At 37.9% G+C, this 72089-nt stretch overlaps 1 pseudogene; it reads right to left on the reverse strand.

The window, feature by feature from the left end:
• Positions 1-48297: 48297 nt before the first annotated feature.
• On the reverse strand, positions 48298-48476 carry LOC147380215 (U2 spliceosomal RNA; annotated as a pseudogene).
• Positions 48477-72089: the final 23613 nt, after the last annotated feature.

Consider the following 72089-nt stretch of genomic DNA (forward strand, 5'->3'; position numbering starts at 1 on the left):
ACAATGCTCAGACTATTACAGAGGATGTGTAGCTCTGAGCAAGTGAATAAGAGTAGTGACATTGCCAGAAGCCAGGGTCTTTAAACTCTAGTTGAAGGAAAATATAAATATGGTTGGAGGGTAAGGAGGGATGGAAGAATTATGTTGAGATAAACTACAGCTGGAAGTGTCAGTATGGATTTATATTGTAAATACTACTTCTGTCTGTTGCAAAGGCCAGTAAGTAAAGAAACTCCAGTGTCAATGAACATGTGTAGAGCCCACATGTGTCTATAACTCTCCCCATGAAATATCAAACCAGAATCTTCAGATAATTTACCAACTCACAGTCTAAAACAGGGTGAGATGAGTCCAGAATAAATTATTTATGACAGAAAGTAAAAAAGTGCAAAAAAAAAAATCCATCACCAGTTTGAAGGTGATCCCACTAACCAAGCCTAGAACAAGATAATTAAGCAGGGAAAGTAATGAATTATAAACCATTGGAGAAAAGTAGAAACACATGTATCCATACTGATAATCAACAAGTAAACAAGGAAACAGAAGGAAGGGCTTCTCTTTAAAAATAGAATGCTAATCAATAAAGGTTAGAAAGGACAGGAGTTAGAAAATCAATATTTTGCATTCATCATAAAGAATATTTTTTCCAGTTAAATACGGAGGCGGATTTTTTGATGTGCAGCAGAATTTTCATGGTCTTAGGGGTCTCTCTGCAGATTGATTTTAAGATACAAAGGGATATATAGTAATTCTACAGTGGAGGAACAAGACAGTTTTTGATATGTTCTAAATTGCATCACAATTAAGGGATATACAGACATATGTTGAACTTCCTAACTTGACACTTCAAATAGTGCACAGTGTGTTTTACATAGAATTGAGAGCCAGGATACATATAAAATTTAAGACTAAATGTCAGACTTTATTTTTTGGGGCTCCAAAATCACTGCAGATGGTGACTGCAGCCATGAAATTAAAAGACGCTTACTCCTTGGAAGGAAAGTTATGACCAACCTAGATAGCATATTCAAAAGCAGAGATATTACTTTGCCAACAAAGGTCTGTCTAGTCAAGGCTATGGTTTTTCCTGTGGTCATGTATGGATGTGAGAGTTGGACTGTGAAGAAAGCTGAGCACCGAAGAATTGATGCTTTTGAACCGTGGTGTTGGAGAAGACTCTTGAGAGTCCCTTGGACTGCAAGGAGATCCAGTCAGTCCATCCTAAAGGAGACCAGTCATGGGTGTTCATTGGAAGGACTGAGCTGAGGCTGAAACTCCAGTACTTTGGCCAACTCATGTGAAGAGTTGACTCACTGGAAAAGACCCTGATGCTGGGAGGGATTGGGGGCAGGAGGAGAAGGGGATGACAGAGGATGAGATGGCTGGATGACATCACCGACTCGATGGACGTGAGTTTGAGTGAACTCCGGGAGTTGGTGATGGACAGGGAGGCCTGGTGTGCTGCAATTCATGGGGTCGCAACAAGTTGGACACGACTGAGTGACCAAACTAAACTGAACTGAAATGTGAAGAAAGTTCTAACAAACATAATAAGGTACATAACTAAAAAGAAAAGAGAGGATCTGTTGTCTTCCAAAATGTTACTGTCATGATGACAACAGTTGAGCAATGTTCTAGACTAAAGGAAACTACATGCTATATGTAATTTTGAACTAGATCTTAGATTGGAGGCATAAAATTGTCATAAAGAATGTCATTGACAAAACTGGAATATGTATAGCAGAAAACATAGAGAGTGAATCAATGTTAAATCCTTTAAAAATTTAAACTATATAGTGGTTATCAACGAATATTATTTTTCTTTGGGAATCTACCATGAAGCATGTAAGAGTCAAGGGTAAAAAAATACGTGTAGATACACAGACCTCATGTACTCAAAATATAGCACACTTACATAAAAGAACAAGAAATTTAACTGATGTTTATTTGGATAAAACATAAGACAGAAAATAGAAATAATGCCAATTACCTAGAAGTAAGGAAAATATTTTTGAAGATGTTCAGTTCAGTTCAGTTCAGTCGCTCAGTCATGTCTGACTCTTTGCGACCCCATGAATCACAGCATGCCAGGCCTCCCTGTCCACCACCAACTCCCGGAGTTCACTCAGACTCACATCCATCGAGTCAGTGATGCCATCCAGCCATCTCATCCTCTGTCGTCCGCTTCTCCTCCTGCCCCTAATCCTTCCCAGCATCAGAGTCTTTTCCAGTGAGTCAGCTCTCCACATCAGGTGGCCAGAGTACTGGAGTTTCGGCTTTAGCATCAGTCCTTCCAAAGAAATCCCAGGGCTGATTTCCTTTAGAATGGACTGACTGGATCTCCTTGCAGTCCAAGGGACTCTCAAGAGTCTTCTCCAACACCACAGTTCAAAAGCATCAACTCTTCGGCGCTCAGCTTTCTTCACAGTCCAACTCTCACATCCATACATGACCACTGGAAAAACCATAGCCTTGACTAGACAGACCTTTGTTGGCAAAGTAATGTCTCTGCTTTTGAATATGCTATCTAGGTTGGTCATAACTTTCCTTCCAAGGAGTAAGCGTCTTTTAATTTCATGGCTGCAGTCACCATCTGCAGTGAATTTGGAGCCCCCAAAAAATAAAGTCTGACACTGTTTCCACTGTTTCCCCATCTATTTCCCATGAAGTGGTGGGACTGGATGCCATGATCTTCATTTTCTGAATGTTGTGTTTTAAGCCAACTTTTTCACTCTCCTCTTTCACCTTCATCAAGAGGCTTTTGAGTTCCTCTTCACTTTCTGCCATAAGGGTGGTGACATCTGCATATCTGAAGTTATTGATATTTCTCCCAGCAATCTTGATTCCAGCTTGTGTTTCTTCCAGCCCAGCGTTTCTCATGATGTACTCTGCAAAGAAGTTAAATAAACAGGGTGACAATATATAGCCTTGACATACTCCTTATCCTATTTGAAATCAATCTGTTATTCCATGTCCAGTTCTAACTGTTGCTTCCTGACCTGCATATAGGTTTCTGAAGAGGCAGGTCAGGTGGTCTGGTATTCCCATCTCTTTCAGAATTTTCCACAGTTTATTGTGATCCACACAGTCAAAGGCTTTGGCATAGTCAATAAAGCAGAAATAGATGTTTTTTTGGAACTCTCTTGCTTTTTCGATGATCCATCAGATGTTACTAAAATATAATAATTCCACATTCAATTCAGTTCAGTTGCTCAGTCATGTCCAACTTTTTGCGACCCCATGAATCACAGCACTCCAGGCCTCCCTGTCCATCACCAATTCCCGGAGTTCACTCAGACTCACGTCCATCGAGTCAGTGATGCCATCCAGCCATCTCATCCTCTGTCATCCCCTTCTCCTCTTGCCCCCAATTCCACATTAAGGAAGTATGTATTGATATTATTATGATATTTTCCAAGCACATCTGCCTAGGTTAGTTATTTTAAAATATATATAATATATATTTTAACTCTTCAAAAGCTGTCATTCTGAGTCTCCACTACCCTTGACCCTAATATCTCAAATTTACCAGTGAAAGCAGATTTTATCCTGATTTCACAAAGCACAAAATATTATGAACTTCAAGATACAGAAAGTCTGTGATCACACTTGTGTTAATGATAACATAACATTAAAAGAGTTATAGAATTCTTATTGGATACTATATTTAGCTTATGGTAGCTGAAGATTGATATCCATTAGGAAGGGGGAATTATGAGGAAATAAATATGGTATGACATTTTCCTTCTACTGTCAAATTTTATCCAAACAATGCAGTGATGTTTAAATGGTCCTTATATTGAAAAGTTTTCTTTCTTTGTCCCACCTCCCTCCCCCAACCCTAAAATGAAATCTGTTAGATTATCTCCTTTCAAATGTGAATGAATAGACCTTTAGTATTTTTTAAGAATTTAAAACAAACAAAAGTCAAACTACTTTATTATAATTATGTTATTTTTATAAATTAAAACAAATTACTGACATTTCACTTTTTTTGAAATTATATGTATTCTGTGAATTCCTTAGTTGACCACTGATATTGGCTGGAGAAACAGTGTTTCTTTAATTAAAGTTCTCAGATGAACTTTTCTTGCATTTAGCTATGGTCTTGTTGCTTTAGTCCTTTGTCTTAAAATGAGATTTGTTCAACAATTGGAGAGATTCTGCATATTTTAAATAATGATGTTCTGCTTGCAGTTCACACTAGATGTTCATGTAGACTTTGGAGACCTCAACATTTAAAAGGAGGGAAAATGCCAACTATAATTCTATGCACCATCTCAATCTGTTAACTTGAAAAATTTGGGGTTAGCTAGGTGGGAAAAGGTTAATCTCAGAGATCTGGCTTGCAAAAGCTGTGCAAACATAGGTGAATAATTTGGGGTAGTGGAGAAAAAAATAAGTGTAAACAAATATCTATTGCAAAAGAAGTTAAAGTAAATTACTAGGAGTATCATGGGCATAAATATTTAACAAAATAAATTGAAATATGTCCTGAAAACCTGTCCCAAAGTAGAACATAATAGAATGATACTGATAATATCATGAGCTCTATTGATATGTATATGGAATGTGTGAGAACTAACATTTATTAAGCATCTATTGTGTGACAGAGCAGTAACAAGAATTTAAATATTGTTTATTTCTCACAACCAAACTATAAGCTATTTTTTCTTCATGTTAACCTAAAGAAATCTTATTTTAGGGGTTGAATTAATTTGTGAGCTCACATACCTCAGAACTGGCAAAACCAACAAGTACATTGTGCTCAATTACTCTAGAGTTTTATGTAAACAAGATTTGTCTTTCTTGATGAACCATCATGTTTTCTATGAGAGTTGTGGAGCTCACTCTTAATGCACTTTAAGCTTTGGAGTGTCAGGAAAACTGGGCACAGTTTTATGCATGGTTGTGTCTCTCCAAGCTCAAATAGAACAGTCTGGCTCAGTGTTTGCAAAATTGCAATTTGAACTCATCTCAATCTGGCTTCAAATGTCATGAGGGTTAAGTTGATAAATGTTTCATACTGGAACAGGGGTCAGTGAAGACTCCTTGTTTTCCTTAAGAACAGGTGGCTTGTCTGAGATCCTCTGTCTATAGGAGCTTGAGATATGAGGAAATGTGTTATCACTTGTTCACTGGAGTCCAGGGTGGGTCATCTGGAAGGAGGAAGCTTTTTAGTAGCTGAAATAAACATATGGTTGTTTCAGCCCATGAATTATTCATCTGAAGGGGCTTCCCAGGTGGTGATAGGGGTGAAGAACCTGTTTGCCAATGCAAGAGACATAAGAGACAGGGTTTGATCCCCAGGTCAGGAAGATCCCCTAGAGGAGGGCATGGTAAACCAGTCCAGTATTCTTGCCTGGAGAATCTCATGGACAGAGGAGCCTGGCAGGCTATAGTCCATGGGCTCACAAAGAGTCAGACATGACTGAAACAACTTAGCATAAGCATACAGTGAGGGAGAATTCAGGTACAAATATAGAGACAGAGCTGAGATCACTGAAAGTGAAAGACTGGGAGATGAGTGTAGAAATACAAACTTGTACAACTACTTGAGCTGAGTAGTAAAGAGTTGTAACAAAACATGCTGGGGAGGGAAGCCAACACTTGGCTTGTAGTATAATTTTTGCTGTATCATTACTATTGATACTACTTGCTGTGAGTTGAATTAAATGTGGCCTTATTTGGAAATAGAGTCTTTGTAGATATAATCAAGTTAAGATGAGATAATTGTGAATCATAGTGGGCCTGAGCGGTGGGTGCGGGGAGATAGGGAAGATTTTAGCATAGTGATAAACAAAATTCTGAATTCAGATGCTGTTTGTAAAATTCTGTAATCAACTTTTAAAACATTAAGTTTTGCTTATTTCTAGAGAGATACTATCCTCATGGTAGCAGATCTGGAAACCAGAGGAATATTTGGACATATACATAGGAAGAATGCCATGTGAAGAAGGAGACAGATATTTGAGTGATAGGTTTACAAACTAAGGAATGACAACCACCAGAGCCTGAGAAGAGGCAGGGAAGGCTCCACCTTAGAGTCTTCAATGTATGCATGATTCTACAGAGACAACTTGATTTCATATCTCTAGACTCCAGAACTGAGAGCAGATGCATCTGTTTTCTTAAGTTACCCAACTTGTGAGACTGTTACAGAAGCTCCAGGAAACTAGTACATACTCCCATTGTCTTGGTTCTCTTACTACAACCTGAGACACTAAAATAGCTTTTCTAATGCTGAATGCCTTTTCATACTGTTCATACTGTTCATGGGGTTCTCAAGGCAAGAATACTGAAGAGGTTTGCCAGTCCCTTCTCCAGTGGACCACATTCTGCCAAATCTCTCCACCATGACCCACCCGTCTTGGGTTGCCCCATGGGCATGGCTTAGTTTCATTGAGTTAGACAAGGCTGTGGTCCTAGTGTGATTAGATTGACTAGTTTTCTGTGAGTATGGTTTCAGTGTGTTTGCCCTCTGATGCCCTCTTGCAACACCTACAGTCTTACTTGGGTTCCTCTTACCTTGGGCATGGGGTATCTCTTCACAGCTGCTCCAGCAAAGTGCAGCCATTGCTCCTTACCTTGGATGATGGGTATCTCCTCACCGCCGCCCTTCCTGACCTTCAGTGTGGGATAGCTCCTCTAGGCCCTCCTGTGCCTGCGCAGCCACAGCTCCTTGGACGTGGGGTGAAAAGGCAAAATGATAGGATACTGAAAGAGAAACTCCCCAGGTCAGTAGGTCCCCAATATGCTACTGGAGATCAGTGGAGAAATAACTCCAGAAAGAATGAAGGGATGGAGCCAAAGCAAAAACAGTACCCAGATGTGGATGTGACTGGTGATAGAAGCAAGGTCTGATGCTGTAAAGAGCAATATTGCATAGGAACCTGGAATGTCAGGTCCATGAATCAAGGCAAATCGGAAGTGGTCAAACAAGAGATGGCAAGAGTGAATGTCGACATTCTAGGAATCAGCGAACTGAAATGGACTGGAATGGGTGAATTTAACTCAGATGACCATTATATCTACTACTGTGAGTAGGAATCCCTCAGAAGAAATGGAGTGGCCATCATGGTCAACAAAAGAGTCCGAAATGCAGTACTTGGATGCAATCTCAAAAACAACAGAATGATCTCTGTTTGTTTCCAAGGCAAACCATTCAATATCACAGTAATCCAAGTCTATGCCCCAACCAGTAACGCTGAAGAAGCTGAAGTTGAACAGTTCTATGAAGACCTACAAGACCTTTTAGAACTAACACCCAAAAAACATGTCCTTTTCATTATAGGGGACTGAAATGCAAAAGTAGGAAGTCAAGAAACACCTGGAGTAACAGGCAAATTTGGCCTTGGAATACGGAATGAAGCAGGGCAAAGACTAATAGAGTTTTGCCAAGAAAATGCACTGGTCATAACAAACACCCACTTCCAACAACACAAGAAAAGACTCTGCACATGGACATCACCAGATGGTCAACATCGAAATCAGATTGATTATATTCTTTGCAGCCAAAGATGGAGAAGCTCTATACAGTCAACAAAAACAAGACCAGGAGCTGACTGTGGCTCAGACCATGACTCCTTATTGCCAAATTCACACTTAAATTGAAGAAAGTAGGGAAAGCCACTAGACCATTCAGGTATGACATAAATCAAATCCCTTATGATTATACAGTGGAAATGAGAAATAGATTTAAGGGCCTAGATCTGATAGATAGAGTGCCTGATGAACTATGGAATGAGATTCGTGGCATTGTACAGGAGACAGGGATCAAGACCATCCCCATGGAAAAGAAATGCAAAAAAGCAAAATGGCTGTCTGGGGAGGCCTTACAAATAGCTGTGAAAAGAAAAGAAGCAAAAAGCAAAGGAGAAAAGGAAAGATATAAACATCTGAATGCAGAGTTCCAAAGAATAGCAAGAAGAGATAAAAAAGCCTTCCTCAGTGATCAATGCAAAGAAATAGAGGAAAACAACAGAATGGGAAAGACTAGGGATCACTTCAAGAAAATCAGAGATACCAAAGGAATATTTCATGCAAAGATGAGCTCGATAAAGGACAGAAATGGTATGGACCTAACAGAAGCAGAAGATGTTAAGAAGACATGGCAAGAATACACAGAAGAATTGTACAAAAAATATCTTCATGACCCAGATAATCACAATGGTGTGATCACTGACCTAGAGTCAGACATCCTGGAATGTGAAGTCAAGTGGGCCTTAGAAAGCATCACTATGAACAAAGCTAGTGGAGGTGATGGAATTCCAGTTGAGCTATTCCAAATCCTGAAAGATGATGCTGTGAAAGTGCTGCACTCAATATGCCAGCAAATTTGGAAAACTCAGCAGTGGCCACAGGACTGGAAAAGGTCAGTTTTCATCCCAATCCCAAAGAAAGGCAATGCCAAAGAATGCTCAAACTACCACACAATTGCACTCATCTCACACGCTAGTAAAGTAATCCTCAAAATTCTCCAAGCCAGGCTTCAGCAATATGTGAACCGTGAACTTCCTGATGTTCAAGCTGGTTTTAGAAAAGGCAGAGGAACCAGAGATCAAATTGCAAACATCCACTGGATCATAGAAAAAGCAAGAGAGTTCCAGGAAAACATCTATTTCTGCTTTATTGACTATGCCAAAGCCTTTGACTGTGTGGATCACAATAAACTGTGGAAAATTCTGAAAGAGATGGGAATACCAGACCACCTGATCTGCCTCTTGAGAAATTTGTATGCAAGTCAGGAAGCAACAGTTAGAACTGGACATGGAACAACAACAACAACAAATTTCCTTTCCAAATAGGAAAAGGAGTTCGTCAAGGCTGTATATTGTCACCCTGTTTATTTAACTTATATGCAGAGTACATCATGAGAAACACTGGACTGGAAGAAGCACAAGCTGGAATCAAGATTGCCGGGAGAAATATCAATAACCTCAGATATGCAGATAACACCACCCTTATGGCAGAAAGTGAAGAGGAACTCAAAAGCCTCTTGATGAAAGTGAAAGAGGAGAGTGAAACAGTTGGCTTAAAGCTCAACATTCAGAAAACGAAGATCATGGCATCCGGTCCCACCACTTCATGGGAAATAGATGGGGAAACAGTGGAAACAGTGTCAGACTTTATTTTTTTGGGCTCCCAAATCACTGCAGATGGTGACTGCAGCCATGAAATTAAAAGACGCTTACTCCTTGGAAGGAAAGTTATGACCAACCTAGACAGCATTTTCAAAAACAGAGACATTACTTTGCCAACAAAGGTTCGTCTAGTCAAGGCTATGGTTTTTCAATGGTCATGTATGGATGTGAGAGTTCGACTGTGAAGAAGGCTGAAAGCTGAATAATTGATGCTTTTGAACTGTGGTGTTGGAGAAGACTCTTGAGAGTCCCTTGGACTGCAAGGAGATCCAACCAGTCCATTCTGAAGGAGATCAACCCTGGGATTTCTTTGGAAGGAATGATGCTAAAGCTGAAACTCCAGTCCTTTGGCCACCTCATGTGAAGAGTTGACTCATTGGGAAAGACTCTGATGCTGGGAGGGATTGGGGGCAGGAGGAGAAGGCGACGACAGAGGATGAGATGGCTGGATGGCATCACTGACTCGATGGACATGAGTCTGAGTGAACTCCGGGAGTTGGTGATGGACAGGGAGGCCTGGCGTGCTGCGATTCATGGGGTCGCAAAGAGTCGGACACGACTGAGCGACTGATCTGATCTGAATGCTGAAGGCACTGTGTTGAAAACCAGAAGTGATTCAACATTTCTTTGGGATACTACTGAACCTGCTGCTGCTAAGTTGTTTCAGTCGTGTCTGACTCTTCGCGACCCCATGGACTGCAGCCCACCAGGCTCCTCCTTCCATGGGATTCTCCAGGCAAGAGTGCCGGAATGGGGTGCCATTGCCTTCTCTGACTACTGATCCTACTTCATCTAAAAAAGGATTAAAGGCAAGACATGAAATGCAATAAGCAGATTGAAGAATGGGACAAAAGAATGAAGGAGAACAAGAACAAAACTATCAAATGACGACAGAACTATGACTGAGCCACACATTTCCTTTTTAACAAACTGGGTTAAAATTCAAACATGGTACATACACAATTTAGAGAATCCATACAACAAAACCAATTATCAGCAGAAATATCTCTGGAACTTAGACTACACAGAAGTTTCTCTTCGGATCCTATATGGTAAAGAATAAAATCATTGGCCACACTCTATAATAGATTCAGTATCGTATTTCATAGGGTTATTTTTATAGTTGTCCTTCATTTAATTTGAGAGTTTTACTCAAATCTCAATACAGTAAAAGTAATTAATGCCAGGGGTTCATGTGCCTCAACTCAGAAGCCTAGTAGATAAAGTTGACCCCCCTTTCAGTAGCCTGCTTAAAGATTACCATTTCCATGTTTATTGTGGGGGCCTCCCTGGTGGCTTAAATGGTAAAATATCTGCCTGCAATGCAGGAGACCCATGTTTGATCCCTGGGTTGGGAAGATCCCCTGGAGAAGGAAATGGCAACCCACCCCAGTATTCTTGCCTGGAGAATTCCATGGACAGAGAATTCCTGGCAGGCTACAGTCCCTTCAACCTACATATATATTTTCCTGTTTTGGTTCTCTATTCCTTTTCTTTGATACTTAATAGGGTCTAAGCACCTATGCAATTCAAACTAGGGCTCTGTAACCACCTAGAGGGGTAGGATGGGGAGGCAGATGGGAAGGAGGTTCAAGAGGGAGGGGACATATGTATACCTATGGCTGATTCATGTTGATATTTGGCAGAAACCAAGGCAATTCTGTAAAGCAATTATCCTTAATAAATAAATAAATAAATTTAATATTAAAAGTAAGTATGATAGCTTGAAAGCTAAAAAAGTAAATAAATAAATTCAAGGAACTTGCTTTATCCCTACTTACATCCCCCAAAAGCTTGGTAGTGCCTTGCACAGAATTAAACACCAAATTCCCATGTAAGAAAATCTCAGGCCACACCAAAATAGATATAGTGTGTGAAATCACTTACTCCCACAACTGATCTTTGCTCTAAAACCTAAAATTTTCACTCTCAGAACCTTGAATAGGCATTTTTTCAAAGACAAATAGATGGCCAACATGTATGTGAAAGGATGCTCAACATTATTAATTATCAGTTCAGTTCAGTTCAGTCGCTCAGTCGTGTCGGACTCTTTGCGACCCTGTGAATCGCAGCATGCCAGGCCTCCCTGTCTATCACCAACTCCCGGAGTTCACCCAGACATCACGTCAGTGATGCCATCCAGCCATCTCATCCTCTGTCGTCCCCTTCTCCTCCTGCCCCCAATCCCTCCCAGCATCAGAGTCTTTTCCAATGAGTCAACTCTTCGCATGAGGTGGCCAAAGGACTGGAGTTTCAGCTTTAGTATCATTCCTTCCAAAGAAATCCCAGGGCTGATCTCCTTCAGAATGGACTGGTTGGATCTCCTTGAAGTCCAAGGGACTCTCAAGAGTCTTCTCCAACACCACAGTTCAAAAGCATCAATTCTTCGGCACTCAGCCTTCTTCCCAGTCCAACTCTCACATCCATACCTGACCACTGGAAAAACCATAGCCTTGACTAGACGAACTTTGTTGGCAAAGTAATGTCTCTGTTTTTGAAAATGCTATCTAGGTTGGTCATAACTTTTCTTCCAAGGAGTAGACGTCTTTTAATTTCATGGCTGCAGTCACCATCTGCAGTGATTTTGGAGCCCAAAAAGATAAAGTCTGACACTGTTTCCACTGTTTCCCCATCTATTTCCCATGAAGTGGTGGGACCGGATGCCACGATCTTCGTTTTCTGAATGTTGAGCTTTAAGCCAACTTTTTCAGTCTCCACTTTAACTTTCATCAAGAGGCTTTTGAGTTCCTCTTCACTTTCTGCCCTAAGGGTGGTGTCATCTGCATATCTGAGGTTATTGATATTTCTCCCGGCAATCTTGATTCCAGCGTGTGCTTCTTCCAGCCCAGCGTTTCTCATGATGTACTCTGCATAGAAGTTAAATAAGCAGGGTGATGCAAATCAAAGCCAACATGAGATAATACTTCACACATGTTAGAGGGGTTACCATCAAAAAGACAAAAAATTACAAGTGTTGACAAGGATGTGGAAAAAAGGAAACCCTAGAACACAGTTGGTTGGAATGTAAATTGGTACAGCCACTCTGAAAAACTGGCAGTTCCTCAAAAAGTTAAAATAGAATTACCATATGATCCACCAATTCCTCTCCTTATCATTTATTTGAAGAAAACAAAAACACTAGTTCAAAAAGATACATCACTCAATGCCCACAGTAGCATTATTTACAATAGGCAAGATATGGAAGCAATCTAAGTGCTCATCAGCAAGTTAATGGATAAAGAAGATGTAGTATATATGTGTGTTCATATCTCTATATATATATGTATGTATGCACAAAATGGAATATTACTAAGTCATAAAAAGAAGAAAATGTTGCTATTTGCAACAACATGGATGGACCTGGATGTCATTATACTTAATGAAATTGAGTGAGAGAAAGTCAAATACTGTTATGTTTTCACCTATATGGGGAATCTAAAAACCAAAATGAATGAACAAGTAAAGCAGAAACATACTCACGGACATGGAGAATAAGTAGTGATTACCACAGGGAGAGGGGCAGTGCTGGGGGCAAAAGAGATGAAGAGGATAAAGAGCTACAAACTACCAACCATAAAATAAGTAACTATGTAACATACAGCACACAGAATATATTCAATATTTTACAATCACTTTGTATGATGGGCAATCTATAGAAATATTGAACCACTATGTTGCACTCCTCAAAGTAATATAATGTTCTAAGTCAACTATACTTCAATAATTTTTCAAAAGTTCCCTCTCTGATGAGACCGCAGTGTTTCATTTACTCTCAAGATGGTTTACTTTTATCCTATAACCATCACTTAGAGGGTAAATTCACTACACAAAATATTTTTCTCAAGAACTGCTGACAAGATATGTTATTGACTTTTGTGCCTTATCTATCCCCATTTGCTTTTACTTTCTGAAATCCTCATGCTGAACTTGATAATGAGAAATAGCTTTCTCTCATGGAATTACACCCTGTTGCCTGGACGCAAAGCTTGTAATCTTAATCTTAAACAGGAACCCTACTGATGAAACATTTTATTTGACTCAAATTTATTATGGTCTCTACCACCAAGACTCTTGCATTGTTCTAAAAGAAATAGACCAGAAGACAACATGAAGATAATCAAGCGTCACAATGAGCAGGATTTGATTCACCGGATTGGAATTCATGTCCAGCCATTGTTCCAAGGAGTTAGGAAGCCTATGGTTTTGAATTCATGTAGCAATACATTAATTAATGTATTAATGGCTTCCCAATATACGCTCTTTCTTTTCTGCTTTTGTCCCTTGCTGTCTACCTGCTTCCTATAAGCTCAGCCCATTCATGGCTAGTTTGGGTTTCCAGTGGCTGTTCAGCTTAGGATCTACTGCTGGAACTTTTGCTGTACTAAATAAATGGATGTGTAAGAAGATAAGTGATTGTATATAACTTGGAAGAGAAAAGTTACTCGTACTGTAATACTCATTTGGAGCACTAAAATAATGACACAAATATGGTGGGCGTGGAACAAGAAGCCCGGAACTAAAGTCCCATATTAGCCAATAAAACAAAGATGAAGCAGAAAGACCTAACAATGGCCAAAAATGATGATTTTTAAATTCTGCTCTGATTTTTAAGTCACTGATGATGATTATTGATATAAATATGTTTAGGAATCTATGATATAACATAAAACTTTGAAAACTAGAATTTTATGTTTTAGTCCTGACTCATTTTATCATTTTACTTGTGAAATTTTCAGCAAGTCTGTATGAAGCTTAATTTATGCATCTGAAAAATAGGAAATAATTGCCTATTAGTATCTTTATGAAATACAGAAACAGAAAAATAAGATAAGTGTGAAAGTGCTGCAAACAGCATAAAATGTTTATAGATATTCTTCATATTTCAGCAAGAATTTTACAGGAATGTAATACTAGGGAAAGTTGGATAAAGACAAAGTTTTCTCTGAAAAAGTAAATAATATATCTGTGATTCTATATTATATAATGACAATCTAGGCCATAATAAGATAACAGAATCTCTGTCTCTGTAGCATCTTTGTGAAACATGTTAGTAGAAGGGTTTTCGTATTCTGTGTTGAATATCATTTTTCTACTAAATAATGTCTAACTAAATAACTATCTCGGAGAAGGCAATGGCACCCCACTCCAGTACTCTTGCCTGGAAAATCCCATGGACGGAGGAACCTGGTAGGCTGCAGTCCGTGTGGTCACTAAGAGTCGGACATGACTGAGCGACTTCCCTTTCACTTTTCACTTTCATGCATCTGAGAAGGAAATGGCAACCCACTCCAGTGTTCTTGCCTGGAGAATCCCAGGGATGGGGGACCCTGGTGAGCTGCCGTCTACGGGGTCGCACAGTCGGACACGACTGAAGCGACTTAGCAGCAGCAGCAGCAAATAACTATCTAACTAACTAAATGTCTAAAAGAGTTGTGGCTTTCATAGGACCATTTTTATTATGTATAAATATGTAAATTTGGAAAGAAGAAAAAAACACTTTATTTTGGGGGGTAGAATAGATGGTTTTGTTACATTTGTAAGTGGAATAGCAATCATCAAATATCACCTAAAAATTGTTCTCACTGGAAAGAATGCCAGCATGTTAAGCTAATGATGGATAATACTATTTATGTAAAAATTTGCTTTTGGCACCATTCTGAAATGAAAACTTTTCATTTTAATCCCTCAATTAGCATGAATAATACTTCACTTTTAATTAATCATCATCATAACTCATCATCAAATTATCAAATTGAGCTCTCCTTGTGAAAGGCACTACACAAAATAAAATAATGAAGATGAGCCCTGCCACTTTTCTATTCTATGAAACAATTGTAGAGGAGGTATCTACCTGCAGACTTTTACTGTTCATTTGTATTTACTTCTAAAAAGAAGGGTCTTTCTTACCTTTCATTTTGAAAATGCTATAATGCAGGAGAGATTTCAGAGATGGCAAGCCAGGGAGCAACATCCAAAGTAACTGTCTAAAACTGGGAGCCATCTCCCTATCCCCACAGATGTGGGTGTGAAAGTTGTTGCTGTTTAATCTCTAAATTGTGTCCCATTCTTTTGCTACTGCATGGGCTATAGCCTGCCAGTCTCCTCTGCCCATGGGGTTTCCCAGGCAAAAATAGTGGAGTGGGTTGCCATTTCCTTCTCCAGGGAATCTTCACAACCTAGGGATTAGACCCATGTCTCCTGCATTAACAGGTGGATTCTTTACTATTGAGCCAGAAAGGAAGCCCATATCTCCCTTTAAATACAAGAAACATTCTATTCAGGCAAAATTAGCAGTAAACATCTATGGCAAAAAAGAATCTGCAATCATTTTTCCAAGTTCTTGCCTTCTTCTTCATTTATCTTTCCCTCACTGCCTCCACTGGAAATGATATTTAAGGATACCATTTAACAATATAACAGATTAAATACAGAGGAATAGCAAGTATCATTTCTCTCCAAAGAAGGAATCATCTTTACTAATTGCAGAGTCAAGGAATACGCTGACTGTCCTCTACATGCTTCCATTCCAAACAATTCCCTGTGATGCTTTGTTTTTGAGGAAACCACCCCCCACCACTGGGGCTTCCCCAGTGGCTCAGCGGGTGAAGAAGCCACCTGCAACGCAGGAGACACAGGAGATGCAGATTTGATCCATGGGTTGAGAAGATTTTCTGGAAAAGAAACTAGTTCCTTTTTCTCGCCTGAAATATTCTTGCACTTCAATATTCTTGCCTGAAAAATTCCATGGACAGAGGAGCCTGGTGGGCTACAGTTCAAAGGTTCACAAAGGGTCGGGCACCACTGAATGACTAAGCAAGCATACACCCCCCACCATTAAGACTGTCACAGAATAAAGACCCTTAAGCAGCTATATAAGCATGAGTATTTCTGAAGTATGTGTGGCTGGTGTGTTAAAACAATAAAGTATAAAATAGAGCTCTTTACAGATAGGCCACTCTGCATGAAAACATAAATAAATAAATAAATAAATATATATATATATATATATATATGTAGAATGAAATGGCAACCCATTCCAGTATTCTTGCCTAGAGAATCCTGTGGACAGAGAAGCCTGGTGGGATGCTGTCCATAGGATCGCACAGAGTCGGACATGACTGAAGCGACTTAGCATGCATGCATGCATGCATTGGAGAAGGAAATGGCAACCCACTCCAGTGTTCTTGCCTGGAGAACCCCAGGGACGGAGGAGCCTGGAGGGCTGCCGTCTGTGGGGTCGCACAGAGTTGGACACGACTGAAGCAACTTAGCAGCAGCAGCAGCATATATATGTATATAATTACATGTAATTTTGAAATAATATGAAGCTTCTGGAAGAGACATGTTATTAAAAGGCTTTCAGAGTTTTTTTTCTTTCTTCAGCAAATTAATTTTATAGGAAATAGAAGTCATTGTGAAATATATATCTCAAGATATATTTTCTCCAGCCTTCACATTTATCTATTTAGCTAAATATCATTTCCATATCTATATATATATGCATACATACACATAAATTTATAAATATATATCTTACTCAAAAATTATTCTGCACCTGTAACTCTATTTCTGTTTTGCAGATAATTTCATTTGTACTCTTTTTTTAGATTCCATTTGTAAGCAATATCATAAGCTATTTATCTTTCTCTGTCTGACTTATGTACAAAACATACATAGAGTTACAGATGTAGAAAACAAAGTCATGGTTACCAGGGAGCAAGGGAGGGATAAATTGGGAGATTGGGGTTGATATATATATATATATATATATACACACACCACTATATATAAAATAGAAAATTAATAAGGACCTGCAATATAACACAAGGAACTCCATTCAATACTCTTCAGTGGCCTTTATGGGAAAAGAATCTAAAAAAAAAGGGACTATACATATATGAATAACTGATTTACTTTGCAATGTACTTGAAAATAATACAACATTGTAAACCAATCTTATGCCAATAATTTTTTAGAAAATTATTCTGAAAAGAGCATTTCCTAAGTATTTTTTTCATCTTAAACTACATACGAACCTAGATTTTTAAGGGAAATCAGAGTTTAGATATACCAATTATAAGTGGCTTTAGCATTGTGCTGTATTAGAAAGTATGAATAAAATATCACTAAATCATCATATCAATCCACACTCTATTCAGAGGTTTCTGTGATGGTGTTCACTTTTTTGTTATTTATTTTTTTACGGAAGTAGGAAAGAGGTAGTTATCTCTTTGGAGCTACAATCAAAGATATTTTCAAATTCATAATATGTCCTACATATCTGTATTTCTTTCCACATACACTTGGTTCATCACAACATTTCCTATTTCACTTTTTCCTATCCATATTAGTCAAGATTCTTCAGGGAAGCATAATCAGCAGAATGTGTATATACCTACATACAGGTAGAGGTGGAGAAAGGTTTATTTATGCCCGCACCTGACTGAATGAGGCTACGATGTTAGGGGGAGTAATATATGCGTAACTCAACATCCACTGGTGTAAATGTTAACTTAATCCAAAAATACCTTCACAGAAATATCCAGAAGTATATTTTACTAAATATCTGGGGACCATGATCCAGCTCAGATGACTCATAAGATTATCCATCATACCAGCTACTGAAAATAGTTGCCTTACTATTGACATCTGTGTGTCTCTAGAAAGTGTTTAAAAACAACACACTAGTGAATGTTTCTCTGTGATAAAACCAAGTGGAACAAGGGAGAAAAATAGGCCTTGAGAGTAATTTAAATCCTAGTTTTGCTGTTCTATAGGTGATTTACCTCAATTAAATTAGTTACTTGAGTCATGCTTTTTCATCTGTAAAATGAGGATAGATCTTTCCACTAATTCACATTTCATTGATTTGCACCTATTTGAGAAATAGAGATTGAATCACTAGTTTTCTGCTATATTTAGGGCTTGAAAAAGCATTTAACCCAAGTTGTTTTCTGCTTGTTAATTTCTAAAAAATTTACATCTGTATGGTACCTAATGTTTTCAGTTATATTGGAGCGAGCAAATTTTGTAGGGAAAATATCTGAAATCTTCCATAGCTGTATCCCATTCCCTTTTATTTTCTCACTATTTGTTTTAAATATATGAGAATATAAAAGATAAAAACTAAACAGCAATTACCTGTAATAGTCTTAAAAGTACAAATTTAAAACTTTAATAAATATTATAAATTATCTTTCTCCATAAGTTAAACTTAAACAGCGACTGACTGACGTCTGTCACAGAAACAAATTCATTTACATGGAAGTAAAGGGAAGACAGAATTTCTTGAGTTTTGCTCAATTCCAGTTTGACCGTTTGGTGTCTCCTTGTTTCTAATCTCTTTCTGAGGGCAACCACTTGCCCTTAAGGAAGCTTAAAGAGAAGATTCAATTATAGTTCTTTGATTAGGAGTGGTCTTTGAACTTTAAGGCAGAGTGTAGGTTGTTTTGCTATTTAATTTTCCCCCGTCTTAAATCTCTTCCCTGGTTCAAACTATAAAGAGTCTGCCTGCAGTGCAGGAGATGGGGGTTTGATCCCTGGATGGGGAAGATCCCCTGGAGAAGTAAATGGCAACCTACTCCAGTATTCTTGCTTGGAGAATCCCATGGACATATGAGTCTGGCAGGCTACAGTTCATAGGGTCACAAAGAGTCAGACACGACTGAGCTATGGAAACCAGCCAGTCTTAAATCTCACATTGTGGCTACTCTTTCGGTAAGAACTTAGTGATAGGCATACCGGGTATTAGAGAGAGAGAGAGAGAAGTTGCTCAGTCGTGTCCAGCTCTTTGCGACTGCATGAACTGTAGCCTACCAGGCTCCTCCGTCCATGGGATTTTCTAGACAAGAGTACTGGAGTGGGTTGCCGTTTCCTTCTCCAGAGAATCTTCCTGACCCAGGAATCGAACCCAGGTATCCCGCATTGCGGGCAGACGCTTTACCGTCTGAGCCACCAGGGAAGTGGGTATTAAAGACAATAAAATAAGACATTTTGAGTGTAATAATTACAGTTTCATCATTGTCATTATTTTAAGGAAATTATAATGAGGAAAACAAAAGTGCATTTTTTATTTGTTACTGAACACAATTAATTTTCAAAGAAGTTTTTGTTCACGCTAATTCTCTATGTGCTATAAAGAAGGAAAAGATGTATACTAAAAAAAAAAAAAAAATTGCCCAGTATTTGTTTTGCAAAGTGAAGAATGTAACTATAATTAGGAATGGCAATCTTTAAAATTTTCAACTGATATGTAATATATTCACAAATTATCAAAAATAAAAAGCAAACATTCACATGTTATGTATGTTTATACAGCCCAAGGACAAAAAATAAAGATCCAATGATTGCTCATGTGTGCACATTAAATGTTTAGACAAATATACACATGCACATGATATCATATTACATATATGTCAAATATATATCATATTCCTCTCCACTGAGCAGCAATTTATTTTTCTCTCTTGGTCAAACTTCATCACTCTTAGTTTTCTGAATCAGAAAACTTTACAGGCAGAAAATCATCAACAGTTTTACTCCAGAGTGTGTGCAAATGTTTTCATACAGCTCTGTTATTAACAATAATGACCTCAGCACAATGCATTTCCAGGGGAATTAATGACTGGGGTTAATGGCCCAAAGCAAAGCCATCCAGTCATGAATCCCTAAGAAATACCCTGTGCTTTGATCATTATTGCTTCATTACAACATAAAAATAATCAGCAGCAATTACAGTGGCAACTATGGGAACAGTTCAGCCTTGAAAATTAACTGTTTCTGGTGTAACAGTGCTGAAGATGTCATGGCTTCCAGCGAATTAAGTATAAGCAATCCTGTAACAAAAAGGAATTGATACAAATGACACTGAAATGTGATGTGATCCTGAGTGGCCAATATTCCCATTGAAATTAGAGATATGCATGGCTAACCAAAGGAAGTGAAATGAGCCTATGCAAATAAAATACCAAGCAAGTTAACCTAAACTAAATTTTTTTGAAAAAGCTATTTATCTCATGCTCAGAAAAAAATTTTAAAATGGATAGTGTACTTGTGCCCATATTTTGATGAATTCCAGGAAAATAGTAACAGAGAAGATAAAAAGATAATCTGAAAAAAATCTTGAAATGCTTGCAAAAAAGCAAAAGTAAAATGTTTTTTGTTTTCTTTTATTATTTAAGATCTAGTTCTTTTTATTTTATTTTTATTGAAGTATAATTAGTTTACAATGTGTTAATTTCAGGTATACAGCAAAGTGATTCAGTTATACACACACACACATATGTATGTATGTTCTTTTTCAGATTCTTTTCCCTTATAGGTTATTACAGGTTATTACAAAATACTGAATATAGTTCTCTATGCTATATAATAGGCATTTGTTGGTTATCACATAGTGGTATGTATATGTTAATCCTAAACTCCTAATTTATAACTCCCCATTTCCTTGGTGACTCATAAGGCAAAGAATCTGCCTGCAATGCAGGAGACCTGGGTTCTATCACGGGTCGAAAGATCCCCTGGAGAAGGGAGTGACAACCCACTCCAGTACTCTTGCCTGTAAAATTCTATGGACAGAGGAGCATGGCAGGCTACAGCTCATGAGGCTGTAAAGAGTCGGACATGACTGAGCAGCTAACACGTACTTACCTCCCCCTTTGGTAATCATAAGTTTGTTTTCTATGTCTGTGGATCTAAATAATAAATTTTAATGTTTTAAACTTTCATATCAATTTTCAGTTATTCTGCATTTTCACGTAATGTAAACCTTTTCCAAAGCAGTGCATATGTTGTTGAATTAAAGGATGCTTGGGTAAAGTATAAATTGAACATAATATTAGTCACTCACTTGTGTCTGACTCTTTGTGACCCCATGGACTGTAGGCAAGAATATTGGAATGGATTGCCATTTCCTTCTCCAGGGGATCTTCCTGACCCAGGGATTGAACCAGGTCTTCCGCATTACAGGCAGACTCTTTACCAACTGAGCCACCAGGGAAGCCATAAATTGAACATATGTATTTAATAAAAATCAAAACGAGAATATATTTCCCTGTATTATAGCTTCTGCCCCAAAGACTATTCGAATGATTGCTCACTAACAATGTCTTCAACCAGAAGTTCAATAGCCTTTTCATGTATTCCTTTCCTCCACTCTGTTCAAGGTGAACATTTGTCATGGTTATACTTGCTTTATTATTATTTCTGTAATCTCTCTCTCTTTCCTTGACTTCTATGACAAATTCTTGTTCTTTCTGTCTAATCACTTACGCATTGAATCTTTAACTATCTTCTTTGGACTCCATTTCTCTTCCCATTCTCTGTATACAGGTATCCATTAAGACTGGTTTTTGACATAATTTCCTTCCCTATAAGTATCCTAATACTTCTAGAATATCATTGGCTCCCATAAGTTTAATGGTTTTCCTTCATATATGGATACCAAGTCTATTTCTCCATTTCAATCCTCTCCCAAATTAGTATTTCCTAAATCTGTACAAGACATGAGGCCCTGTACATGTTTTTGGCAATGTTTAAATCTACCTCATCACTTTCCTCATTGGCTTCTTTATTAATCCTCCCCTTGCTCAAAACCTCTACCTTTTGACATCAGCATTTATCATCACTGATTGAGTTCTATTTAACTCCATATCCAAGTTTTCTAGTCTTGATCTCCATATCGCTCTGAGGCTCATTTGTCGCTCTTAATTCCATAGCTATATGCATAGTTAATCTTTAATCTGAATTATTTCAGTAGACGTTCACTTCAGTTCAGTCACTCAGTCGTGTCCGACTCTTTGCGACCCCATGAATCGCAGCACACCAGGCGTCCCTGTCCATCAGCAACTCCTGGAGTTCACTCAAACTCATGTCCATTGAGTCAGTGATGCCATCCACCCACCTCATCCTCTGTTGTCCCCTTGTCCTCCTGCCCCCAATCCCTCCAAGCATCAGAGTCTTTTCCAATGAGTCAACACTTCCCATGAGGTGGCCAAAGTATTGGACTTCCAGCTTTAGCATCAGTCCTTCCAAAGAACACCCAGGGCTGATCTCCTTTAGAATGGACTGACTGGATCTCCTTGCAGTCCTAGGGACTCTCAAGAGTCTTCTCCAATACCACAGTTCAAAACATCAATTCTTTGGCACTCAGCTTTCTTAACAGTCCAATTCTCACATCCATACATCACTACTGATAAAACCATAGTCTTGACTAGATGGACCTTTGTTGGCAAAGTAATGTCTCTGCTTTTGAATATGCTATCTAGGTTGGTCATAACTTTCCTTCCAAGGAGTAAGCGTCTTTTAATTTCATGGCTGCAGTCACCATCTGCCATGATTTTGGAGCCCCCAAAAATAAAGTCTGACACTGTTTCCACTGTTTCCCCATTTTTTCCCATGAAGAGATGGGACCAGATGCCATGATCTTAGTTTTCTGAATGTTGAGCTTTAAGCCAACTTTTTCACTCTCTCCTTTTACTTTCATCAAGAGGCTTTTTAGTTCCTCTTCACTTTCTGCCATAAGGGTGGTGTCATCTGCATATCTGAGGTTCTTGATATTTCTCCTGGCAATCTTGATTCCAGCTTGTGATTCTTCCAGCCCAGCGTTTCTAATGATGTACTCTGCATATAAGTTAAATAAGCAGGGTGACAATATAGAGCCTTGATGTACTCCTTTTCCTATTTGGACCCAATCTGTTGTTCCATGTCCTGTCTAACTGTTGCTTCCTGACCTGCATACAAATTTCTCAAGAGGCAGGTCAGGTGGTCTGGTATTCCCATCTCTTTCAGAATTTTCCACAGTTTATTGTGATCCACACACTCAAAGGCTTTGTCATAGTCAATAAAGCAGAAATAGATGTTTTTCTGGAACTCTCTTGCTTTTTTCATGATCCAGCAGATGTTGGCAATTTGATCTCTGGTTCCTCTGCCTTTTCTAAAACCAGCTTGAACATCTGGAAGTTCATGGTTCACATATTGCTGAAGCCCGGCTTGGAGAATTTTGAGCATTACTTTACTAGCGTGTGAGATGAGTGCAACTGTGCAGTAGTTTGAGCATTCTTTGGCATTGCCTTTCTTTGGGATTGGGATGAAAACTGACCTTTTCCAGTCCTGTGGCCACTGCTGAGTTTTCCAGATTGCTGGCATATTGAGTGCAGCACTTTCACAGCATCATCTTTCAGGATTTGGAATAGCTCAACTGGAATTTCATCACTTCCACTAGCTTTGTTCATAGTGATGCTTTCTAAGGCCCACTTGACTTCACATTCCAGGATGTCTGACTTTAGGTCAGTGATCACACCATTGTGATTATCTGGGTCATGAAGATCGTTTTTGTACAGTTCTTCTGTGTATTCTTGCCACCTCTTCTTAATATCTTCTGCTTCTGTTAGGTCCATATCATTTCTGTCCTTTATCGAGCCCATCTTTGCATGAAATGTTTCCTTGGTATCTCTAATTTTCTTGAAGAGATCTCTAGTCTTTCCCATTCTGTTGTTTTCCTCTATTTCTTTGCATTGATCGCTGAGGAAGGCTTTCTTATCTCTCCTTGCTATTCTTTGGAATTCTGCATTCAGATGCTTATATCTTTCCTTTTCTGCTTTGCTTTTCGCTTCTCTTCTTTTCACAGCTATTTGTAAGGCCTCCCCAGATAGCCATTTTGCTTTTTTGCATTTCTTTTCCATGGGGATGGTCTTGATCCCTGTCTCCTGTACAATGTCATGAACCTCCGCCCATTGTTCATCAGGCACTCTATCTATCAGATCTAGGCCCTTAAATCTATTTCTCACTTCCACTGTATAATCATAAGGGATTTGATTTAGGTCATACCTGAATGGTCTAGTGGTTTTCCCTACTTTCTTCAATTTAAGTCTGAATTTGGTAATAAGGAATTCATGATCTGAGCCACAGTCAGCTCCTGGTCTTGTTTTTGTTGACTGTATAGAGCTTCTCCATCTTTGACTGCAAAGAATATAATCAATCTGATTTCAGTGTTGACCATCTGGTGATGTCCATGTGTAGAGGCTTCTCTTGTGTTGTTGGAAGAGGGTGTTTGCTATGACCAGTGCATTTTCTTGGCAAAACTCTATTAGTCTTTGCCCTGCTTCATTCCGTATTCCAAGGCCAAATTTGCCTGTTACTCCAGGTGTTTCTTGACTTCCTACTTTTGCATTCCAGTCCCCTATAATGAAAAGGACATCTTTTTTGGGTGTTAGTTAAAAGGTCTTGTAGGCCTTCATAGAACCATTTCCCAAGAAGAAATAATCTGAAGGTTCCTGCTGCTGCTGCTGCTGCTGCTGCTGCTAAGTCACTTCAGTCATGTCCAACTCTGTATGACCCCATAGACTAAAGGTTCCTACAATGATCAAATACTTGGATTAATATAAATTTTCTAATAACAGATAATTCCAGATACAGATAATTTCACTGGTGACATCTATCAAACATTCAAGGAAGAAAGAAATCAAATTCTGTGAAATCCTTTTAGAAAATAGAAAAAGAGTAAAGCTTCTCAAATTATTTTATGAAGCCATAGCAGTAGTAGTAGTAGTGAAATCACTCAGTTGTGTCAGACTTTTTGCGACCCCATGGACTATACAGTCCATGGATTTCTCTAGCCCAGAATACCGGAGTGGGTAGCCTGTCCCTTTTCCAGGGGATCTTCCCAACTCAGGGATAAAACTTAGGTCTCCCGCATTGTAGGCAGATTCTTTACCAGCTGAGTCACAAGCGAAGTGCTTATGAAGCCATAATTAACTTGATATCAAAACTAAAGAATTAGAAGAAACATATTACAGACCAATAACTTTCATTGTAAGAGATAACAAAATCTTCAAAATTATGATGAAAGCAATTCCACAAATGTATAACACATCACAAGCAAGCAAAAGCTTATTCTGTAAATGCAAGGTTGCTCTGTAAATGCAAGGTTGCCATACTGAATATCAACTCATGTACATCATCATATTGGTAGATTAAATAAGAAAAAAACAATTATTTTTCTAAATGCATAAAAATCATTAACAAAATTCCATATTCTGATGATAAAACTCTCAGCCAAGTAGGAATAGAAAGAACTTCCTCAACCTGATACAGCACTTCTAGAGAAGACCTGCAGAGTATCATACTTATAATTTATTTATCTCACCAATACAGGGAACAAGACAAGGGAATTTGCTCTCACATTTCCTAATCAACATCTTCCTAAAAGTCACAGATAATGCAATAAAACAATGTAAAGAAATAAAGGCATCCTGATTGGAAAATAATAATGAAAACATTCTCTAGTCAGAGACAATATATATGTATAGTCATAACATTTCTACAAAATATTCTAAAGTTGAGTGAATTTAATCCCATTCAGAGTTGCAGTATGCAAGATCAATATATTGTTGAAAATCAATTTTATTTCTCTATATTAGCAGTGAACAATTGAAATTCAAAATGCAAAAGAAGAAAATGCAATCTACAATCAGTTCAGTTCAGTTCAGTTGCTCAGTCATGTCTGACTCTTTATGACCCAATTGACTGCAGCACTCCAGGCTTCTCTCCCTGTCCATCACCAACACCCAGACCTTGCTTAAACTCGTGTCCATTGAGTCGGTGATCTCATCCAACCACCATCCTCTGTTGTCCCCTTCTCCTCCACCCTTCAATCTTTGCCAGCATCAGGGTATTTCCCAGTAAGACAGTTCTTCCCATCAGGTGGCCAAATTATTGGAGTTTCAGCTTCAACATCAATCCTACCAATGAATATTCAGGACTGATTTCCTTTAGGATGGAGTGGTTGGCTCTCCTTGCAGTCCAAGGGACTCTCAAGAGTCCTCCAACACCACAGTTCAAAGTATTAATTCTTCAGGGCTCAGCTTTCTTTATAGTCCAATTCTCACATCCATACATAACTACTGGAAAAACCATAGCTTTGACTAGATGGACCTTTGTTGGCAAAGTAATGTCTCTGCTTTTGAATATGCTGTCTAGGTTGGTCATAACTTTTCTTCCAAAGTGCAACTGTCTTTCAATTTCATGGCTGCAATCACCATGTGCAGTGATTTTGGAGTCCAGGAAAATAGTCTCTCACTGTATCCAATGTTTCCTTATCTATTTGCCATGAAATGATGGGACTAGATGCCATGATCTTTGTTTTTTGAATGTTGTGTTTTAAGCCAACTTTTTCACTCTCTTGACTTTCATCAAGAAGCTCTTTAGTTCTTCTTCACTTTCTGCCATAAGTGTGGTGTCATCTGCGTATCTGTGGTTATTGATATTTCTCCCGGCTATCTTGATTCCAGTTTATGTTTCATCCAGCCCAGCATTTTGCATGATGTACTCTACATATAAGTTAAATAAGCAGGGTGACAACATACAGCCTTGAGGTACTCCTTTCCTGATTTGGAACAAGTCTGTTGCTCCATGTCCAGTTCTAACTGTTGCTTCTTGACCTGCACATAGATTTCTCAGGAGGCAGATCAGGTTGTATGGTATTCCCATCTCTTTCAGAATTTTCCACAGTTTATTGTGATCCACTAGTCAAAGGCTTTGGCATTGTCAAAAAATCAGAAGTAGACATTTTTTGGAACTCTCTTGCTGTTTTCATGATCCAGTGGATGTTGGCAATTTGGTCTCTGTTTTTTTTTTTTTTAATTTTTTTTATTAATTTTTTTTAATTTTTAAATTTTTTATTCCTTTATTTCTCATGTTTTCCCCATCCTGAACCCTCCTCCCTCCTCCCTCCCCATACCATCCCTCTGGGTTGTCCCAGTGCACCAGCCCCAAGTATCCAGCATCGTGCATTGAACCTGGACTGGCATCTCGTTTCATACATGACATTTTGGTCTCTGATTCCTCTGCCTTTTCTACACCCAGCTTGAACATCTGGGAGTTCACAGTTCACATGCTATTGAAGCCTGGCTAGAAGAATTTTGAGCATTACTTTGCTAGCATGTGAGATGAGTGCAATTATGTGGTAGTTTGAACATTCTTTGGCATTGCCTTTCTTTGGATTGGAATAAACCACTTTTCCAGTTCTGTGGCCATTGCTGAGTTTTCCAAATTTGCTGGCATATTAAGTGCAGCACCTTCACAGCATCATCTTTTAAGATTTGAAATAGCTAAACTGGAATTCCATCACCTCCACCAGCTTTGTTCGTAGTGATGCTTCCTAAACCCACTTGACTTTACATGCCAGGATTTCTGGCTCTGGGTGAGTAATCACACCATCATGATTATCTGGGTTGTAAAGATCTTTTTTGTATAGTTCTTCTGCGTATTCTTGCTACCTCTTCTTAATATCTTTTGCTTCTGTTAGGTACATATCATTTCTATCCTTTACTGTGCCCATATGCAGGTCAGGAAGCAACAGTTAGAACTGGACATGGAACAACAGACTGGTTCCAAATAGGAAAAGGAGTATGTCAAGGCTCTATATTGTCACCCTGTTTATTTAACTTATATGCAGAGTACATCATGAGAAATGCTGGGCTGGAAGAAGCACAAGCTGGAATCAAGATTGCCAGGAGAAATATCAGTAACCTCAGACATGCAGATGACACCACCCTTATGGCAGAAAGTGAAGAGGAACTCAAAAGCCTCTTGATGAAAGTGAAAGAAGGGAGTGAAAAAGTTGGCTTAAAGCTCAACATTCAGAAAACTAGGATCATGGCATCTGGTCCCATCACTTCATGGGAAATAGATTGGGAAACAGTGGAAACAGTGTCAGGCTTTATTTTGGGGGGCTCCAAAATCACTGAAGATGATGATTGCAGCCATAAAATTAAAAGACGCTTACTCCTTGGAAGGAAAGTTATAACCAACTTAGGCAGCTTATTAAAAAGCAGAGACATTACTTTGCCGACAAAGGTCCATCTAGTCAAGGCTATGGTTTTTCCAGTAGTCATGTGTGGATGTGAGAGTTGGACTATAAAGAAAGCTGAGCGCCGAAGAATTGATGCTTTTGAACTGTGGTGTTGGAGAAGACTCTTGAGAGTCCCTTGGACTGCAAGGAGATCCAACCAGTCCATCCTAAGGGAAATCAGTCCTGGGTTTTCATTGGAAGGACTGATGCTGAAGCTGAAACTCCAGTTCTTTGGCCACTTGATGTGAAGAGCTGACTCATTTGAAAAGACTCCGATGCCTGGAAAGATTGAGGGCAGGAGGAGAAGGGTACAACAGAGGATGAGATGGTTGGATGGCATCACCCACTCAATGGACATGGGTTTGGTGAATATCCGGGAGTTGTTGATGGACAGGGAAGCCTGGCGTGCTGCAGTTCATGGGGTCGCAAAGAGTCAGACATGACTGAGGGACTGAACTGAACTGAACTGAACAATAAAAAAAAGCGTGAGACTGAGAAAGAGAAACATTTTAACAGAATAGAACAGAAAGTCAATATATAAACCCACTCAAATATAGTAAATAGGCTTTTGATAAAGTTGCAAAGGTAATTGAAGGGAAAAAGTATTTTTATCAAATGATACTGGAACAGAGGACAAATTTGCAAACATGCAAATTTGCTAAAATCCAAGCAAATCAAAATATGTACATCTCATGCCTTATGCAAAAATTGCTTCAAGATACATTGTAGACCTAATATTAAAAGTTAAAACTAGAAAACTCCCTGAACATCTGTAAAAACATATTTGGAGCATTTGGTTAGGAAAGGAGTTCTTAAACATGATCCCCAAAAGGCATAATTCTTAAACCAAAAAGAGGGATTATCAACATTTGCTCTGTGAAAGACACTATTAGAGAATGAGAACACAACCATCGACTGTGAAAAATTTTTGCAGATGATTTATCTGAGAGTAATTATATCCAGAATATATAACACAACAGCACAACAGTAGGGAAATAAAAACTCAATTTAAAAATGGGCAAAAGATGTGAAGAGATATTTTACCATGGAAGGTAAGTAGCTTGCAAATAATGTGAAAAGCTGCTTAACATGATATTTAGAGAAATTGAAATTGTCAACATTGCCATACCTATTTGAATACCTTTTTTAAAAAATAAAGTGAAAATCAATTGTTTTTTAAATAATAGCAGATGCTGGCATGTCATAGAGCAAATGAAACTGCCATATATAACTGGCAGTAAAGCCAAACTGGTACAGCCAGTTTAGAAAAGACAATTGACCCTTTATTATAAAATTAGACATATGACTGATCATTCCCATTCCTACAAAGAAATGAAAATCTGCACGTAAGTATTTATAGCAGCTTTATTTGTGATAAAAATTTAGAAGCCACCCTAAACTCTCTTAACTAGGAATGGATAAACAAACTCTGGTATATTCATGCAATGGAAAGCTATTCAATAAAAATGAATGAACTATTGATATACTTCACTACATGTTTAAACCTCAGCTGCATTTTACAAAGTAAAAGAACTCAAATCCAACTGGGGATTATACAAATTATTGTATAATTCTACTTATATGGCATTATGGAAAACATACAACTCCAGGAAGAAAACAGGTGCTTGCCAAAGCCTGGGACTGGAGAGGATGTTTGACTGAAAAAGGATAGCATGAGAGAATTTGGGAGCTCTTGGAACATTCTGTATCTTGATTCTGATGGTGAACACACAGATATATGTATTTCTCAAAACTCACAGAATCAAAAAGAGTAGCTTTTGTACCAGGTAAGTTTAAAAGTAAAACTTACAGTCAGTAGTGCTTTGGAACATACATGACCAAATATTCCGTCCATCTGTCCTAAGTCACTTCACTCTTGCCCAACTCTTTGTGACCCCATGGACCATAGCCCACCAGTTTCCTCTATCCATGGAATTCTCCAAGCAGGAGTACTAGAGTGGGTTGCCTTTTCCTTCTCCAGGGGATATTCCCAACCCAGGGATCAAACCTTCGTCTCACATCTCTTGCAATATCAGACGGGTTCTTTACCACTAGTGTCAATATTGGTGAGCATTAAATTTAATTGAGTGCCAAGGAGATGATGAATGATTCCAAGTACGAAACATAGATGACTTCTGCTGATCAGTATTGGGAAGTATTCCAACCTAAGGTTTTGACATAGATATAAATCTTTAAGGATCATCCAGGCCAGGATATCATATATTCAAGTTGGCTTTGAAAAATTTCTTGGAACTTCTAAAAGGTAAAAACAAAAGTTCTAGGAAAGTTTTATGATGCTGTAACGTTTGTTTCTACAAGGCCTTAGACCTTTGTGAAGATTAATAAGATTTTTAAATATAAAATATTGTAATAAATGTAAAGTTGGCTTATCCTCAATTCTTCCTTCATTTATAAACAGGTTATCAGTATGTTATTTTTTTATTGCTCCTGTAGCAAATTACCACAAACAGTGGCTTAAAATAATCCACATTTATTATCTTAAGCTGTTGGAGATCAATAGTCTGAAATGGGTTCTTCTTGGGTGGAGACCAAAATATTATCAGGGCTGTGCTCCCTCTAGAGGCTCTATGAGAGAATGTGTGCCCTTGAATTTACTAGCTTCCAGAGTCCACCTGCATTCTTTGGCTGGTGGTCTGTTCCTTCATCTTCAAAGTCAGCATAGCATCTTCAAGTCACTCTCTGACTCTGACCTTCTGTTTCCATTATTGCATCTCCTTTCAATTCTGACCATTCTCCCTCCTTCTTACAAGAACACTTGTGAACACAACAGGGGCCACAGGACTTGAAAAGGTCAGTTTTCATTCCAATCCCAAAGAAAGACAATGCCAAAGAGTACTCGAACTACCGCACAATTGCACTCATCTCACACACTAGTAAAGTAATGCTCAAAATTCTCCAAGCCAGGCTTCAACAGTACATGAGCCATGAACTTCCACATGTTCAAGCTGGATTTAGAAAAGGCAGAGGAACCAGAGTTCAAATTGCCAACATACACTAGATCATTGAAAAAGCAAGAGAGTTCCAGAAAAACATCTACTTCTGCTTTATTGACTATGCCAAAGCCTTTGACTGTGTGGATCACAACAAACTGTGGAAAATTCTTAAAGAGATGGGTATACTAGACCACTTGATCTGTGTCCTAAGAAATCTGTGTGCAGGTCAGGAAGCAACAGTTAGAACTGGACATGGAGCAACAGATTGGTTCCAAATCAGGAAAGGAGTACATCAAGGCTGTGTATTGTCACCCTGTTTATTTAACTTATATGCAAAGTACATCGTGAGAAGTGCTGGACTTGATGAAGCACAAGCTGGAATCAAGATTGCCGGGAGAAATATCAATAACCTCAGATATGCAGATGACACCACCCTTGTGGAAGAAAGCAAAAGACTAAAAAGCCCCTTGATGAAAGTGAAAGAAGAGAGCGAAAAAGATGGCTTAAAACAGCATTCAGAAAATGAAGATCATGGCATCTGGTCCCATCACTTCATGGCAAATAGATGGGTAAACAATGGAAACAGTGCCAGACTTTATTTTTTTGGGCTCCAAAATCACTGCAGATGGTGACTGCAGCCCTGAAATTAAAATATGCTTTCTTCTTGGAAGAAAAGTATGACCAACCTAGACAGCATATTACAAAGCAGAGATGTTACTTTGCCAACAAAGGTCTGTCTAGTCAAGGCTATGGTTTTTCCAGTAGTCATGTATGGATGTGAGAATTGGATTATAAAGAAAGCTGAGTGCCACAGAATTGATGCTTTTGAACTTGATGTTGGAGAAGACTCTTGAAAGTCCCTTGGGCTGCAAGGAGATCCAACCAGTCCTGAATATTCCTAAAGGAAATCAGTCCTGAATATTCATTGGTACGACTGATGCTAAAGCTGAAACTCAATAGTTTGGCCATCAGATGCAAAGAACTGACTCATTAGAAAAGACTCTAATGCTGGCAAAGATTGCAGACAGGAAAAGAAGGGGATGACAGGGGATGAGATGATTGGATGGCATCACCGACTCAATGGACATGAGTTTAATTAAACTCCAGGAGTCGGTGTTGGACAGGGAGGCCTGGCATGCTGCAGTCCATAGGACACAAAGAGCTGGACACGACTTAGCCACTGAACTGAACTGAGCTGGGTCTACCCAGTTAATTAATCTTCCATCTCAATCCTCAATTTAATCATATCTCCAAATTCCCTTTTGCATGTAAGAGCATATTAACTCTCTTCCTGGAATTATGGTATGAGCCTCGTTGGGTGGGAGTGGAGAGAGGGGAGGAGGTTATCAGCCCATACCCATTATTCTAAGCCCTGTGACACACAAAGAAAAAAATCTACCCATTGCTTCACCTACTTGTATATTATTTTGCTCAGTTTATGCCCAATTACTAATAAATCATGAATTTTGTGTTCTCTTCTTCAATAGGACAGCCTAAAACTAAGTTACTCTTGCCAGAAGATAACACAGTAGAGATCCCTTTATTACATATGAGAAAGGCATGAGGGCACAAGACACCTGAGTTTCTTCTGGAGAAGTACCTGTTGGAATTCAACAACCAACCACTTTCTGTATGTCTTACCAGTAGGCAACTCAGACTTTCGTTGGTTATAGTATCCCTGAGTAAACAGACAAAAACAATGAAGGAAGGCAAAACACAATTTTAACTCTTCCCAAAAATAAAAGAATGTCACCAAGAAAAAAGTATATATAATATATAATATGTTATATCTTCTTATACTATGTAATGAACATATGTATAACATTAATATAAATATATATCATAATATGTAAATTTTCTATGTATAATGTATATTATAAAAATCATATCATATATATACATTTTTATAGTGTTTCTGTCTCTCACTTGCTAGGTATTCCACAAATATCAGTAAAATACAGTTGGAAAGGGAATAAAAAATTTTTAATTTTATAATAGAAACTTTAGAAAAAATATTTATAATGTTATAAAGGTAGTCAAGAGCAAATTGTCCTTAAAACACATCCAGTTTATTATTTTAAGACGAATTAACTGTGATTATTCTTGTTCTTGTGTACATGCTAAATTGCACGTGCTAAGGAGCTTCAATATGTGTTGATTTCTTATACTGATCAAGAAGTAGAGACATCAAGCTTCAACACAGAGTAACTTCATGTAGATTATGATCATGGCTTCTGGCTTCTCTCTGACCCCAGAGGAAGGGGAGAGGCTCATTTGTTTGAGGAATTTAGGTGAAGGAGTTCAGCCTCCTCCTCCTCCTTGTCTTGTCCTGTCCAATCTGTCTGCCTACAGGGAGCATGGGGCCCAGGCAGCCATCTGCCAGATTGTAGGGTGTGATTGCTCAACTTTGGGCTGATGTAATAGATGTCAAACTCCCTTCAGCCTTAGCTCACAATTTCCAATTCAGCCTTTTCCTATCATAAAGATCATATTTCAACCTTCATTTTTCTCATCTGTTTTCCAACTTGGTTGGGAAGGAGAAGCACTGATATGTGTCTCCTGAAAATGCCACTTTGACCATTAACACAAAGAAAGAAACTAGGGAGCCTGATGAGATCCTGGGAGAAGGCAGCCTGCAGGATTTTAAACTGGGCTTTGAAGGATAAGCAGAACCCATTTAAATCAAGTACAGAAGAAAAGAGATTCCAGTCATGCAAATGACATGGTGGAGGGGAAAGACCACTGAGAATAAAGGTGGTGTAGCTCAGTCAGTAAGGGAACTGACCTGGCTCTGGTGGATTATTCTGGAACATTTATAAAATTTAATCATAAAATAGGAAAGTCTTAAACGCTAGACCAAATAATTTAGACTTGATTTTACAGGTAACAGAGAAGTATTTCATACTCTGGAAAAGAGGAATGAAACAATGCAGTAGTTTTTTAAAGATTATTCCGGCTGCAATGTAAATGAGTTGGGTGGTGGAGGGCAGGGAGCAAGGGCAAATTGACTAAAGACCAAATATACCAACCAGAAAATGTGTAGAGTCCCAGACTTGAATAATCAGAGTGGAATGACATAAAGAAGTGAGCTTATTATGCAAAATTGCCCATTTTTCTTGGAAAAATTTCCTCTGTGCATGTACAACCTTTAGAAGAGCAGAGAAAATTAGGCATATGGACTTTGTCTTTGAAAAGTATTTATAATCATTTGGAAAAATAATTAGATTGCAATTGTGCTGATTTGCAGCTTTTACACAGTAAAAGTAATGCTGACTTGCTAAGCATTAATTTGGAGAAAATGGCATTCAAAAACTTAAATGAGGTTTTAGGATATCTTAGTTCTCACATTGTAGATAAGGAAACTAAGTGAATTTTTCAAGTAACATCATTTGTGTACAGCTGAAACAAGCCCAGGCATGTGAATTTCTACATCAATTCTCTGTCTGCTAAACCTTGCTGCCCTGAACTAACTAATGCCAACTACATTTGATGGGACAAACATGGTAAATAAAATAACAAATTGCTGGTAAATTACCAATAGGTTGTCACTAGTAATAAGTAACTATATATGATACAGGAAGTGTTCCGTTTCCTCAAAGAGGATGCCGATAGGATATTGTGATTGACAGTTCCCTAATAAGAGATTGATTTTATCTCCTGTAGAATAGTTCCTGTCACCTTTGCCTCTTCATATTTGTTCCCTGATTTATAAAGGTTACAATGTTGGTGTACAGAGAAATTTGATCAAGTCACTTTGGCAGTGGCTTGAGGCTCACCAAACGACGTGCAAGCTCTGTTGTAGCTAACGTGTGTTATGTGAATCGCCGCGATGGAAATGCCCCATATGTAGCTGGGACTGAAAGAGTGTAAACATATCTGTGTGATGTTCCTGGACCCCCACACAGCAGTATAGTTGACTGCAAACATCATCCAGAAATCTGCAGCTCCTTTTAGTCACTCCACAAAGAGCTGCCGTGTCTTCGGTTTCAGTGAACAAACAGTTTGCTATGTGAACAGCTGAAGCAAGCTGTGTCAACAAGACGGGGTTTGAATTATGACATGCTGCTGTGTCTATGAAAGCAGAAGAAGGGAGTACATGATTACGGCCGAGAGCATGTGGTTAGGAAAGGAGGAATGGTAGCTCTCCAGCATCAGTTGTTGATGGAAAACATCTGCTTTCTTCCCCAGCCCCTTGAAAGATTCTCTTGGGAAACAGGCACCCGATGCTATCGCTCCAAACCAGGTTGTTCCCTCAGCAGAGTTCTGAGGCAATATTTTGAATCTGTTGAGAAATCATTAAAAAAAATAGTACGAATAACATGTTGGATGAAATAAAAGGGGATGTGATAAGAAATGTGAACGCTTACTGCATTCTCAGCCTTAAAAATCATCTCTGCTTTAGCTCCTAATTTTCACACTTCACAGCTGCTAATGGATCTCAGTGGAACTAAAGTAAGACTGTTGACAGAAAAAGACGTCTTTTTGTCATTTCTGTCAGGTTTCTTTCCTTATCCTCATAGAGAAGTTTCTTATTTGCCTCAAAGGCCCTTAATAGCAGCAAAGTTGCCTTTCTTTTACTTTTCTAACTTGAGATCATCTCTCTTTTTTTTTTTGGAGTGTCTTCTGTAGCCAACAAAATGATGTAGATAATAAAGGATGATGGATATAAACAGCTTTTCCTGTCTAGATTGCCACAAAAGTCATAGGAAACAAAAAACACAGTAGGGGATCTGGTGATGTACCCTGATGCCACCAGCTAGAGGCAAATGTTTCAGGTGTTGGGAGACCTCATAGGCCCTCAAATCTGAGATATTTCCAAACCAAGCAAACAAATTTAAGACCGAGGCTAGGAAAAGAAAATTCAATAATAATTGTTTATTATTTATAAACAATAACACAAGCGATAAGCACTTAAGGGAAAGAGTTTATTCCATGTAAAAGCTCTGATGGCCTTGCATAATGACATCAAACTTTCTTAGAAAATGACAGACTCCTGGGGTTCCTCAGCTGAACACAGACTCTACAAAGTTCTAAATTCCTTTGCTTATCCATTGCACTTTCCTTTAACATTCTAGAGTTAAAATGTTGTTCAGATATACTGACATAATCTGATTAACTTTGAAGGTTTTCAACCTAATAACTTCATGATCAAACTATTTTGATTCTACATGGTTTTTCCTTCATATATGTTTCTCAGGAATGGTTATAGCTGATGCAGTAAAATAAATACTACCTCATTGACCCAGTTTTTCTACTTACATGATATTTCTTTTATCTTGTAAAGTTCTCTTATTTTTTTTCTCCACCCTAAGGGTGAAAACATATTTTATTTGCACGAAGTACAATTGGAAGCTTTTATATGACTTCTTTTAACCGTTTTTCCATTTGCTATTTTTCACGACATTTTCTGTGAGATAAATATTGTAATGTTCCCTTTAAAAAGAGCTTATTTCTAAAACACCAGTAATCTATCAGGTCATCTAAACAATACTAGCAGGTTTTCAAGATGTTCTAGTTTTATTACTCTGTTGCTTCTCATTATGAGATAAAATTTTTCCAGTACTTTCTGATAGTTCTTTAATCTCAATCATTTGAGCTTCCTTTTTTTTTATATTGTTGTTACTGAATTTCACAGGTTGAAATAGCACTTTTGGACACATCTAGAGCAGGCCAGAAAAGACATTCACTGCCAACAACAAGAACAACAACAAAAATATCAAAAGAGAGTTCTTTTCAGAGTACAGGTTCAAAGTTAGGCAGATTATTTATAAACAAATACTGGATGTCATATTAAACCAATTCAGTCTTTTCTTTTAAAATAATCATCTCACAAGTATTTGAATCTTCCAGGTATAATGGAAGGATTATGAGGCTTTGCAATACAACATAGCTGGTTTTGATTAGCTCTCTGACCTTGGAGATTTAACCTCTCTGAACCTCAGTTCTCATTTATTTAATGGATTTAATAACAACAACTGCAGAGTGTGGTGGTGAGAATTAAATAAATTTAGGGTAGCATCTGGCACCCAGCAAACTCTCTGAATATATAATATTCAGGCACTGTAAATGGGCAATTGAAATATAAATCTACTTCCCTTCTGGCAATAAATATTTTTATTTAATAAAACACCTGACAGCAGGAATTTCACAATGTAGTTTCAAAATAACAATAGCTGTGACAAAATACTCAGCAATGGTACAGAGTAAATGTTACTAGAGACAGAGAAGACAAGAAAGGTATAATCACTGGAGAATGATTCTCTGATGAATTGTGGCTTGAGTTTGGCCATGAATAGATGTAGAATTAAAAATAGTGCAAGCAAGAGGGAAGAGTCGCCGAGATGGGGTGAAACAAACCCCATTTAAGATGTTCTGATAAGGATCACCATGCTGTGTCAGGCACTATGGATCTGTGTGAAGAAAGGAGAACTGTGTGTTGAAATAAAAATAAGATTGATATGTAAACTTGGTCAAGTTTATGGAAGATTGTTTTGAAAGCTTTAACAAAGAGTTTAGAGTTGGTGTGGTATAATGATGAGAGCAAATTCACTGAGCAGAAAGTAACTTGATTATGGTTTAATCTTCATATTGTTGGCAAATAGCAAGTGAGGAAGCATTTATTGAAAGTAGATAGCTTTACTGGAGAAGGAAATGGCAATCCATTCCAGTATTCTTGCCTGGAAAATCCCATGGACAGAGGATCCTGGCAGGCTATAGTTCATGGAGTTGCAAAGAGTTGGACATGACTGAGTGACTAACACACACACTGCTGGGGAAGATTTGGAAACAAAGGAGGAGAACCGTAGTGAAGATATTCCTTGGACTTGTGCAATAGCAATTATAAACAGAAATGGTTGTGCTACCAGAAGTATAGTTGCTGGGTTCTATGAGGCAGCAGAGGAAAAGTCTCTTTGTTTTATGGACTGAATTTCTAGAAATTTCACATAGTGCTCCAAATGAATTAGACCATATGTACCCCAGAAGTGAACAAAGTGGAACTGACATAGGATAATTGAAGATGGAGATACAGAAGAATTGGGCCACAGATACTAGTTATGAAGGACCTCACCGGCACGAATGTGGAACATATATATTGTTAATTGAAGTAGTTGGTTGTCAGGGCCACACGCAATGTAGTCTGTTTGTATTGTCACATGAGTGTGTGTGTGTGTGTATGTGTGTGTGTAGAGACAGAGGGTGTCTAGAAAGAAAGAAACAGAGGTATTAACTGTCAGTAAACAGATGTAACTTATTTTAAATCATGAATTGATATCTCCTTGCACTTTAAATAAGTTTGTTAAAAGAAGGATTTCAGGACTTCTGTGGTGGTCCAGTGGTTAAGAATCTGCCTACCAATGACAGGCACACAGATTTGATCCCTGATCAGAAAGATCCCACATGCCTCGGGGCAACTAAGCCCATGCACTTCAACTACTGAAGCCTGCCTGACTAGCGTTTGTGATCCACAAGAGAAGCCACGGCAGTGAGAAGCCCTTGCTCTGCAACTAAAGAGCAGCCCTCACTCACTGCAACCAGAGAGAGCCTGCATACAGCAACAAAGACCCAGGGCAGCAAAAAAATAAATAAATACACAGAAAACATTTTTAAAGAAAATTCTTATTAGTAAAAAAAGAAGCATTTTATTTATTTTGAGAGTGATGTTTTTGAACCAGGTGAGCCCATTTGCTATGGCTCCCCATTAACCCTTTCAAAAAAAAAAAAAGAGCAAGGTGAAACAGAATTTTGAAAGGAAAGTGGAGAAGGAAATAAATCAGTGAAGAAGATCTTCAATAAAATACAAGATAAAATGGAGTTCAAGTATGAATACAAGTCAAAGGTAAAATTTTGAACTACAGAATAAGAACATCATATGACTTGATAGTACAAAGATAAGAAAAGAGGGAAAAAAAAACCCATTAATTTTGGTGAAAGGTCAGAGGTGGCCTTCCTGAAAGCAGCTTCCACAAATAGTGGCACTTAAGTGGTTAAGGGGCTAAGAATTTACAGTTGAAGAAATAGAAATAATGAGTGCAAGCTTGTCTTTAACTTATTAGAGTTGATAGTGTTGCGGGGGGCGGGTACCATGGAAAAAACTTTTGAGTGGCAAAGGTGTATTTATTTTTTGAGAAAGGAGAGCTGAGTAACTTTATACAAAGTGGGAAAGGAGAGTAATGCAAATAATATAAAAAATGTAATCTGCAGGGGAGGGTGGCAGATCCTGCTAAAACTCTCTTTTGTGGTGAAAGTGAAAGTTGCTCAGTCATGTCCGACTCTTTGTGACCCCAAAGACTATACAGTCCATGGACGTCTCCAGGCAAGAATACTGGAGTGGGTAGCCTTTCCCTTCTCCAGGGGATCTTTCCAACCCAGGGATTGAACCCAGGTCTTCTGCATTGCGGGAGGCTTCTTTACCAGCTGAGCCACAAGGTAAGCCCAAGAATACTGAAGTGGGTAGCCTATCCCTTCTCCAGAGGATCTTCCCAACCCAGGAACTGAACTGGGGTCTCCTGCATTGCAGGCAGATTCTTTACCAACCGAGAGAAAGTGAGGATAAAAAGGGATCAAGCATTGAATTCTTAATGCTCGAAAGCAGGAGAGTCATTACTTTCCTCAGAAAAGAAAAAAGGTTGGGAATAAAAGATTTGAAGAAAGTTAAAAATATTAGAATAGCTACTGTAGAGGGTAGGAAAGGAATAGGGCACAAAATGAATATAAGGGCTACTGAGGTACAGCTAGATAGAGCTCTCTGTGATAACTACAGCAATTATTAAATGTAATCAGTCACTTTTATAGACTTTTTACATCGACTTTCAACAAGGTGGAAGAGAAAACAGAAGAAACCACAGTAAGAGTGATTAAGAGTTTAGAAATGCAGTACAGGCCAAGGGGATGAGTGATTCTGGGGTGCCCTAAAGGAGATATTGAGATGACAGATTATAGTATGCAGTCAAACCAGAGAAATGAGTGGATTCATTTCAGTTTAACATTTATGGGAGGTCTCCAGTTTCAAGGCCAGTGCTAGGTCCCAATAGTGAAGACAGAGAAAAAAAAAAAAAAAAACAGGAAAATGAACAGGTGGTGAAGGATCAGAGGTCACAATGGGAGCCAAGAGTCAAAAAGCTTCAGAACAGATGTAAAAGTGGAAATGGAAAGAATTTAAAACTATAAGTCAAAGAAAAATCATTCAAGTTCTAACTACAGGCAAACTCTGAGATGGAGATTTGCCAGATGGCAACTCTCTAATTGTAAGTCATTGCAGTTGAGGTCAAAGAACTCTCTTGCCATATAGATTATCAAAGCAATCAATAAAAGCACTAAGTAGAAAGGTATAAAACAATCTAAGAAAGAAAACTTGTCACTAAAATAATCAAGATACATCTGTACAGCAGTAAACATTAGCCACAGGATTTTGGAATGAAGGAATATGGAGGCTACCATGGACTTCAAAAGAGGAAGTAACAGCAGTAATGAAAGAGTATTCCCAACCAGCAATGAAAAATAAGGGTTTTATTGTGTGTTTAGTTTTATAGAAGTTGCCAAAGGTAGTTGTATCATTTTAAATTACCAAGGGCAGTTGTATCATTTTGTAGTACTACAAATAATATATTAAAATTCTTGTTGCTCATCAGCTTTATCCTTAGTGTTTTCATTCCTTTGAATTTTAATTATTTCAGTGGCTGTGTAATATACTGTTGTGGTTTTAATTTGAACTTCCCCAATGATTTGATCTTGAGCAGTTTTCCATGTGTCTATGGACATTTATGTAGCTTTCTCTATGTAATGTCTGTCCAAATAGTCTGCCCAATTAAAATGAGCTGCTTGATATTTTATTATTGACTTGTAAGATTTCATTATGAATTCTGGATACTGTCAGAGAGGAAGAAAACATTCCTATACTCTTCTAGGTCCTTCTGGCTGGTCTAAAGAATTTAATTGACATGAGACAGATCAACAGGAGAAACTCAAATTTATGCATACAGGAACCTCATGTATGTGAATTGTCCCAAAAGAGAAAGGTGAAATGAGTTATATATACTATCATGAAGTAAAGAATGAGATAGAGGCCTCATTCACAGTATGATAAAAAGAAAAGTCAGTGTTTGATAATTAGATGTTTGCTCTGCCACACAGATGGGGCAATTTAGATACAATTTATCTCCAGTTATAACTCGCTCTCTTGGGAAAAATCCCCAATTTAAATTCTTCTAGTTAGGAGAAGGCAATGGCACCCCACTCCAGTACTCTTGCCTGGAAAATCCTATGGGCAGAGGAGCCTGGTAGGTTGCAGTCCATGGGGTCGCGAAGAGTCGGACACAACTGAGCGACTTCACTTTCACTTTTCACTTTCATGCATTGGAGAAGGAAATGGCAACCCACTCCAGTGTTCTTGCCCAGAGAATCCCAGGGACGGGGGGCCTGGTGGGCTGCCGTCTATGGGGTCGCACAGAGTCGGACACGACTGAAGCGACTTAGCAGCAGCAGCAGCAGCAGTAGTTTCTCTTGAATCCACAGGTTCTTGATTATCTTTGGCTAACATGCAAAAGTGACATTTTGGGAGGAATCGTTCTAGGCCCTTACAATATTGATCCTTTGATAGATAATACACTTGTGAATAGTTGTTCCCAGTTTGTAGTTTATCCTTTTTCTTAAGAGAATCTTTTAATGGCCCAAAGTTTTTACATTTTGATAAAGTTTATCATTTGTCTTTTATAATTATTAATTTCTGTGCCTTCTATAATACACTTTGCTGTACACTTAGTCACAAAAATTTTCTCCTATAGAATTTGGATTCAGCATTATAGTCTTCACTTTTACAAGCAAGTCTATGATTCATCCTAAATTAATTCCCATGTATGGTATGACTTTGAGTTTGAATTGTTTTGTTCTTATGTTTTCTTTATGGATATTCGTTCCCCCATTACAATGTTTAACGCTGTCAAACACTGATGGAATTAAATAAAAATTAATTTAAAATAGGTCTACTTCTGAGTTATTTAGTCAATGAAACAAGTTGATCTCATTTAGCTTTAGATCAGTCTCAGATGGTGCTAGTGGTAAAGAACCCACCTACCAATGCAGGAGACATTAAGAAACTTGGGTTCAATCCCCAGATTAGGAAGATTCCCTGGAGGAGGGCCTGGCAACCCACCCTAGTATTCTTGCCTGGAGAATCCCATGGACAGAGGACCTCCATGGGCTATAGTCCATGGGTTGCAAAGAGTCAAATATGACTGTAGTGACAGCATGCACACTTTATTTGCTATGTTTATAGCAAATCTTAAAGTCAGCTAGTATAAGTCATCCAACTTAGCTCTTCTTTTAAAAGAATGTTTAGGATATTCTAGGTCTTTTCATTTCTACCTAAATTTTGGAATCAACTTGCAAATTTCTCCCCAAAAAGCCTAGGGTAATCAGAATTGGAATTGCATTGAACCTATAGTTTAATTTGGGGATCAAATTAAATTAACAATATTAAGTCTTTTGGTCCATGAATATTGTACATCCCTTATTTAGAGGTCCTTTAATTTTTGTCAGCAATATTTTGGAGTATTCAGTGTAAAAAGTTGTACTTTTATTATTTTATTCTTAACATTTTGTTTCTTGATCCTATTCTTTTTTTTTTAATTCTAAATGCAATTTTTAACTGTCAGTGTTATTTTCCGATTGTTTATTGTTCTTTATATAAAAAATTATTACTGTATATACTGATCCCATATCCAGTTAATTTGCTAAATTCATTTAGTAATTGTAGTATTTCCTTTATAGATACCTTAACATATCTTACATTTAAAAATGAAAATTGTCATATGTGAATAACGAATGTTTTACTACCTCCTTTAAGGTTTATTTATCTCATAGTGTATTTTCTTACTTATTGCATTGGGTTCTCAAGGCAAGAATACTGAAGTGGTTTGCCATTCCCTTCTCCAGCAGACCACATTCTGTCAGACCTCTTCACCATGACCCGTCTGTCTTATGCGGCATCACACGGCATGGCTCAGTTTCATTAAGTTAGACAAGGCTGTGGTCCATGTGATCAGATTGGCTAGTTTTCTGTGATTGTGGTTTCAGTCTGTCTGCCATCTGATGCCCTCTCTTAGTGCCTACCGTCTTACTTGGGTTTCTCTTACCTTGGAACTCCCGGGTCAGTACGTGCCCAATATGCTTCTGGAGATCAGTGGAGAAATAACTCAAGAAAGAATGAAGAGATGAAGCCAAAGCAAAAACAACACCCAGTTGTGGGTTTGACTGGTGATAGAAGCAAGGTCCAATGCTATAAAAAACAATATCGCATAAGGAACTGGAATGTTAGGTCCATGAATCAGGCAAATTAGAAGTGCTCAAACAGGAGATGGCAAGAGTGAACATTGACATTATAGGAATCAATGAACTAAAATGGACTGGAATGGGTGAATTTAGCTCAGATGACCATTATATCTACTACTGTGGGTAGGAATTCCTTAGAAGAAATGGAGTAGCCATTACAGTCAACAAAAGAGTCAGTACATACAGTACATGGATGCAATCTCCAAAACAACAGAATGATCTTTGTTTCAAAGGCAAGCCATTTAATACCATGGTAACCCAAGTTCACGCCCCAACCAGTAATGCTGAAGAAGCTGAAGTTGAATGGTTCTATGAAGACCTACAAGACCTTTTAGAACTAACACCCAAAAAAGATGTCCTTTTCATTATAGGGGATTGGAATGCAAAAGTAGGAAGTCAAGAAACACCTGAAGTAGCAGGCAAATTTGGCCTTGGAGTACAGAATGAAGCAGGGCAAAGGCTAATAGAGTTTTGCAAAGAGACTGCACTGGTCATAGCAAACACCTTCTTCCAACAAAACAAGAGAAGACTCTATACATGGACATCACCAGATGGTCAACACCGAAATCATATTGATTATATTATTTGCAGCCAAATATGGAGAAGCTCTATACAGTCAGCAAAATCAAGACCGGGACCTGACTGTGGCTTGGATCATGAACTCCTTTTTGCCAAATTCAGACTTAAATTGAAGAAAGTAGGAAAAACTAGTAGACCATTCAGTGAGTGAGTGAATGAGTGAGTGAAGTCGCTCAGTCGTGTTTGACTCTTTGTGACCCTGTGGACTGTAGCCCACCAGGCTCCTCCATCCATGGGATTCTCCAGGCAAGAATACTGGAGTGGGTTGCCATTTCCTTCTCCAAGGGATCTTCCTGACCCAGGGATTGAACCCAGGTCTCCCACATTGCAGGCAGACGTTTTAACCTCTGAGCCACCAGGAAAGCCCCAGACCATTCAGGTATGACCTGAATCAAATCCCTTATGATTATACAGTGGAAGTGAGAAATAGATTTAAGGGACTAGATCTGATAGACAGAGTGCCTGATGAACTATGGGTGGAGGTTCACGACATTACACAGGAGACAGGGATCAAGACAATCCCCAAGAAACAGAACTGCAAAAAAGAAAATGGCTGTCCGAGGAGGTCTTACAAAGAGCTGTGAAAAGAAGAGAAATGAAAAGCAAAGGAGAAAAGGAACACTATACCCATTTGAATGCAGAGTTACAAAGAATAGCCAGGAGAGATAAGAAAGCCTTCCTAAGGAATAAATGCAGAGAAATAGAGGAAAACAACAGAATGGGAAAGACTAGAGATCACTTCAAGAAAATTAGAGATACCAAGGGAACATTTCATGCAAAGATGGGCTTGATAAAGGACAGAAATGGTATGGACCTGACAGAAGCAGAAGATATTAAGAAGAGGTGTCAAGAATACACAGAAGAACTGTACAAAAAAGATGATCATAACCAAGATAATCACGACGGTGTGATGACTCACTTAGAGCCAGACCTCCTGGAATGTGAAGTCAAGTGGACCTTAGAAAGCATCACTATGAACAAAGCTAGTGGAGGTAAGTTATTTTCCAGTTGAGTTATTTCAAATCCTAAAAGATGATGGTGTGAAAGTGCTGCACTCAGTATGCCAGCAAATTTGGAAACCTCAGCAGTGGCCACAGGACTGGAAAAGGTCAGTTTTCATTCCAATCCCAAAGAAAGACAATGCCAAAGAATGCTCAAACTACTGCACAATCGCACTCATCTCATAAGCTAACAATGTAATGCTCAAAATTCTCCAAGCCAGGCTTCAGCAATACATAAACTGTGAACTTCCAGATGTTCAAGCTGGATTTAGAAAAGGCAGAGGAACAAGAGATCAAATTGCCAACATCTGCTGGATCATCAATAAAGCAAGAGAGTTCCAGAAAAACATCTACTTCTGCTTTATTGACTATGCCAAAGCCTTTGAGTGTGTGGATCACAATAAACTGTGAAAAATTCTGAAAGAGATGGGAATACCAGACCACCTGACCTGCCTCTTGAGAAACCTGTATGCAGGTCAGGAAGCAACAGTTAGAACTGGACATGGAACAACAGACTGGTTCCAAATAGGAAAAGGAGTATGTCAAAGCTGTAAATTGTCACCCTGTTTATTTAACTTATATGAAGAGTACATCACGTGGGCTGGAAGAAGCTAAATTGCCTGGAATCAAGATTGCCAGCAGAAATGTCAAAAACCTCAGAGATGCAGATGACACCACCCTTATGGCAGAAAATGAAGAAGAACTAAAGAGCCTCTTGATGAAAGTGAAAGTGAAAGAGGAGAGTGAAAAAGTTGGCTTTAAGCTCAACATTCAGAAAATTAAGATCATGGCATCTGGTCCCATCACTTCATGGCAAATAGATGGAGAAACAGTGGAAACAGTGGCAGACTTTATTTTTGGGGTCTCCAAAATCACTGCAGATGGTGATGCAGCCATGAAAGTAAAAGATGCATAGTCCTTGGAAGAAAAATTATGATCAACCTAGACATCACAGATGTCTCTTTCCAACCAAAAAGACATCACTTTGCCAACAAAGGTCCATCTAGTCAAGGCTATGGTTTTTCCAGTAGTCATGTGTGGATGTGAGACTGTAAAGAAAACTGAGTGCCGAAGAATTGATGCTTTTGAACTGTAGTGTTGGAGAAGACTCTTGAGAGTCCCTTGGACTGCAAGGAGATCCAACCAGTCCATCCTAAAGGAGATCTGTCCTGGGTGTTGATTGGAAAGACTGATGTTGAAGCTGAAACTCCAATACTTTGGCCACCTGATGCGAAGAGCTGACTCATTTGAAAAGGCCCTGATGCTTGGAAAGATTGAGGGCAGAAGGAGAAGGGGACAACAGAGGATGAGATGGTTGGACGGCATCATGGACTCAACTGACATGAGTTTGGATAAACTCCGGAGTTGGTGATGGACAGGGAGGCCTGGTGTGCTGGGATTTATGCGGTCGCAAAGAGTCGGACATGATTGAGAGACTAAACTGAGCTGAATTGATTGCATTGGGAAAGATTTCCAATAACATATTGAATATAAGTTGTGCAGGCAGAAACATTCGTCTCATTTCTGATCTTATGGGAAAAGTGGTTCATCTTTGATCTTTATGTGTCATGTTAGCTGAAGGAATTTGTATATTCTTTTCATCAAATCGAAGATGTTCTTTCTATTCATCTTTGCTGAGAGCTTTTATAATGAGTGGACATTGAATAGTTTAAAGGTTTTCTTAACTTATTGAAATTATTATATGAGTTTTATCCTGATAATGGGGTGAGCTGCATTAGTTTTGTTTTGTTTTTTTAATTTACTAGTGCCTTACTTTGTGAGTTTGTGGTAGCAATGGGAACTGTAGCTTCTCTAGTTCTCCAACGATCTCCAATTCAGCTTTTCTGAATCCTGAGCCAAGTGCATATGCAACCATGGGTGACTGATAACTGTTTCTTTCACAGGTTACCCATGGCATGAATGTTGGAGGTGGTAAGAGGGTTCTAGCTCTACTTTGAATTTTTTTAAGTGTTTAACTTAGCATTCCTATTATCATTACCCTCTTGGTCAGTATAAAATTGCAGAATTTTATTAGCTGATATTTTGTAGAGAACATATGCATCTTTTTTTCATAAAATATAGCTGTCTGTAGTTTTTTTTTTTTTCCTTGTAATGACTTTGTTTAATTTTGTTATCAGGGAAATTAATGTTTTATTAAACAAATGGAAAGTATTTTCTACTTAATTTTCTGAAACAGTTTGTGTAGGATTTGTCTTATGTATCCCTCAAATATTTGCTAGAATTCACCTGTGAGCCTACCTAGGGCTGCAGCTTTCTTTGTGAATAAGTTTTGATAATAAATTTAGTTTATTTAATATACATAGAAATATTAAAGTTTTCTACTAATTTTATATAAAAGTTTGATATGTTGATTCTTCATGGAATTTGTTCATTCTAAAATTTTCCTCTGTAGTTTTGTGTTATTTTAATTGTTTACAATTCCATTTTTATTTAACTATTTGATTTTGGCTAACCCAGGTGGCTCAATGGTAAAGAACCTGCCTGCCAATGCAGGAGACACAGGTTCAATTCCTGGGTTGCGAAGAACCCCTGAAGAAGGAAATGATAACTCCTCCAGTATTCTTGACTGTGAAATCCATGGACACAGGAGACTGGCAAGCTATAGTCCATGGGGTCACAAAAAAGTCAGACATGACTTAGCCACTAAACAACAACAAACTTTTTTTGCAATATATTCAGTGCCTAGGGATTTCAATATATATCTTTAACATTTCACTGTTTAGTCAGTATTAAAATTGTACCATTTCATATAAAATTTAAGAAACTTAAGAAACTCATAGCCATACAGGCTCACTTACCTCATCTCCTCCATTCAGAGTTTACAGGTGTTATTATGTTTCAAAATATAAGTAAGTGAGAGTATGCATGTATTCCGTATGGAATACATTTTATTTTTAACTAAAGTTTGAACTATGAATGCAAAAACTCTTCACCACCACCCCTGCCTGCCAATGATTAAGTGATTTAAAAGTGTTTACTAATTGACTCAACAATGTGATTTCAAAAATTTCAGGGAGACTTCTCTAAGGATGCAAATATGCAAAACAGGAATAATATTACCCACCTCAAAGAATTGTCATTAAATAAAAGAGAATGTTTTGTCAAACTAATGGGGTGAGTCTTGCCCTTGTATTTCTTAATATAAACTATACATTATAATCACCATGTTGTTAGCATCTTTGAAGAACAATGTTAATTTATACTGAACTTAGCATGAAGATTTATATTAATAATTGTAGTGGTATTTATTTTAAAATTTAAAAACCCTGTCATTTAGCAATATTTGATGAAGGCATCATTTACATCTCAGTATGAATGAATTCATCAAAGTAAAGTGAAAGTCACTCAGTCATGTTTGATTCTTTGCAACCTCATGGACTATACAGTCCATGGAATTCTCTAGGCCAGAATACTGGAGTGGGTTGCTATTCCCTTCTCCAGGGGATCTTCCCAACCCAGGATTGAATCCAGGTCTCCCACATTGCAGGTGGATTCTTTACCAGCTGAGCCAAAAGGAAAGTCAGATAGAGGACGTATCAGATATCAAACTGATAAAAACAGATACTTATACTTGATCTTAGCCAAAAGGCTGAGAAGCAATTCATCAAGCCAAATCCCTTTCTAAAAGCAAGTTCTTATATGTTGTATCAGGCAAGAAGAATTAGGTAAGTTCTTGGTCCAAAAGACAAAGTTAAAAACCAGGGAATGGGGGAGGGGAATCCATTTTATTTTTCTTTCACTAACGTTTATACTCTTTCATCTTGTCATATGAGTCCTTGAGACTGTTTTTCATGTGACAACTTCTATGCCCTAAATAGATACACACACACAAATCCACATTCACTCAAATAAAATGCACACCACAGGAAGTAACTATTACAAGTTAGAAAGTTTGATTAGAATGATGAATTGGAAGGAAGGTCATCAAACTTCAAGATAGATTGCAAAGCAAGGACAAAGCGAAAAGAATGTGCTTTACATAAAACTTTATCTTATTCAAGTAATCTGCCATAAAGAGCCACAGTAGACAGAGCCATTAATTTCTTAGTTTAATAGTTTGAGGTGAATTGCTTTAATGAGTGTTCTGTTCAGAATTGAAGGTACTGTAAGCCTTTGTAGGCAGCATAATTAAAGTAGAGTGATTATCTCAATGCCAATAACTGAATTTTGGTCATAACAATGAACAAACGATTTTGCAGATTTTTATCATCACATGAAAACACTATTTAAACAGTAAACTTTTTTAGACTAATGAGTTTATTAATGGTAAATGAAACAAATGATCTGAAACAGGGTGAGGGGATATAAAAGAGCTAGTATTAAATGATCTAGCAAAGAAATAAATTAATTTCAGATCCAGGTAAGTTTGAGATGTAGTAACTTTTCACTATGTTAGAAATTATAGATTAGAATAAGTGTAACTGTTCAGTTAATGAAATAACTGATGGACAAAAGTAAGAGTTATTTAAAATTATTCTTGACATTAAAGTCAAATATATATTTATATAGATGTCATAAACATATAGAATCTTCTCAAAAATTGGAATCCTTTGTATTTTTTAACAACACACATGAATGCATGTATAACATTATAATACACATGATTTGTAAGCTCAGTGGGGATTATGATCATTTTATTTTAGAAAACCTCCTTTTGGTGCACAAATCTAAAGTGTCTCTTGATGAAACTATCAGGGGAGTGTATAATGTCCTCAGTTCTGTCTTGCTGCAGCAAAAAATTGAAACAGTGGACGAGTGTTACAGCTTGGTTACAGCTCAGCTTTATTTGGCAAGCAAAGGATAGTATACCCTGGATGCCTGAGGGCAGACAGACCCCAGAGGAAAGGCCTCAATCTGTCTTGGCTTCCTCCTTTTATTCATTTGTCTCCTCCCTGCTGAGCCTTCCCTATGCATATTGGGCTAGCCAAGAAAGGGGTATGTTTTTTTCACCTGAAGTTTTCACTCCAGTCTGTGGGTTTTCTTTTGTTTCATTTTCACAGGCTTTTCCCGTTTAGCCACCAGCATTTTGGACCCCTTTTTGCTATTCTAACTACCTAAAAAAAGTGAAAGAGAAGACTGAAAAAAAAGAGAAAAAACTGGTTTAAAATTCAGCATTCATAAAGTAAGATCATGGCATCCAGTCCCATCACGTCATGGAAAATAGATGGGAGAACAATCTTGGCCTCCAAAATCACTGCAGATGGTGACTGCAGCCATGAAATTAAAAGACGCTTGCTCCTTGGAAGAAAAGCTATGACAAACCTGGACAGCATATTAAAAAGCAGAGACATTACTTTGCCGACAAAGGTCTGTCTAGTCGAAGCTATGGTTTTTCCAGTAGTCATGTATGGATGTGAGAGTTGGATCATAAAGAAAGTTGAGCACTGAAGAATTGATGCTTTTGAACTGTGGTGTTAGAGAAGACTCTTAAGAGTCCGTTGGACTGCAAGGAGATCAAGCCAGTCAATCCTCAAGGAAATCAGTCCTGAATATTCACTGGAAGGAATGATGCTGAAGCTGAAATTCCAATACTTTGGTTACCTGAAGCAAAGAACTGACTCATTGGAAAAGACCCTGATACTGGGAAAGATTGCAGGCAGGAGGAGAAGGGGATGACAGAGGATGAGATGGTTGGATGATATCACTGACTCAACAAACATGAGTTTGAGCAAGCTCTGGGAGTTGGTGATGGACAGGGAAGCTTGGCGTGCTGCACACCATGGGGTCGGAAAAAGTTGGACATGACTGAGTGACTGAACTGAACTGGTGCACAAATAAATTTTGAAGTGTTCCTAAACCTGAAAAGCAGAATAAATGTCTCTTACTAATTGTAGGAAAACACATATGCTAAGAGAAGACTATGAAAATATTAGTCAGCAGTGTTTAGGATCCCAGTAAGTAGATAAAAAAATATGATTCAGCACTTTATTTGCAGCTACATCTTGTCAGTTAGCTTCGTATATTTATGCTGAAACTGTTCTCATGTTTACATAGAATATTTTTCAAAAAACTGGCAACTAAGAAATCAGTTTCAAAAAGTAATAAATGTTAACTTAAAAAAAAAAAAAAAAGCCTTCTAGATTTCCCTGGTGGCACAGTAGATAAGAATCTGTCTCCCAATGCAGGGAACAGGAGCTCAGTTCCTGGTCCAGAAAGATTCCACATGCTGTGGAGGACCTATATCCATGCACCACAACTACGAGTCTGTGTGTCATCAACTACTGAAGCCTGCAAGCCCTAGAGCCACATACTGCAACTATTGAGACCATGTGCTAAACTATTAAGACCTACTTGTCTATACCCTGTACTCTGCAACAGCTGAGGCCACCACAGTGAAAAGCCCAAGTACCACAACAAGAGCAGCCCCCATCACCACAACCAGAGAAAGCTCATGCTGTAGTGAAGATCCAGTACAACCAAAAATATAAATAGATACACAAAGTTTAAAAATTAAAAAATCCTTCCGTTAGCAATTGATTAAAAATGGCTAGCCTATAATAATAAGTAGTAAATACTAAAAGGACATGAATTGAACTATTCCTGATAAGAAAAACACTAGCATATACTTTGCCCCATGGATATTTTAATGGTTCAGGACAGACATTTTGGTAGCAATTCACTCAACCATAAATATTTTCAGTTGATATAGTCATATAACAATAATAATATCCTGATTTTGAACTTTGATAATAACACAAAATGCTCAATAGTCAGTACTCACAGGAAAAGGTGATTAAATCAAAATCAAGGAATAAAATTATTCTTTTAAAATTTTTATTGGAGTATAGTTGCTTTAAAATGTTGTATCAACCTCTACTATACAGCAAAGTGAATCAACATTACAAATACTTTTATCCCCTCTTATATTTCCTTCCCATAGAGGTCACCACAGAGCATTGAGTAGAGTTCCTTGTGAATATATAGTCACTTATCATTAGTTATTTATTTTATATATAGGAATATATGTGTGTGTGTGTGTGTGCACGCACGTGTGTGTGTGCATGCGTGTGCGCATGTGTGTGTCAATCTCAGTCTCTCAACCCATCCCACTCCTCTGTTCTCCCTTGGTAGCCACTTGTTTGAACAAAATTATTTTTAACATTAAGTATAACTTAAATGTCCCAAGAAAGAAGCCCTCACTAACCCAGAGAAGAAAATAATTACAAGTAAATTTTGTTGTTATGAACTTTGTTAATTAAGACTAATAAAAATGTGATATTATTCCTAAAAGTCTCCATTTTTGCTGCTTCTCCTTAAATATTGCCATTACAGGATACTAAACACTTTCCTAAGGAGTCCTAACACAGAATGTTAGGTCCAAAATCAAGGCAAATTGGAAATGGTCAAACAGGAGATGGCAAGAGTGAACATCGACATTTTAGGAATCAGCAAACTAAAATGAACTGGAATGGGTGAATTTAACTCAGATGACCATTATATCTACTACTGCGGGAAAGAACCCCTTAGAAGAAATGGAGTAGCCCTCATAGTCAACAAAAGAGTCCCAAATACAGTATGTGGATGCAATCTCAAAAACGACAGAATGATCTCTGTTTATTTCCATGGAAAACCATTGAGTACCACAGTTAATTTGAGTCTATGCCCTGACTTCAGTAATGCTGAAGAAGCTGAAGTTAAATGGTTCTATGAGGACCTAGAAGACCTTCTAGGGTTAACACCTAAAAAAGATGTCCTTTTCATTATAGGGGACTGGAATGCAAAAGTAGGAAGTCAAGAAACACCTGGAGTAGCAGGCAAACTTGGCCTTGGAGTACAGAATAAAGCAGGGCAAAGGCTAATAGAGTTTTGCCAAGAGAATGCACTGGTCACAGCAAACACTCTCTTCCAACAACACAAGAGAAGACTCTACACATGGACATCACCAGATGGTCAACACCAAAATCAGATTGATTATATTCTTTGCAGCCAAAGATGGAGAAACCCTATACAGTCAACAAAAACAAGACTGGGAGCTGACTGTGGCTCAGATCACAAACTCTTAATTGGCAAATTCAGACTTAAATTGAAGAAAGTAGGGAAAACCACTAGACCATTCAGGTATGACCTAAATCAAATCCCTTATAATTATACAGTGGAAGTGACAAATAGATTCAATGGATTATATCTGATAGAGTGCCTGAAAAAATATGGACAGAGCTTCATGACATTGTACAGGAGGCAGGGATCAAGACCATCCCCAAGAAAAATAGATGCAAACAAGCAAATGGCTGTCTGAGGAGGCCTTACAAATAGCTATGAAACAAAGAGAAGTGAAAGGCAAAGGAGAAAAGGAAAGATGTACCCATTTGAATGCAGTGTTCCAAAGAATAACAAGGAAGATTAAAAAAGCCTTTCTCAGTGATCAGCGCAAAGAAATAGAGGAAAACAATAGAACGGGAAAGACTAGAGATCTCTTCAAGAAAATTAGAGATACCAAGGGAATTTTCATGCATAAATGGGCACAATAAGAGACAGAAATGGTATGGACCTAACAGAAGCAGAAGATATTAAGAAGTGTCAAGAATACACAGAAGAACTATGCAAAAAATATCTTCATGACTCAGATAATCACAATGGTGTGATCTTTCACCTAGAGCCAGACATCCTGGAATGTGAAGTCAAGTGAGCCTTAGGAAGCATCACTATGAACAAAGTTGGTGGAGGTGATGGAATTCCATTTGAGCTATTTCAAATCCTAAAAGGTGATGATGAGAACATGCTGAACTCAATATACCAGCAAATTTGGAAAACTCAGCAGTGGCCATAGGACTGGAAAAGTTCAGTTTTCATTCAATGCCAAAGAAAGACAATGCCAAAGAATGCTCAAACTACTGCACAATTGCACTCATCTCACAAGCTAACAAAGTAATGCTCAATATTCTCCAAGCCAGGCTTCAACAGTATGTGAACTGTGAACTTCCAGATGTTCAAGCTGGTTTTTCAAAAGGCAGAAGAACCAGAGATCAAATTGCCAAAATCCGCTGCATCATCAATAAAGCAAGAGAGTTCCAGAAAAACATCTACTTTTGCTTTATTGACTATGCCACAGCCTTTGACTGTGTGGATCACAACAAACTGTGGAAAATTCTTAAAGAGATGGGAATACCAGATCACCTGACCTGCCTCCTAAGATCTGTATGCAAGTCAAGAATCAACCATTAGAACTGGATATGGAACAACAGACTGGTTCCAAATCGGGAAAGGAGTACATCACGGCTGTAAATTGTCACCCTGCTTATTTAACTTATATGCAGAGTACATCATGAGAAACGCTGGTCTGGATGAAGCACAAGCTGGAATCAAGTTTGCTGGGAGAAATATCAATAACCTCAAATATGCAGATAATACCACACTTATGGCAGAAATAGAATTGAAGAGCCTCCTGATGAAAGTGAAAGAGGAGAGTGAAAATCTTGGCTTAAATCTCAACATTCAGAAAACTAAGATCATGGCATCTGGTCCTATCACTTCATGCCAAATAAATGGAGAAACAGTGAAGGACTTTATTTTTGGGGGAGCTCCAAAATCACTGCAGATGGTGACTGCAACCATGAAATTAAAAGATGCTTGCTCCTTAGAAGAAAAGTTATGACCAACCTAGACAGCATTTTAAAAAGCAGAGATATTACTTTGCCAAAAAATGTCTGTCTAGTCAAAGATATGGTTTTTCCAGTAGTCACGTATGGATGTGAGAGTTGGACTATAAAGAAAGCTGAGTGGTGAAGAATTGATGTTTTTGGACTGTGGTGTTGCAGAAGAAATTCAGAGTTCCTTAGACTGCAAGGAGATCCAACCAGTCCATCCTGAAGATCAGTCCTGGGTGTTCATTGGTAAGACTGATGGTGAAGCTGAAACTCCAATACTTTGGCCACCTGATGCAAAGAACTGACTCATTTGAAAAGACCCTGATGCTGGGAAAGATTGAAGGCAGGAGGAGAATGGAATGACAGAGGATCAGATGGTTGGATGGCATTACCGACTCAATGGACATGAGTTTGAGTAAACTCAGGGAGTTGGTGATAGACAGGGAGGCCTGTGCAATCCATTGGATCAGAAAGAATCGGACATGACTGAGCAACTGAACTGAACTGAATTGACTAAGGAGTCCAAACTGTTGATATGAGCACACATATTGAAGGCAGTAAGATGAGGGGAAGACTCCTTTCTTCAAATATCAAGACAAGGAAAATCTGCTTTAATACCCTAGAGAAATCAGAGGATGTTACTAGAGAGCACAAGGTGCTGAATGGCCAGGAAGGATAATCTGGAAATACGTGTTCACTTTAGAAGTGTATTTATTTTAAGCTCTGAAGACCCCAGTTCCTTTACATAAGCTTTTGAAAAACAATTATCCAGCATACACTAATAATTACCATATGAAAATCTTTTTTTCCCAATGGTATCTAGATATTCTACTGATAATTTAAGTGTATGTTGATAGGATTATCAAAATTTAGGCTCATGACTTTAAAAATTATGTATGAATTTACATCTCTAATAGTTATGCCAGAGAAAACAGCATATTTCATGTATTTATCATCAGTTTGTTTTTCTCTTTTAGGCTATGTAAATGAGATGTAGGATAATTCCATCAACATGAGAATATTGATGTGAGATGATTCAGGATCAAGTTAGCTGGGTTATTTTTTTGTTTGCTTGCTTTTTTTCTCATTAGAATGGCTTGAGACTGATCATCTCAATAAAGGACTCTAATTTTGCTTGTATAGACATAGACTTCTGTCATTATATCTTAGAAAGTTTCTTTTAATACTTTCTTAAAAGTTGTACCAGAAAGTATTTTTAATAATTTGTATGAAAGTACTGCATGGGAACATTATAATGTAGAATCAGATGACAGGTACTCAGTAATAATTTATAAAATTAGAGATTTTGTTCTGCCTGAGTTCATATTCGTTTGCCCTTTACATCTAGCTCAGGGCACAAATACAGGAATGAACAACAGCAACAAAAACCCAGGAGTCTTCATATTCTCATTTCCCCCAATATCTGATCATAGTGTAGGTTAACAGATAGGTGAGAACACAAAGGTACTTATGGAGGTTAATTGGTGATTAAGTAAAACTATTAGAGTGTTTCTTAGTGAATTTCTGTCATTTTCAAAGTATTTTAGGCTGGATGGAACCTTGCCAAGCCTTCAAGCTTATGAAAAAACGATTCATGGTTATTAAGAGCAAATGCCCTAGAGAGATTAATCTGTGCTATCCCAACAAGCTGACCTTTTCCCAAAGACATAGCAATTTAATTATCTACTTTGAAAAGCACAATTATAGTAAAATTCAAAACCTGATTTATAGACAGATTTTACATTCTCATCTATAATGCATGTAAATAAGAGCTTTGGAGTTCCCTTTTTCTAGGTCTGTCATGTGTGTGTTTTGTAGCTAATAAGCGCTAAATAGTTCTAGCTTTAAAAACCACGGACAAGTTCTTTGATTAAATGTCTGCTATTAGTAAAAATAATATTTCAAATTATGGATGTTTTACAGTCTGTGTTCTAAATTTCTCATAACATTTGCATTGTTTTAAATAAACAGGTGTTTCTATAATCTGTGGACCTAGGAAACATGACCTTGGTAGAATTTCCATTTAAGCCCAGCCTGATGAAAATGATATCATCTTTTATTTTCTACTTAATTACTCTATATTTTATCTGACAGAGCATAATGCAGAAATTCATCATAAGATGAACTTAAAATATGGGCGTGAAGTAACAGAAATTATGCTTTTAGTCAGCTAATCAGTTTCAACTGTTTACCTAAGATCCATCTACCTACCATCATCATCATCATCAGTGTTACTCCCACAGTCGTGTCCAACTCTTTGTGACCCCATGCACTGTAACCTACCAGGTCCTCTGTCCATAGAATTTCCCAGGCAAGAATCCCAGCCAATCAGAGAAGGCAGATATTTGAAAGCCCAAACATCACCCCCACAACATACACACACCCCAGAGGACAAGCCTGAGATACCAGTGCTTTTCTGTTTCTCTGAAGGTGTCTTGCTTACACCACAAAACTGACTACTACTTGTTAGCCATGTGCAGCATCAATGCCAACAGGATTCTTGGGGAATCCTCTTTTGCTCCTATAAGCTGCTGCTGCTGCTGCTAAGTCGCTTCAGTTGTGTCAGACTCTGTGTGACCCCATAGACGGCAGCCCACCAGGCTCCCCCATCCCTGGGATTCTCCAGGCAAGAACACTGGAGTGGGTTGCCATTTCCTTCTCCAATGCATGAAAGTGAAAGTGAAGTCGCTCAGTCGTGTCCGACTCTTAACAACCTCATGGACTGCAGCCCAGGCAAGAGTACTGGAGTGGGCCACCATGGCCTTCTCTGTTGCTCCTATAAGGGAGTAGCCTTATTGTCCAATGAGGAATGAGTGATTATTTTGTATAAATGTAGCTATTTATGTTAAAATGTAAATGTAAATTTTAAGACTCTTTGCTTTAATGAAAGCTACTGGAGAAATACAAAGGTGGTAACACAGGTTTTAAAAGGTTAGAGATTGTCAGTGTTAAAGAGGAAACAAGCTGACTCACTAAGTCCAGATGGCACAGGTGCTCTCAAGACCCAAAGAGATATTGCAGGGAGAAAGAAAGAACAGAGAGAAATCAATTAAAAAGACATAGCTGTTTGTGTATTATAGAGTCCATGGCACACAGTAAGCCTGAAACTACATTGTATAACTAAAAACTTAATAGAGTATACCCAACCAACTTACTAGAGTATACCCAACAGTTCCTTTACCACACATTAACACTGAAGACCATCAGAGTTCCTCCTCCTAGAGTCACCCAAAAATTTTTAGACAAAATTTTCCCCATTTTATAGAATCAATGGGGAAATCCAGGAGGAAAATAGGATGTAAGCATCGATTTTCTTTCAGATGTTTATCATAGGATTCATCTAGTAATGTCGCCTGAGGGAGTTGTTGCAGTTTCAGAAAGTTTTATGATCCAGTGAAGTGAGAACCTTATCCACAGTTGTAAATGTATTTACACATTTTCCCCGCAATGTGAAGTTTGAGTATTAAAGGGAAAGATTAAAATGTAGTTAAAATAGATTATAAAGATAAAACCTAAAATCAATTTACTTTGACCTTTTCAAAAAGTTATTTATGAAGTATTTTAAATATATATTAAATAGCCATAAAGATAGGAATTTTATATATTTTAAAGCATACTTTAAAAGATAGCATAAGATCTCAAAGATTCTGATTTATTTAGAGATGTGAAAGCAAGAATATACAATGTCCATACTCATTTTTTCAAATATAAATAAAAAAACCTTAGGAGGAAGTATTATATCCTAGTTCATAGCATGCATTTACAGAAAAAGAAAATGAGAAATGAAGCATCAAACTATATTAAGCATATATCTAGAAGGTGTTCTGGAAAGTGGTGGGCTATGAGGGGGACTGAAAAATGGAGAAAAGAAAATGACCCATGAAAAATGAAAGAGAATTTTCCAGAGATGAAGAAAAGAAGTTTTGACCAAAAGAACTGACCAAAGTCAAGCAGAATAAACTTTTAATTACCCAATACTAGACACATCATTGTGAAATTACAGAATACTAATGTTAAAGAGAGGGTCTGAAAATCTTCTAGAGCACAAAAACAATTTACCTTCAAAAGAAGAAAGAAATAGAATATAATAAACTGACTAGCAACAGTAGATTCTAGAAGTCAGTAGAACAGTGTTGCCAAAGAGGGAAATGATTTTAAACCTAAAATTCTACACATTTGTCAGTCCTTCACAATCTGTGAAGGGAAATTTTAGCAATACAGAAGTCAAAAGGTTTATATCCTTTGAATATTTTTTAATTACTAAAGAATATTATCTGGAGAAATGCAAAAGAAATACCAAAGTAAGAAAGCATAGTATATAGCAATAGTATGGATCTAAGCCTCTTGAAAGTGAAAGAGGAGAGTGAAAAAGTTGGCTTAAAGCTCAACATTCAGGAAACTAAGATCATGGCATCTGGTCCCATCACTTCATGGGAAATAGATGGGGAAACAGTGTCAGACTTTATTTTGGGGGGCTCCAAAATCACTGCAGATGGTGACTGCAGCCATGAAATTAAAAGACACTTACTCCTTGGAAGGAAAGTTATGACCAACCTAGATAGCATATTCAAAAGCAGAGACATTACTTTGCCAACAAAGGTTTGTCTAGTCAAGGCTATGGTTTTTCCAGTGGTCATGTATGGATGTGAGTTGGACTGTGAAGAAAGCTGAGTGCTGAAGAATTGATGCTTTTGAACTGTGGTATTGGAGAAGACTCTTGAGAGTCCCTTGGACTGCAAGGAGATCCAACCTGTCCATTCTAAAGGAAATCAGTCCTGGGTGTTCATTGGAAGGACTGATACTAAAGCTGAAAATCCAATACTTTGGCTACCTCATGCAAAGAGTTGACTCATTGGAAAAGACTCTGATTTTGGGAGGGATTGGGGGCAGGAGGAGAAGGGGACAACAGAGGATGAGATGGCTGGATGGCATCACCGACTCGATGGATGTGAGTTTGGGTGAACTCCGGGAGTTGGTGATGGACAGGGTGGCCTGGCGTGCTGCAATTCATGGGGTCGCAAAGAGTCGGACACGACTGAGTGACTGAACTGAACTGAACTGAATCCTTTCAAAGAAAACTTAAAATGACAGCTCTGCAGCAAATATGGAAGAATTAGATTTGGCTTAGGGTGAAATGCTACAAATTATAACCAAAGACTCAGAGAAGTAGATCTTCAGAAAATAAACTTTGTTTAATAAACTTTGTGATTAAGATGGATTATCTTAGCAACATGATGATATCATAATATATTTTTGTCAACAGAAAAGAAAAAAATTTACAAACTCTAGAAAACCATTGTCATAAAGTCTTGTTCTAAATATGAAGTAGATTAAATTGGTGTTAAAATTGTGTATAACTAACTTTCTGAACTATGCTTTTTTTTTTAAATAAATGAGACAGAAATTCCAAGGCACTAATAAACAGAGATCCATAAAATATACCGTAATTTTGTCATAAAGCATGATGATATAAAGCATAAAACATCATAAAGCAATGATATAAAGTCGGAATAAGCCAGTTTATGCCACTGAAATGAACTCTTAGATCTCATGACTTTTAACAAAATGAAAACTTATTTCTTGGCTTATCAGTTTTAATCAAGTTACCATCTGTGTGTTTTCCTGCAAAGATTGACCATGCTCCTTCCATTATGTGGTTCTCAAGTCTCATAATTCTTGATTACCAGATCACTAACAGGGGAAATAGACTGGGCAGGATATTTTAGGGGCCTACAGGTGACACCCATCTACTTCTATCCACATGCCACTCGATCCCATGGTTCACAAAAGTGGAGGAGGACTTGGATAAAAATGAACATGATAGTTTCAGCCACAAATGCCAAACAGCATTATGATATTATCTGTGTTGTTTGACACCTTGTCACCTAAAGAGAAAATACCAAATGGCACAGTTCACTTGGTCTCAAAGGGACACCAAGGATCTTGTATTCAACTTGTCACAGAGCTTTCTACAATCAACAGGGAACTCTCTTAGAATGGAGAGATTATTCAAATTTTGGTTAATCCCTAGAGCATATATTATGAGCCATGATGATATCCAATTACATCTCTATGACTTTATTTGAGATTGTGCAGATCCTTTTCTATTCTTTAGTAGAAAATTAAAAGAGAACACAAGAATAATATTTGGATAGAACAAAATATTATACATAAATTCCACATACATTTCTTGCCCCTCATTACAAAATGTATGTTTCTTCTGGAAGGGAAATGTTACTGGGACATGTTAAAAATAGATATGATTTTTCAGTTCCAATCCAATTTCCCTCCTGTAAGAAAGAAAAATATTATTAATTATAATTAATGTTTTGTAACTTGAATCTCCTAAATCAGGCATTCTTTTAGGCAACTATAAAGATAAATATATCTGACCTTGAAATTTGTAACATTCTACTTTAAATGGTACATAGGATAGCATAATCTTCTCTTCAGGTCCAATCACTCTGCTTAGTTGCTGTGTATGTTATGTAAATAAACATCAAATTGAAATCAGTTTATTGAATTTCATTTTTAGACTACAGGCAAAATACAGAGGAATTAATCACAGTAATAGAATATAAATACTTTAACTTTGATGGAGTACAAGTAAAAGAGGGAAGTTAAGATGTTTATCCAAGTGTAGAAGTGGAGAACAAACTGTTTAAAATCAATGGAACATTATCTAGAAGTTAGAACTAGAACAGAAGGTAGTCAATACAAGAATTAAATTATAACTTACATGGACAACTGGGAGCAAGAGACAGGTAATAATGATGAATTCCTTATTTTTATTGGCGGGAAAACAGTAGTTAGTATCTAAATTTAATAAAGAAAAACTTTAGACATAAACATATTATTCTGCTTTTGGTAACTAAAAATATTAAATAGTGATGGTTAAATCTGACTACATCTAGGAGATGGGAATAAAGATGAGACAACATTTTATTTTTGCTTACTATTCTCTGTAATGCTTAATTTTTTAACCATGTGAATGTCTTACTTTACATGTACTATTTTTATAGAAAAAAATAACTTTACTATTATAAAAATTTTGATAAAGTGTGTTGCACTGTCCTAGACACACTGTTTTGATATGGATCCAAACTTGACTGTGAAAGGACAGCATTTCAGGTTCATATGTAGTATTAAAGGCAAGTTTTCCACTATATAAATAGAGGAATCATTTCCACATAAGTATTTGTTAACACTGATTTATTGACTCTGCTCACAGGACGCTCACCCTATTTTTAACGACAGGATTCCATCTCGGTAAGCTTGAATCATTAGTAGTTTCTTCCCAGTTATGCATCAAAATTGACTTCATTTCAACCTTGCCCATTTGTTCTTAAGTTAATTACTGACAAAATACTAATATTTGAATTAGAGGAGATTAAAATATTAGAAATTCAATTTACAGAAGTTTTCTTATCTCAAAAGTGGCAATAAAATGCATTTATACAATTATATCAGTTTGCTAACAATTCACTAAATCCCATTTACCCTCTATAAATGAGCACCAAGGGATGCATTGGGTTTGTCATCTGGTGAAATCACTTTCCCCCTGTTCACAATAATCGTCCTTATTATTAAAGTGTACTATGATCCGTGAAGAAGTGCCAATAGCTTATTTCAATTCAATAGTAAATTACCTCTGCTATACTTTAAGGACAAACAAAATTAAGAAAGGGCTTATCTAAATCTCAACATTGTTGATTATGCATGATTGTTGGGGGAGATTTATGCTACTGGATACCTGTTTTATAAGCTTTTCCAATAGAGGTATCAATCTTGAATTTTCTCTGATATCACAAATTCATAATCTTTCTTACTACCTTGTAATTGAAATTTTTTGTTGTTGCCTTCTATTTGTCTGCTTTTATCCCAATGATGGCTTCCCCAGTGGTTCAGCTGATAAAAAAACTTGCTTGCCAATGCAGGAGATGCAAGAGATGCAGGTTGGATCCTTGGGTTGGAAAGATCCCCTGGAGAAGGTAATAGCAACCTGCTCCAGTATTCTTGCCTGGAAAATTCCATGGACAGAGCTACCTAGTGGGTTATAGTCCATGGGTTCATGAAGATTTGGATATGACTAAGTAAGCATGTACACACATCCCGATGACAAGGGACCATGTCTGGGACATTTTCATCCTATTAATACTACAGATTAGAGTAAATCTATTGTAATATATTCATTATAATATACTTGTAAACAGAAATCTAAACTTAGAATAAGCTATAAAATGGTGGCTCAATAAAACTCATTTGTATTCAAACATTTTAAATTCCAGGTTGCTCAGACAGTAAAGAATCTGCCTGCAATGTAGGAGACCTGTGTTTGATCCCTAGGTTAGGAAGACTGGGAAGATCCCCTGGAAGAGGGTATGGCAACCCACTCCAGTATTCTTGCCTGGAGAATCCCCATGAACAGAGGAGCCTGGCAGAATACGGTCTACAGGGTCGTGAAGAGTCAGACATGACTGAGTGACTAAGCACAGCACAAGTTGAAAGAGCATAAATTAATTCAAATGTTTATGAGACACCCTCTTAGCTCCAAATTAGGAGAGAATGTTCCATGTCATGTGTGTTTAAATCTGAGACAAGGTACCATGTGGCTGAGTCTGCTTCCCAAAGTTAACCTCCCCCACAAATTTTCCTTAAAATAATCAACATGTTGTTTTAGGCAAGAAAGAACATGTATAATACAGATAATTTCTCTTTTCCAAAGAGCATTCTGAAAAGATGGTAGCTGTGGAGAGGTCATTTTTTGAACCTCTCCCGCATCCCTATAAAAATAAGCAGATAGATGAGCATCTACCATCAAACTAGATGTAAGCTATCCTCACTAATGAAAAGCACAAGAGCACACAATGCAAGGATTCCAATCTAGGAGTCTCATTTCAAAGCCCAGGCTTTCACGGAGCACACACACTAAGTGTATGTGAAGCTGCCATCCAGTGTTTCCATCTTCCTGGACTTGCTTGGCTGCTGTTGTGTAAAGATGACTTTTTGTTGAGAGCAGAAAAGCAGGATCACTCTCTCTTCAGTGTATTCTAGACACAAATAAAATGAAGCTTTTTGAAAAGCAGCTTTCCCTGAGGAGGGTCATTTGTTTGTTCATTTATGCTGTTCTCCCCCTTTCTCAATCATGAGCCCTGGAATCTGCACTGTGATCCCCCAGGAGGGATCACTGAGGCTGACACCACTACCTAATATCACAAGAATTTATTTTCGAACTACAACTCCACGGTGATGAGAAAAGGATTGGTGGGAAATGGCTGAATCCAAACCAGAGTGTGGATTCTATATTTTTTTGCTACACAGAAAAATTGAACATAATTATATACAAAGCACAATGATGTGCTGTGAAAATCTGGTTTAAAACTATGGTGATATTTTATTAGAGAAATGATGGCAAACATGAACCAATGTGGATAAAAGAATCTGCATCCAAATTTTCCTTCTTCTGGGAACTGCATAGCCTTCTTTGTGGCTTCAAACCTTCCAAGCTTTGATTGGCAATTCTTTGTTTTCAATCCTCTCATTACTAGTCCTTAGTCTGCATTTTAGAACCTTCAATCTCACTAATTATGTCCTTCTTTTGGGTGTGCAAAAATACTGTTGTCTGCCTGCCTTGTTAGTGCAGGAAAGGCTTTCTTCTTTTCAAAATCTACGGCTTCTTTGCGCACAGGTGTCCTGACAACAATCTGCCTCCTCTTGGCTGCTAGGAATAATGGTGTTTTATTCTGATGTCTTTGGCAGAAAGAGCCACTTACACTTTGGGGCCCAACCTGAACATAGAATCTCTCCTGAGATATTTTCTGTGTTACACCATTAAACATGCTCCTAGCAACAGTGCTTTAGGAACATTATTTTCCAATTCACTCACTCGTAAAGTCATTAAGGCAAATGAAAACATCGACATGAGTTTTCAGTACACGGGTTTCTTCTCACCAAGCATGATCTGGATATTTGAGTGCCCTCAGGGGTTTGGGCAGTGCATGGGATATTCAAACTTGGAGTGAGTAACATGAAATGGGAGAGCCAAATGTCATGCACCACACTAAATGGTGCCGGATTGGAAGCAGGTAGACAATCAGATTTCAAATCACCAACCCAAACCAGACTAGACAAAATGATGGTTCCTGAATTGAAAACAAACAAGAGGGCTTAATGATGGAGGATTTTCAAGCAGACCGTAGTGATGAAGTGGTGATTTCCAAGCAGAATGTGGAAAAAAAAAAAAGAGCACATAGCTCTGGGACTTTGATATCTGATTCAAAATATTTGGGCTGGGAAGTACCCATAAGAAGTACTTATGGGTGAGCAGCAGAATGGACATTGGTTTAGTTTTTTCTTTTTGACTCCTAAAGCAAGGAAACCATGTCAGTAGGAAAATATCAGGGTGAGACCTATGCTTTGAGAGACTGAATTCTGATTTGCCAAGTCAGTTGGAAAGTACATTTATGTAATATTGGTAAAGTCAATGTTAAAATACAATTTAGCTGTTCCTCTCTAACAAATTAATCTTGGTAACTGTAAGCTATGTGAGTATTCTATAGCCTTAGAGATGTTTGTTCTTCATTTGTAAAAATGTATTTGAGCAGGGGTGACTGGAAGAATGTGTATGTCTTCCAATGTATCTTGATATTCTTCAAATACAGCTAGAATCTTGTGAAAAGAAGGACTTGGGTATTATCACACCTATATAAACATCATGGGACATAAAAATTACTTTTGTTCTTACAAGACACAGAGAGTTGGTCTTATTTCTTGGATTCTACATTAACAAAAAGTGGCAGCCCTTCCCTCAGGCTCACAGAAAGATTTTTTAAATTTCATTTGTATTTTTAAATATATCCCATTCATGAAACATTTACCTTTGAATAATAAATTTTAGCCTTCTAGATTCGTAAAAAGAGAAACTTTGGATCAAATATATTGAGAAAATAATTTAGAAAATGTGTTTCTTTTGGCCTAAAGAGGATAGAAAAAATGTAGATGCCACAAACATATTCCTTAAACCTACCTGTTCAAGTATAAGAATTTTATTTTAAATTTTAATTCATTCTAAAATTTTATTTTATATCTGAAACAGAAGAGAGTATTTTTAGTTACTTCTGAATGGTCATTGAAAGACTTGTTCTCTTCACTACATTCTCATTAATTTTGTTACCACTCTTATGTCTTCTCATCCTGCTTTATACAGAAACATAGAAAGCTATGGAGTCCACCAGATGGGACTCCTCCTTTAAGAGTATGTTGAAGAGTAGGACTCAGCCCTTCCCTTCTAGGATCTGAGCAATCTGCTGCTCTAGGGGGGCCCATGTTCTGACAGCTAAAGAAGTGGGAGGCTAAGATCCAAATTACAAATCCACTGAAAATCACATACCTGGCAAGATGGCACTAAAAATGCCTGCTGAGCAATTGAGTCAGCTGTCAGAAAATAGTGATGCTGTTGGAAACATGAGTGCCTGACTTTTAATCATCTCTATCCGCCCTGCTTTCAGAAGAAGTAAAGACTGCACTAGTATCGCTCTCAGCTGGTCCCTCACCCCGTCCCCAGCAAGTAGGCAAAAAAATGTAAGGGAAAATACAGAGTATTATCACAGGTTGTAAAGCGAGGTTTGCAGGTTGACCGGGTAATAGACTACCAGAAGATAAAAGACTAGGAAACACTGCTTGGGGCTTCCCAGGTAGCTCTGGTGGTAAAGAATCCACTTATCAATGCAGGAGATAGAAGAGATGAGGGTTTGGTCCCTGGGTTAGAAAGAGCCCCTGGAGGAGACAATGGTAACCTATTCCAGTATTCTTGCCTGGAGAATCCCATGGACGGAGGAGCCTAGTGGGCTACAGTCCATAAGGTCACAAAGAGTCAGACACAACTGAAGCGACTTAGCTTGCATGCACACAGTTCCTGAGTTTAGTTCTCATCCAGTAATGTTTCAGATATTAGAGTGAATCAACTAAAGCAAGAGACATATGTTAGAGACTTTGCATATAGTAGAAAGTGTTCAGACCTTCAAATAAGTAGAAAAGTTCAAATCTTTGCTCAACCGTTAACTTAATGACAGGTTGTTTTGTGTACGGCTTAATTTCTTCATTGATATATTTATGGGTTTTTTTTTTTTTTGGCAGATATTTGTAAGAAATAAAATAATACATTTTAAGTTCCTAGCATGTAGCCTGCACTCAATGGATACTACATAGGAGTCATGATTATTTTGTGGTGCAGTTATTTTGTTGTTGCAGTGTGGAAGTAGGAATGATGGCAAGAGAGTGTATTAGTTCCATCTTGTTGCTGTGACAATATCACAAGCTTAGTAGTTTAAGCAACCCAAGTTTTTATCTTCTAATTCTGAATATCAAAAGTTCAACCCAGGTATCACAGGACTACAATCAAAGAGTATTAGCTATTTCTTTCTGAAAGCTCTAGGGGAGAATCTGTCTTCTTGTCTTTTTCAATTTTTAATGACTGTCTATATTCTTTGGCTTAGGGCCCTCTTCCTTGGTCTTCAAAGCCAGCAATGTTGGCAGAGTTTCTTTTCTTGCTACTGTGTCTCTGCTTCTCACTTCTACTTCCTACTCCCATTCTAAGGATCCTTGTGATTATATTGTGCCCACCCAGATAATCCAGGACAATCTCCCTACTTAAAATCAATTTATTAGCAATCTTCATTCCAACTACAACTCTCATTGTCCTTTGCCATATAACCTAAAATATTCACAGCTCCCAAGGATTAGAACATGCACATCTCTGGGGGCCATTATTCTGTCTACAATAGTGGCTTCAGATATAAGCAACGCCTAGATTCTGCAGATACAAAGTCAGATACGTGATTCCAATATTCTAACTGATTGTTTAAGCTGTCTGAATTATTGCTGAGAAAAACAATTTGGTCTAGTCATGGCCTGAAGCCTTAGAAAATTGAAATCTCTCTTGCTTCTTTCATGACTGAATCATAATTCCACTTTCTAGTGATGCCCTTGTACTTACTGTCTATCAATAATAGGCCCATTATAAACATACAAACCCACCTAAAACATCTGTCCTTTCTTAGGGTAAATCAATATTAATTTCATTTGGAACTTTCATCAGATCAAAAAGAGGAGAGGAATAAAGCTTTCTTTCTCTCTTTTTGACCTTAACTTAAGCAAGCCTCAGGGGGAAAAAAGAAATCTATTTGATTTATGTATTTATGACACATTAAAAAGGATAAAGTGAAACTCAGTTACTCCTCTTACCAAATGAGATAGTTAAATTTTAGTTGTGCTCTAGGACAAGAGAGAGTATCCTTTTAATATTCAAAATAATATTCAATAACATTGATGTACTTCACAAATATAACTGATAACAAAAAATAAGATTTGTCACAAATTTTGAAGTTGCTTAAAGGATATTGAGGCATTCAGTTACAGCTGGGAAATTTCCCTCCAAGCAACTTCTATCTTCAGGCAAAAAGCAGCAGCTACAATTGTTATGCTGCTGCTGCTGCTGCTAAGTCACTTCAGTCGTGTCCGATTCTGTGCGACCCCATAGACGGCCTCCTACCAGGCTCCTCTGTCCCCGGGATCCTCCAGGCAAGAACACTGGAGTGGGTTGCCATTTCCTTCTCCAATGCATGAAAGTAAAAAGTGAAAGTGATGTCACTTGGTCATGTCCGACTTTTAGTGACCTCATGGTCTGCAGTCTACCAGGCTCCTCCGTCCATGAAATTTTCTAGGCAAGGGTACTGGAGTGGGGTGCCATTGCCTTTTCCAAATTGTTATGCTATGCCCATTGCAAATAACACCTTTAAACCTGTCCACGGCTCTTTTTTGCAGCTGACTGGTCGTGATAAAGAAAGGTCTTTTAGATTGCTTCACCAGATGCCTAAACTGACCAGTGCTAACACAGAAATTGATCAAAATCCAGCAACCAAATCATTGTATCCTGAAAAACTCTGTAGTCTAAGACGTTTCCCATTTGGGGAAACTGTTACTGAGAAATTAAAGAAAATAAAAGTTCTTCAAATTTGTTTGAATTTCTCATTAACCATTAAACCTATAACTCTGAGTGAATTAGATTTGGAAATTTTGTCATTCTTCTCTCTGGATTAATGTGACTGAGTAAAAAAAAAAATAATGTAGGATTGTACGTTTGCTTCCTCATTTGAAACTATGAGACAGCTCTGGGATAAAGGGCTTGACGTCCTTAGTTAAGTGCTTATCAGAAGTAAATGAGCATGAATCACTCTGGGGTCTTGCTGAATGAAAGATTCTCATTCAATAGGTCGGTCTGAAGTGGTGCCTGGGTTTCTGCATTTCTGACAAGCTCCAGGAGAGGTGATGGCAGGTGCACCAGTAGCAACACAGTCTGGGCAATCCATTTCTCCACTTCTCTTTCTGTTACATGTCCTTCATGCATTTTGGTTTCTTTCCAGCTCTTTCCATAGTTTTGACTGTATTACAAGACATACTCAATTTTGCTGACAGGGTTCATAACAGAGTATAGTTTATAACTCAAATATTTATCAAATATTTGTTATATTTAACAGGTGGGAAATATGGCTGGAATCTACCCTTTTAAAAAGAGGGGTTTTGTTCTTGTTGTTGATATCATTGTCAATCTGCTTTTCAAGAATTCCTGGCTTTGATTTGTGAGCTATTTTATTTTTTCATTTCTTACTATGTTAATCATTTTGAGCCTGATGTATTGGGAGATCTTATTTTTTCTAGATTTTATTGAAATATAATTGAAATATAACTTCATATAAACTTAAGATATACAACACGATGATGGATATACGTGTATATTACTAAATGATTACCACAATAAGATTATTTAACAATTCTGTCACCTCTCATAATTACCACTTTGTGTGTATATATGTGTATGCTTGTGTGTGTGTGTGTAGTGAGAACATTTAAGATCTACTCTCTTAGCAATTTTCAACTATATAATACAGTGTTAACTATAATCACTGTGCTGTACTTATAACTTGAGGTGTGCACCCTTTGATCAACATCTTCCAGTTTTCCTCACCATCCCCACAACCCATGGCAGTCATCATCCTATTCTCTATTTCTATGAGTTTATAAGCTAGATATAAATGGATATGTCCTATGCACTGTACTTGGTCCTGGGAATAAAAGATGAATAACACCATTTTATTGTTCTTAATGAGCTTGCTATGTGGTGCTAGTGGTAAAGAATCCCATTTGTCAATGCAGGAGATGTAAGAGACACAGGTTCGATATTTGGGTCAGGAAGATTCCCTGGAGGAGGTCACGGCAACCCACTCCAACATTCTTGCCTGGAGAATCTCACAGACAGAAGAGCCTGGCAGGCTACAGTTCATAGGGTCGCAAAGAGTTGGACACAACTGAAGCGACATCACACATGCACACCAAGCAAAAGACAGAGTCATGTTTATGGAGCTATGTCTGCTGGGAAGGGATGATGAATGTCACAAAACAAGTGACAGTTTAACTGTGGCTTCATTAAGGATAAGATTTTTCCAGGTAACATTTAAAGTAATACAACAGTAAGAAACTTAGTGAAATTTAACATTTAATGAGGACCTAACACAGACAAGATGCAATGTTGTTCCAGAACAATGTTAGAAGTTAAATTTCCAAAGATAGGTTTTCATAGTCAACATGATACCTCTCCATTTATATTTAAAATCATCATAAAATAGAAAAGGATTTCCCCACTAAAATTTCTGGAATTCCCTGTATTTGAGATTCCCTTGTGGCATGGCTGGTAAAGAATCCACCTGCAATGCGGGAGACCTGGGTTTGACCCCTGGGTTGGGACGATCCCCTGGAGAAGGGAAAGGTTACCCACTCCAGTATTCTGGCCTGGAGAATTCCATGGATTCTGTAGTCCATGGGGTCACAAAGAGTCGGACATGACGGAAGGACTCTCCCTTTCCGTCATGTATTTACAACAAGTTCTGAGATATTTCTAGATCACAAGATTGAGGTCAGAGGAGATGGGTATAGTCTGCTGCTGCTGCTCGCTTCAGTCGTGTTCGACTCTGTGCAACCCCATAGACAGCAGCCCACCAGGCTCCCCCGTCCCTGGGATTCTCCAGGCAAGAACACTGGAGTGGGTTGCCATTTCCTTCTCCAATGCATGAAAGTGAAAAGTCAAAGTGAAGTTGCTCAGTCGTGTCTGACTCTTAGCGACCTCATGGATGGCAGCCCACCAGGCTCCTCCATCCATGGCATTTTCCAGGCAAGAGTACTGGAGTGGGGTGCCATCGCCTTCTCCAGGGTATAGTCTAGAAAACACTTAATGTTGTTAAGCATCTACATTTGGGATTTAATTGAATTGAATAGAAGGTCATGGTTTTATTTGCTTGAACACTCTTTGTTTGACCTCTTAACCACAAAGAATGAAGTCTGACAACCCTGAAGCTTTCATGCTGTGAAGGAAGGGCTTGTGTAGGCACTGCAGTTGGCAGTTCTAACTGTGCCCAGCCGTGGCGTGTGTGAAAATGCTTTCAATGGGCTGCAGTCCACAGTCGTCTGTGCCCCCAGGCTGAGGCCCCAGACACATTGGAGCAGAGATAAGCCAATCTCACCGCACCCTGTCCAAAATTTAGACTGGCCAAATGCATGAGCATGAAACAAAAAATATTTGTGTTTTATTCCACTAAATTTGAAGTTGCTTGTTATTCAATAGATAACTGAAAAAGTAATAAGGAGATAATGTTTATAAATTATTTGGGAAAATTCTTGGCTCAAATAAGTGTCCAGCTAATGCTATTTTCTTGTTATTTTCAGGAATAAATACTCTATTCCCTCCATCATCTCACTTTAACATCACCAATATTTTCTCTTACACCTTAAATCCTAGAAAAGATATAGGATTATCTCTATCTGACCTGTTATAATTCTCGACCTTATATCTTAATAGATCTAGGTTTTTAAACAGCACATTTTTAAGTCAATATATTCTAGTTATAGTCTAACTGAAGTAAGCTAATATCCAAGAGAAAATATTCTTCAAAAGGTCTAAGGAGATGCGTTTTCTTTCCTGGTCATTAATCATATTTTTTATAAACCATTACACAGAAATCAGTTTTTATAACATTAGAAATTCCTTCTAGGTTTCAAAGATGTTATTTTATTGCTTGTCTTCAAAATCCCTGTGGATAAAATCTTGACCTTTTCTACCATTGTTCCTGTTTCCATTATGAATCGGTATGAATGGTTAGTAGAGGATGAGTGAAGTCTAAGTAAGGACTGTGGCCTTCCATTTCAGATAATGTGTTCTCCTTAGACTGTACCTTCCTCCTTGATCATGTTAGTTTAGAACTATAACCCTATATACTGTTTTCACAGCAAATTACTGTGAATTTTAATGTATATTTTTTCTGCTGGCTGTGGTAACAGCTTGACTTACACTTCCCAGCAGGACCCTGATGCCCAGAAGAGTTATGCCCATCATTTGTCAGAAGCGCCTTGTCGATCCCTTCACTGGAACAGAATTTTCTCTCCCATCCTCTCATCTCTGATGCTGACTCTGTCCATGGTCTCAATCCCCTGCTGTTTGTTCAGAGTCGCTGTCACTCTAGGAGGCCCTTGAAAGGACCCATTATCCATTGTGCAGGAAGATAAGAGTAGAAAGATATAAAAAA

The sequence above is a fragment of the Bos grunniens genome, chromosome 1, assembly GCF_055505025.1.
Source record: "Bos grunniens cultivar Pamir isolate PY7600 chromosome 1, Bosgru_T2T1.0, whole genome shotgun sequence".
In the NCBI taxonomy this organism is placed as follows: domain Eukaryota; kingdom Metazoa; phylum Chordata; class Mammalia; order Artiodactyla; family Bovidae; genus Bos; species Bos grunniens.